The following is a 72,089-nucleotide window of genomic DNA, read 5'->3' as shown; positions in this document are numbered from 1 at the left end:
GATAATCTCCCTCCTTCAAGATCCTTACTTGTATCTGTAAAGTCCTTTTTGCCATGTAAAGTAACATATTTTCCAGAGGAGAATAAGACTTGGACCTCTTTGAGAGGCTATTATGTCTAGCACAGTTGTGTGCAATTGGGCCTGGAACATTTCGTCATACAAAAGAACCAGGGAGGTGTCAAAGATTATTCGTATTGTGTCAACAGGACTTTCAAACAAACTTGAAAAGGCTCATTGGTCAAAAATAGGCAAATTTGAGCATCAATAGGAAAATAACCACAAGGCATTAAAACATCAAATATGTGAATTTACATGACTTCATAATCATAATTTAAGAAAAAGAAATGAATTGTTCACTATTTTTAATTGTATTTCTAATTTAAAAAAATTAGGGGTTTTCTATATTGTAGTATGAATTATTAAGTAAAATAACAGATAAGAGATATGTTCCTGGCCAATTTGAAAATGGTATCTACTATCCATTGCATGGCATAGCTCCACTTCAGAAAAGCAAAATGTAAATAAAATAAGAACTTATAATCACTAGAATGCAACAGTTTTATGTATCTTTTAGAATATTTATCCTGAGTATTTTGTTTTCTTGTATTATTTCATGTCCAAGGTCTTCCAATAAGATATTGAACATTTCTGTGTTTTACTCATTTACATCAATTGGAGTGGGATGTATCTATGCTTTTGGACTTCTCAAAGAGCTAGCTCTTGAATTTCTTGAAGTTATTTAATAGATTTCATTTTTTACTTTCAGTAAGTTACATTTTCCATTTTACTTTTATTTTTTATTTCTTGCATTTATTAAGATAAGCAGAAGTTCCTCTCTTTTTTTCTAGTTCACATTTTTGTAAATAATGAATACATTTAAAATAGAATTCTTTCTGACTAGTTTTTTTAGTACTTCAAATAATTTGCAATGACGTGTACGTTTTGTTGCTTTCTAGATGGCAGTTAGTCACTTTTATGTGAATTCCTTAATTTCCAACCAATTATATTTGTGTGGAATTTTCAATTTTTATATCTAACAATTTAGATTATTATGAGAGCATTTAGACTGTAAATGCTTAATTTGTTTTTGTAAAAGCTTATGTAGGCACAGGCAATCAAGTGCACTTGGGATTATTTTTCCCTTCACTTATAGCTCTATTAGCAGCAGACAATGCTTTCCAGAAAGGAAAATTGTAATCTTTCTGGGAAATGGGCATGGTTTTCTAATTCAAACACTCAATGAGTGTGGAACAATTTCAGAGTTCTGACTTTATGATATTATGCTCCACCACACTGATTCTGAGACTCTAAACCTAAGTCTATGGGATCCATAATGCAACTTCCCATTCCCAGTCTGTGATCTTCTCAGCATCCACCAGTCATTTTATAGATTATTGTTCTACCCTTAACTGAATCTTTATTTTTGACACATTTTATTTATAACATTTTAGTGATATCAGCTTGTAGATGAAAAAAATTTCTTAAATATTATCCAGTATTTCTATGTGTTTGTAATAGTAATGTTTTTCTCTATTTTCTCAATATTGGAAGCACTATTATTCTTTCCACATATATTATAAACTCACTTTTAAACAAATTACTCTCATTACATATATTTATATGTTTGAATATTATTATTGTGTGTATTGGAGAAGAGCTACAATGAAATTTATCCTACATTTTCTTGAGTAATGACTTTTATCATATATTAAAATTTAATATTTGAAGTTAATTTTATTTCAAAATGATAATTTGAGAAATCTATTTAGGTGTTTTCTTAATGACATGCAAAACTCTCAGACATTGGTTTGAAAAGTAAAGATGCAAACACGGCTTGAGCAGGACTCAATGGAAGCCAGTTTAAGGAAGTGTTGAGAAAACTAATGTAATTCAATTATATATTATTTACAAACAGGCAAGGTTATAAACTTCAAAAATTAAGTGACTGTGGTCATGTATCTTTTTCTTGTGAGAAGTTTTAAAAATATTTTCTTTTACTTAGTTGAGAGCAATGCAATTCTTTTGATTGAGTTCTTGAAGGCTTTCTTTACCTGATTGTTTCTCAGGATATAAATAAATGGGTTCAATGTAGGCGAAATAGAAGAAACGAGCAGAGAAACTACTTTATTAACGGTCACTTCTTCTTTTGCTGTAGGATTCATGTAGATGAAAATGCACGTGCCATAGGTGATGGAAACCACAATCATGTGGGAAGAACAGGTGGAAAAGGCCTTTTTCCTTTGTTGGGCAGATGGGAATCTTAAAATTGTCACAATAATAGAAGCATAAGATAGAGCTACACACATAAGTGTCAAGATGAGTGTCAGTACAGCACAGATTAAAACAGTTTGTTCCATGAACCGTGTGTCTGAACATGATATCTTGAGGAGAGGGGAAGCATCACAGAAAAAATGATCAATGACATTTGAGTCACAGAATTCCAGATTCAGTCCCAGACTAAGTGGGGAGGGTATGACCAACAATCCAGACAACCAAGAGCAAAAAACAAGCCTCAGGCAAACTCTGCTGTTCATGATGGTCACATAATGCAGGGGCTTGCAGATGGCCACACAGAGATCATAGGACATGGCGGCCGGGAGGAAAGTTCTGTTACTGGAAAGAGGTCCGTAAAAAACACTTGGATGACACAGTCATTATAGGTAATGACCTTGTCATCACCTGTTGCTATGTTATACAAGTATCTAGGAATACAAGCAGATGTGAATGAGATTTCTAAGAAGGAGAAATTTTTTAAGAAAAAGTACATGGATGTTTTAAGGTGAGAATCCATAAGTGTGAGTGTGCTGATGGTCAGGTTTTCAGTTACACTCAACATTTAGGTGAGAAATAGATAAAAATTAAGACCTGCAGCTGAGGGTCATCTGTGAGCCCCAGAAGAATGAATGTTGTTACTGTATCATTTCTCATAATTGACTTCTGACTTCTCTTCAATCTGGTTGTGATACTCAAGAGATTTATTTCAAGAGATTATTTCAACTGTTTAAGATTTAACATATACAAGCTTTTAATCTTAACTTTCTTTCTCTTTCATTCTTTGTTTTCTACATTTTATGTTCATCTTCTGCTTAGCCCATATGACTAAGTGGATTGCTGAAAAAGTTTAATTTTATAGGTAACAAGATATCATCTATTTACAAACTAAAGGGCAAAATCTCACCCTTGATTTTATGTCTTTTCTTGACACTTTTGGTCTTTTTGTGAAAGAATACTAATATATGAAATATAATTTGGGTTCACTATACAGACTCTAGATCAAAACTTGAAGTCTTTTTTCCAAAAGAAGATTTTTTGTTCCTTGGTTTGTATTTAGGCTAAGTGTATTTATTCTTATGAATGACCTTTAGCCCTGCTACCCCCATTTCCTGACCACTGGCTACATAGTCTACCTTTTTTTCTGGGTATATGTATTATCTTTACTGAACAGGTTTTACTTTTACTGTTAACAAAAATGATGAGTGCCTTCTCTTCCTTCCCTGTTCTTCCAGTCAAGTGCGTTATTTTATCTTCATTGATTCTACACAAATAGGACACAAATGTTTCCAATATATAGTCAGTATCTCAAGTTTTGAGGTTTTCTTACACCAGTGAATAAAAAATATTTTCCCCTTGTGTATGTATTTCATTTTATGAGCAGATTCACTTATTCACTTTATTGTTTAGCTTATTGTGTACTCTTCTTACTGAGGTTGGGGCAGAATTGGTTGTCACAACATTGCCAATATGGAGAAGAATCACTGATTAAAGATCAAGGCTTATGCAAAAGTTAGAATTCTCCTAGGAAATGTAGGGTCTCATTCAACAACTGTCAGCTATTTGTATCAAATTGAGATATAGAACAGGTATTTTTTGTGTGTGTGTGTAACTCTCCTACCTTCCTTACATTTTTTCTTCTAATTACTCAGGTGTTGTGGGCATCACTGTGAAATCTTAGTCTTTCAAACTTTGAGCATTAGTCAATTCTCAAAATACATATGCTTGTCTCCAAGGTCTTATAATCTATTATGTAATAGAAGTTAATAAACAGATTGGCACTAAAGTGCCAATGTTTATTCTTCAAATAAATGTTCTGTTTTCTGTTTATCCTTCAAATAAATGTTCAAAATGAATACAAGAATCTATAAGGAGATGCTGTCTCTTAAGTCAATATCCTTTTTTGGGGGGAATGAAAGAGTATGCTTATATACTTCTATATAACAAAGGCACTTTATGTTTAATTTGAGGTTGAATGTACAGCCAAAGTTGCTCTGAATAATTTTTACATTAAGTTATATGCTGATTTACTTATATATCTTATGCATAAAAACCTCCCAGATGATATATTCCTATAGAAAGAGAATTCATTCTAAAAAAATTATACCTTATAAACATACCTTGAATACATTAAAAATTAATATACTATTACTTAAATCCATTTTATTTTTGAGAGTAAAATATAACCTAGGATATTACAAAGAAAAAGACAAACTTTATCATACTTACTCTTCTGTCATTATATCAGAGTTTCTGTTGGCTGTTGAAACAAAGCAATATTAAGACTTCAATGTCTAAAGTGATGTTTTTATAAAGGCATTTATGTCTTCATATTCACTGGCATGTCTGGGAATGCACAGAACTCTCTATGATTTCCACCTCCAACAAATTGCACAGACTTCCTCATGATGGGCTCAGTGCCATTATAAGATTCCAAAAATTTACTTACTATCTATAAATATGTGACTTTGTTTCTGTATTCTCTATTCTATTCTATGGATCTATGTGTCTATTTTTATACCAGTGCCATGCTGTTTTGTTTACTACAGTCTTGTAATATAATTTTAAGTCAGGTAATGTGATGCCTCCAGCTTTGTTCTTTTTGCTCAGGACTTGTTTAGCTATTTGGACTCTTTATTCATTCCATGTGAATTTAGGATTTTTTTCTAAATGTGTGAAGATTGACATTGGTATTTTGGTAGAGATTGCATTGGTTCTATACATTGCTTTCAGTAGTATGGTGATTTTAATAATATTAATTCTTCCAAACCATGAGAATGGGATGTTTTTCCGTTTGTGCCATTTATAATTTCTTTCATCAGTGTTTTATAGTTTTCCTTGCACACATCTTTCATCTCCTTGGTTAAATATATTCCAGGTATTTTATTTGTTTATTTTTTTAGGTATTGGAAATGAGATTGCCTTCTTGATTTAGTTCTCAGATAGATTATTATTGGTGTATAGAAACACTACTGATTTTTGTACATTGATTTTGTATCCTGAAATTTTACTGAATTCATTTATCAAATCTAAGAGGTTTTTTTTGGTTGGAGTCCTTAGATTTTTTCAGATATAGGAAAATATTATCAGCAAATAGGGATAAGTAGATTGGCTAATCACTTATGAAGCAAAGAACTGGAATTTGGAGAGGCTGTGTCTCCCCTTCTCATAGGTAAACAAGGAGGTGTCAATGAATCCTATCTCAGTTTTTTGGGGAAGGATGATTCTTTCAGTAAGGCCTTTCCAGAACACAAAGGGTGAGAAATTTCTTAAACTTTGATGTTTTCAAGAATCTCAGGTAAAATTCAACATTGTCAATATCGATGTAAGATTTGGGGATCATTAGGTTAGACATCCATAGAAAGATATACTGGAGACCTAATTACAAAACCTGGATCTTTCACTTGTCTTCATAGTAAAGTTCAAGATATTTATTTAATGCAAAAGTAGATGTGTCAAGGGGTGAATATTTTCTTCTTTATACATGGTTAGGGTTTTCTGAGCAAATTTTAGTGGTATCTAGGTTAAAGGGCAAGCCCTGGAAGTTACAGAATGACTAAATAGCTAGAGACCTCCAGACACATTTGCAGAGTTACTTCCCTATGTGTTTATATTTTAAAAGGGGTTGAAACCAGGAGGTGCAAAGCTAGTTTTTCATATTCCAAAGATTTATAAGTGACTAGGCAGCAAAGGTTTCTCCCCTCTCTCTGGATGGAAGGGGGACAGCTGAATTGGTCTATGGTAAATTCCCAGATTAATAATTTTGGTATTTTCTCCTTGTAGTGTACATTCATATATTTCTTTGTATCACTTTTTAGTTAATTTTACTTTGAATTCTTTATGACAGAGGCTAGAGTTATGCTAGCATAGCCTCATTCTCTGTTTTCATCCCTATTTGATTTTTATTGCTATATTTTTGTGTTACAAATTAATCTTTCTGTTTTAAAATTTTATGTTTTTACCATTGTAAAATTTTTAAACTTCCTTTTGTATTACATATCTTATAAATTTCCACTGAGTATCTGTGCAGTAAATTTTATAAAATAAATTTAATTTTTTTCAAATAACATTCTGTCTGTATTATTTTATTTTGCCTTTTCCAGTTATGCTTTACATGTGCTTGTTTTAAGAAAAGGTAGATGGTAACAGCAGGAAGAAATAAATGAAATTAGAGTTAGTTGTACACATGTTAGTGATAACCATATATATGAAGTGAAAAATATGGTTTGAATATTTATCTCCTCCAAAACTCTGAAATTTAATTGCTACTGTAAGAAAATTAAGAAGTTACACTTTTAAGAGGTGATTAGGTCATGAGGGCTCTGCATGTGATCTACCTACCTTACATACACACACAGCTGACTTGTCTACTTAATTGGAAACACTGGTTTAGAGGTGTGATCTGGTTTGTTCTCCTGGACAATCCCTTAATGAGAGATAGTCCTGTAGCACAATTATTTTGCAAGGGGGAGGAATAAACTTATTAGGATCTGTTTTAGCTTTAAGATAAAAAATATTTTAAGACAGTCAATCTGAATGTAATGATGACTACAACAATATTAAATAGTTTCAAAACTTGAGGTTCATTGATGCAGTGTTTATCAAACAATTTGTGATGAAGGGACAGTTCTCCCCCCCAATTTATTGAATATTTATATTTTTTGAAATACAATAAAGACGGATTACTTAAAAAAGAAATAAAAAGGCACAAATGAAACTTCAATTTTTTTACTATTAGATTCAACAAATATTAACTGTCAGATTTCTCTTACAGTATATAAAAGTTTACTTTCAATTTCTGTACTTATCAAACATCAGTTTGCTGATCAGTTATAGTCTTATACTAATCACTATACCAAAATTTTCTGATAACTTGAATCCAGAATTTCAATATTTTCTATTTCTTTGAGAGAAATGCAATTCTTTTGATTGAGTCATTGAAGGCTCGCTTCACTTGCTTGTTCCTTAAGGTGTATATAAACGGGCTTAGCATTGGTGCAATGGAAGTGTTGAGTACCGACACACCCTTATTAATGTCCACGTCTTCTTTTGCTGAAGGTTTAATGTAAATGAAAATGCAGCTTCCATAGGTGATGGACACAACAATCATGTGAGAAGAACAGGTGGAGAAGGCCTTTTTCCTTTGCTGAGCAGAGGGAAATTTTAGGATTGTCTTGATGATATATACATAGGAAAGAACTACACACACAAGGGTCATGATGAGAGTCATCACAGCACAGGCTATAACCATCTGCTCTATGAACCATGTGTCTGAGCAAGAGATCTTGAGAATAGGAGTTGCATCACAGAGAAAATGATCAATGACATTCGAGTCACAGAATTTCAAATTTGGGAACAGGGTAAGTGGTGTGAGTACGATCAACAATCCAGCCATCCAACAGCAGAGAACAAGACTTCTGCAGACTGTGCTGCTCATGATGGTCACATAATGCAGGGGCTTGCAGATGGCCACATAGCGATATAGGACATGATGGCCAGGAGAAAAAATTCTGTTACTCCAAAGACATCAATAAAAAACACTTGAATGACACAAGTATTATAAGTAATTGACCTATCACCTGTTGCTATGTTGTACAAATATCTAGGAATGCAGGCAGATGTAAATGACGTTTCTAATAAGGCAAAATTTTGTAGGAAAAAGTACATGGGTGTTTTAAGGTGAGAATCCACTAACATGAGAAATATAATGGTCAGATTCCCAGTTACACTTAACGTGTATGTGAGAAATAGAAAAATAAAAATTGGAATCTGAAGTTGAGGATCTTCTGTCAGTCCTAACAGGATGAAGGTTGTTAGTGTGTGGTTTTCCATCTCTGACTACTGAATTTTATTTGACCTTCATGTAAAATTTAGAGATATTTTACTTGAGTAGAGTGATGTCCAAGCCAGATAGCAATGAGCTATGACTACTTGAGACAGCAAAAAAATTCACCTGTGGTTTCTTCTCTAATTGGTATTTCTAATACTTGGATTTGGCTATTCAATTGCTTATTTCATTTTATTGTTTTGGTAGCTTGTGATAGATTTTTATATATATTTTAAAAAATTATTCTACCATTCCAATTTTCTCTTTTTTTTTTTTTCACATTTGTAACCAATACTTGAGACTGGATTTTCTCATTATTAGATTTGACCCACAATGTGTTGTGATTCCACAAAATTATAATTTCTTTTACATTTAAGCTTTCCTCTGTATTTTAAAGGTCAATATTTTAATGTACTAGTTTTTTAATATTGTTCCTAGTTTTGGTCCTTGATAAAGTACAAATACGTAACAACTAATCTGGGCTCTGTGCAAGGCTTGATTGATCCATTTGCAACTTGCATTTTGTATTTTGCTACTATGACCAAGCATATGTTTGTGTTGTTTTGTTTTGTGTTTTAAAATGCAACTTCCACATTGTTGAATCAATCCTCTGAGTATTCTTATGTTTCTCTGTTAGCATGTAATTCATACTTTGTGACCACTGGGATACACAATACAGAGTATTTTAATGCATAATCTATTCACCACATGTGAAGAAATGTTTTGCCAAAGGATATAGAGCTGGAAAAAACAACATATTTATTCTATACTTTGTCTGTTTAGTCAAGTATGGAAAGGACTTTAACACCTTGCTATCATCAAGTTCAAAATGAAATTTAAAATGCTATATATACTCTACATACACTGCCTTTGCACAACTCCTTATTCGTGATCTTCAGTTTGAGTGTCACGTTTACTGGAAAGGCTCCTAAAACTCTATTGTCAGAGCTGACTGCTCCTCATTTGTGCTCCTGTGGCAAGTAATTGTTCTTTCTATTTGAGCACTTTCTCTGAGAAAGTAAGTTTGTTGAAATCAGGGACTATTGTCTTTTTTTTTACTGGCATAGCTACCAAAACAAACACAATCCTAAATTTATGATCAATGTGTAAGAAATATCATGGTATAAATATACATGTATCTAGTTCTTTGGCCTACACATTCAAAACCAGCTTCAGTCCTATTTGGGTTTCATCTTGAAACTGCTTTGTCATTGATTTTAATTATTTAAATTTTACATGTCCCTGTATTTAACATTGAGTCTTTTTTTTTTTTTTTGCATTTGAAACATGAGTTTTGCCAGTGAATAAAGTCAGACCATGAAAGTAGCACTCTCTGTGCTTATGTTATTACATTCCATGCTGACCAAACTGTTAGCTGGTATCTCCACCTTGTTTTAGCTCTCAAGCAGACCAATAGCTGTACCTCTGTTGGTGATGATTTTTGATTCTTTTGGCATCTGTCAGTAAAATATGTAAGCTGGAGGTTAAGGAATTTGCATACCTGAATACACAATTTCACATCTATTCACTTTAAAATATATGTAAATATATTTACATATTTATAAGTACAGTCAATTCCATTTAATTTCAACTCATTGTATTTGTGTAACCAATTTTAAAATCCCTCATTATTTTTTGAAATACTTATTTCAAAATTTCACCTGTATTAAAATAAGCTTATAAATATACACAGGTTTTACAACCCAAGTGCCCATCAATACATGAGTGGATCAATAAAATGTGGTATATGTATACCATGGGGTACTATTCAGCTACAAGAAGCAATGGTGATATAGTACCTCTTGTTTTATCCTGAATAGAGCTAGAACTCATTCTACTAAGTGAAATATCCCAAGAATGGAAAAACAAGCACCACATGTACTCACCATCAAATTGGTTTTAACTGATCAACACCTAAGTGCACATATAGGAATAACATTCATCGGGCGTCAGGCAGATGGGAGGGGGAAGGACGGAATGGGTGCATGCATACATAATGAGTGCGATGTGCACCATCTGGGGGATGGACACGCTTGAAGCTCTGACTGGGGGGGAGGGCAGGCAAGGGCAATATACGTAACCTAAACATTTGTACCCCCATAATATGCTGAAAAAAAACCTAACAAATAAACAAGTAAAAAATAGAAAAATAAATATACACAAGTTTTAAATTCATTTCTAACACACTGCTATATCTTTTTGTTTTCTACAATTTTTAAGATATCTGCAAAAAGGATATTTTATAAACAGTATCACACAATTTCATCATAGTTCTTAGAAATGTAATTTTGAGGGCAAAGGAGATATTTACTTCAAACTTTTGTGTACATTTACCAAGCCATCATCTGTAAACTTGATATCACTGTTTTTCTTCAGTTCATTGTGTGACTGTGCAGTAGTATCCACAGTCAAAACACAGTAATCTATCATGTGCCTTTGTTCAAGATTATTGACACTTTTGTTTAATGCAGGTTTTTGCCCTATAGATCTTAATTCACACAGTTACACCATGGAATAGTCGTTCAGTCTGCATTTAAGCCTTTCATCTTTGTCTTCTTCAGGTAAAGATTATTTTCACTAAATTTTCCACCTATGCCTCTTCAATCGATATTTTAATAATATTTTAAAGAAGAATTAAAGACTTCCTACTTCTTAATTTGGATTAATTGTTGTTCTGTAGTTTTTCCTTGGCTATCACACTTAATTTTATTAACATATTAAAATAATTCTTAGTTTTGAATTAGTATAGACAATATTTGAGTTTCTCTTAAATAGACGAACAAAAAGCAATTTTCTTTCCTAAGAAAACTCAATTAGCTTGTTATACATTATCATTTGTTCCTTTAAGATATTCACTTTCTCCAGAGATGAGGGCTGGATCACCTCTCACTATATAATCAGTTACTACAGTTAAACCTCAAGTTTTATCCTTTCCATCACTGGGAAGTAGAGCCAACCATGGTTTCCTGAAGAACTGTGACATTCCTAGGAAGTATAGGAACAAACTATAATAGTTACAATAAATAGTTTTAATTAAAGAGAATACTGTCTTCAGCCTTTCTACTCTCTCTAATCCACTTCTCAATCCAATAGCTCCTAGAAGTATTCCATGGTAAACTGCTCTTTGCACCCTCTGGGTGATAGTCCTTGTTCCAAAATATCCTTCATTAATTCCATTTATTAATAATTCTAGCTTTTATGCAAAGTTTAACACACCAGTTGCCTTTTACAAAGATTTTTATATTCTAAAAATTGCAAGGATAACTAATTTTGTCAATATCACTAGATAAATTATTATATTAGGTGATTTTAATGCAGGAATAGTTTTTTTCCTTCAAAGAGGAGAGTGAGTGTGTGGCAGAGACAACTTCTCACCATCTATAAATTCACATTATCTTTATATAACCAGAATAGTCGGCATTCAAAAAAAATACATCTCAGGTCTGTGGCTCTTTATATAGTAACTGAAATAATCAATTGTGTTTAATTTTGGTAAATCCTGCCAAACCTGCTTCTCAGAGAAAATCACCATGCAGATTTACCAAAGATGAAAGTAAATGAAATAGCCACTGTGGTTACTCTTCTGAGAGTTAATCATCACTTCAGCTGATTCTCTAACGAGAGTCCTAAAGGCTAATTTGATCAAGAGGATCTAATAGCAAAGGCTTGGGTGGAATTTTTGTCTTAGTTTATGACTCTCAACTTACTCTGACTTGTGTTCTAGGAGGGCCTGGGAGTCTGAGTTTGTCCATCTCCAACACACTGGAAGATTTTCTAACCAAGGACTTTGGTCCGTTTTTTGCCTAGGAAATATTTTCTAGCTCTCTTTTTTGTTGAAAATAAAATATTGTTTCAAATATTGCCCTCTTTTGTTTTTAAAGCATTAATATTATGACTTCTCTGGCTAGGGTGAGGGGCCTCTACACTATTAATATTTACATTTGATTTACTTGCTAAACCTGAAGCTAAATAATAAGTGACTGAGTCCTTGGTGACCCACATTCAAATGTCACTAATGAGTCTTCTTGATAATGAACTAGGGCAAAAATCCTGAAAGATGCTGCAGTGGGGACAGTGTCCTTAGAGACACAAAGATGCAACAATAGCAACAGGCGTAGGTCCAAATAGAACAGCCAAAAAATCAGGTGGTCAAGAACAAGTCTGCTTTTCCTGCATTTTTTCCCTCCTATGTATAAAAATTGAAAGATCACACAACTAACCCACTTGGTATTTCTTCTCAAATATTAAAAAAGATAATATAACAGGAAAATATTAGAAAACTCAAAGCAAGTGGTAATTCTTTTTAATATTTTAAAGTGATATATTCATATAAATATTTTAAAAATAAAAATATAATTTCCATTATTTATAACTATAACTTACTTTTTTCATCTAATTATATTAACTATTATCATAACAATAATTATAGAAGTGCATTATGATGCATAACATGGGTTTGGGTACCTCCATTCATATTTTAAACCATTCTTACTAGTTTTAAATATTATATGTGGGCAAATATCTCTTACTTAAAAATTGCTTAATTGTAATCAATTGCATGATTGTATTATATTCTCATATATTTAGTTTGTTGGGCCTTTTTTACAAGTAACAATTGCTAGAGAAAACATACTTAGATGAACTTCTAGAGGTAGAATTTCAGAATGAAAATATATTCATATTTTGAGGCTTTTATATTAAATTACCAAAGTGCTGTCAAAAAGCTTATACCAAAGTATATAGTCAAATTTTATTTATAACCTAGCTTGGTATCCATCCTTAATTTAATACTTACAGTCATGTTTAATGGTCATATGTGATGTGACACTTTTTTCATCAGTTTGTCATTTGTTTTAATCTTATGTTTATGCTATCATGATTTATAGAAACTCATGTTTCGGAAAGTTTTTTTACATTTTTATTTCATGTTAATTCCTATGTCATTTATGTGTTATTGTTTTATTGATGAGATCTTACATATTAATAAGAAAGATTATTTTTAATATAATTTTGCACCTTTTTACCTACCTATATAGAATTTAGTTGCATCTAAGGAGAATCTACTTATTTCAGACTTATATTTTATACTGGTTATCTTTAATAAATTTTTAACACAAATATTTAAGACTTCTACATTGCTTCTAAAGAACTGAGGTCAAAGGAAAAAAACCACAATGTAAATCAGAATATTTGATATAATTATAATAATTATATATAATAAAATTATATATAATTTGATATAATATAATTAAATTTTGAATTTAATTATAATAAAATGTGACATAAAATTTGTGAAACATAGCTAAAGCAGTATTAAGAGGGCAATTTACATTTTAAAATATTTTTTAGAAAATATGATATAGTAAAAAAACCAGTGATGTAAATATTCATTTTTAGAGGCTTTACAAAGGGCAAATTAAAATAAAATGGAAGGAAATAAAATAGTAAAGGCAGAAGCCAGTTAGATAGAAATTAAATACAGGATAACAAGAAAATAAGTAAAACTATAAAAATTGTTTTTTAAACAAGTTAAATTAATAAACCTGCAAATATAGTCAAAAAGGGAGAAAAAATGAAAATGATCCAAATTGGGAATATAAACAGAAATATCACTATAGACTCCATAAATATTACAAGAATAATATTCTGAAAACCATTTGGCCAATAAAATAAACAGTTTACATAAAATAAACATATTAATTGAAAAACACAACTGAATAAAACTGAGACAAGAGGAGACAGAAAATATAAATGTTTCAATGCATGTCACAGTCATTAATTCCACAACTGATAACACCCTTACAAAGAAATTTCAGGATCAGATGGCTTCACTAGGAAATTCCTCCAAACTTTTAAAGAACAAATAATACCAATTTTATATAAACTCATCCAAAGAAAAGAAAAAGGAGGAAGAGTTTTTAACTTGTTTATGAGGACAGTATAATTTTGATACCAAAATTGGAAAGGATTTTACAAGTTAAATTACGGATTGACATTTTATAATAAATGTAAAAATCCCTAAGTATAAGTTATCCAATTAAACAGAGTGATACACAGAAAAGGATACACATAGCCATAAAATTAGGTTTATTGCAGAAATTTCTAGGTTGTTTTAACACTTGAAAATCAGCCAATGTGATCTACTACATTAACAGAATAAGGGTATGAAAATATGGTAATCTCAATAATGTATAAAATAATTTGATAGAATAAAATTCCCACTCATTATTAAAAATTCTTAGAAAACTTTAAATAGAAACAAAGTTTGTTAGATGAGGGAAATCTAGAAAATATCATATGTTATTTTGAATTTTGAAAACTTTTCTGTTGAGTTGAGATATATGATGGATTGTCCAATCCCACCATTTCTAGACATGGTAATAAATAAAAGAGAAATAAATAAAATGGTCTATCATTATTTGCAGATTATTTGATTGTGTACGTTGCAATACGTAAAAGGCACTAGAAGTAAATCCTTACTAATTTGAATTAATTAGTAAATTTAATAGGTAGCAATTACTAAATTTGGAAAGGTTGCCAGACAAAATTAACTATTAAACGTGGCATTTTAAAATATAACTCAGAAAAGCCTGGGATCTTTATATAATTATTCAAATAGCTACTTGCTTACAATTTTGGTAAATTATGTCAAACCTGCTCAGAGAAAATCGTCATAGAGATGATTTCCAATATACAAAATACAAAGATGAAGTTAATATACAAAAAAACAATAGTAACTCTGCATACTAGCAACAAACAGAAAATTAAATGAAAAATCTATATAAAATAGTAAGAAATCATCAAACACTTAGAAATGAATCTACCAAAATACCAAGTAATAAGTTTGTCAATATTGCACAAAAGCCTCTCTTTTCGATGTGCAGCTGAATTCGGTTTGCTAGAATTTTATTGAGAATTGCTGCACCTATATTCATAAGGGATATTCTTCTGTAGTTTTGTTTTTTTGTTGAATTCCTTCCTGGTTTTGGTACCAAGGTGATATTGACTTTATAGAAATGTTGAGGAAATAGACAAATTCTTGGAAAAACACCCCTCCCTAAGCTCAGTCGGGAAGAAATAGAACTCCTGAACAGAGCAATGTCAAGCAACAAACTTGGAGCAGCAATGAACAAATGTCCCAATAAAAAAAAGTCCCACTAGTGCAACCCCTGTGGAAAGCATTATGGAGGTATCTTAAACAGATTCAAGTAGACCTGCCATTTGACCCAGCAATCCCATTACTGGGCATATACCCAAAGGAAAAAAGATCATTCTATAACAAAGGTACGTGTACCCAAATGTTTATAGCAGCACAATTCGCAATAGCAAAGATGTGGAAACAACCCAAATGCCCATCAATACATGATTGGATTAGTAAGCTGTGGTATATGTATACCATGGAATATTACTCAGCTATAAGGAATGATGAAGATACGACATCTCTATGGTTCTCCTGGAGAGAGTTGGAACCCATTATATTAAGTGAAGTATCCCAAGAATGGAAAAACAAGCATCACATGTACTCACCAGAAAATTGGTTTCCCTGATCATCACCTAAATACAAATCTGGGAATGACACCAATTGGACATCAGACTGAGGTGGGGGGTGGGGGAGGGGATGGGGGTATGCCTACACAATGAGTGCATTGCACACCGTTTGGGGAGTGGTAACACTTGAAGGTGCTGACTCGGGAAAGGGGGGGTGGGGAAAAAATATGAAACTATTGTTTTTAACTTGCACTGTTCACTTAATAATTTATCATGAATATTTCCCATATTATTTCATATCATTGTACAAGAAATAATGTATACATTATGAGGACATACTGTATCTAACAAGATATACTGTTAGACTCTTTGATTCTGTAAAACTAAATTGAAAAAAAATATATATATAATAAAAAAATAATAAAAAAAAAAAAAAAAAAAAAAAAGTCCCAGACCAGATGGTTTCACAGCCGAATTTTACCAGACCTACAAAGCAGTACTGGTACCTATACTGCAGAAAATATTTCATAATATTGAGAAGGAAGGAATCCTCCCCAACTTGTTCTATAAAGCCAATGCCATCTTAATTAAGATTGCTGTAAGAAATTTTTTGTTTGTTTGCAGAAATTGCCAAGGTTTTTAAGGTTTCAGGAAAAATAAGGGGTCAAGAAGAGCCAAGATATTCTTGAGGAAGTAGAACAAAATTGTCTGAATTACACTACCCAATATAAAAGCATATTAAAAAGGTAATGTAAACAAAACAGTACAGTATTGATTCAAAGATAGGCAAATACATTAATGGAATTCAATGGTGAACCTGAAAAAGATTCACTTTATGAAACAATTGATTATGACAAGGTTGTCACTGAATGCAATGAGGAAAGGATGATCTTTTCAATAAACAATGATGAGTTATTTGGACATCCACGTGGAAAAAAATGAACATTGTTCCATACCTCAAGCCATAGACAAAAGTCAATTACAGATGGGCCATTAGCCTTAATTGGTAAGAGCTGTGAATGAAGCTTATAGAGTATAACATAATTATCTTCATGATATTGGATTAAGAAAAGATTTCTGAAACAGAAACACAAAAAGCCCTATTAACAACAGAAATTAAATAATTAAATTGTTAGCAATTATTAAATTTGGAAAGTTATTAGAGAAAACTATAAAAAACAGCATTTAAAAATAGATCTTATTAAAATTGGACCTTCTTAAAATTTAGAACTTTTGTTTTTCAAAGTCAACATGACAAACATGAAAAGACAAGAAAGACAAAGGGGATAAATAACTTTAATACATAAAATTTATAGAAAATACACAACTCATAAAAATAAATTTTAATGAGAACTACAATCTGATAAACAGACCCTTCACAAAATAGGATATCTGATATGCAGAAAGCATATAATAAGGTGTTCAATATCATTATTGATGAAATGGATAAAATGAATAGATTTGATAAAATTACATGTTGGCTGATGGGTGCAATGCGCACGACCTGGGGAACAGACACGCCTGGAGCTCTGACTTGGGGGGAAAGGCGGTACAGGAGCAACGTATGTAACCTGCAATTCTGTATCCCCCATAACTAGATGAAATAAAAAAAAAAAATTAAAAAAAAAAATTGCATGTTGGCAAGGTTATGGAGCAATTAGAACCCTCATATGTTACTGATGGGAGAATATAATGGTACATTATTTTCAAAAATTATTTGATAGTGTCAAGCCAAACCTATGTCTATTCTATGGCCTATTCCTAAGCATATATTATAAAGATATGAATGCGTATTTGTCAAAAAAACATGTGTAAGAATATTCTTAGCGCCTTTATTTATAATAGTCCCATATTGGAAACAACCCAAATATTCATTATCAGGAAATAATTAAATTAATTTTGCTATATTTATATGATTGACAACTTAGAAGTGAAAGGAATAAACTATTGCTAATATAATAACTTAAATGACTATCACAGACATAATATTGAGCAAATGAAACTAGACCCAAAAGAGTACGTTCTGTGTATTTTTATTTATATCGTGGTCATCAGTAGACAAAACTAACTTCTGAGAATAAAAGTCAGCATAGAAGACATCTTTCATAGGATATTTACCTACAGTGGCATGGAAATGATTTCTGGGGTGCTGAAAATATGCTATATCTGGATCTGTGTGCTGGTTACATGATATCTACATTTTCAAAAATTAATCAAGCTATATAAATTGAATTATGTTCCTTTCTATATGCTAAACCTTAATGCTTGAAAAATATTTATATTTTTAAAAATATATGCTAAAATATTACAGATAAATAATATAATATATGTATCTGTTTCAAATAATCTAGAGAGGGTTAGGAAGAATGGATCAGTTTTTAGATTAAACAAAATAGGCCATGAATCGATACTTACTGACACTGTGATGAATACAGAGGTGTGTATCATGAAATATTCTCTATTTATACAAGTTTAAAATTAATAGAAACGAAGAGCTTAATACACAGCCTGACTTAGGGTAAGGGGTCAGAAATATTTGTTGCTGATAGGGTGTTTTTAACATTTCTAGACATTTCAAAGAGTTTAGGTGACTAGTTGTATTATAATTACCCCTGGGGCTGGAAAAAACAGGCATCTTAGAACAAGACCTGTATTATTTCTCAGTCTGGGCTTTCCAGTCAACTCTTAGTGAACCTGAAGCAGCAGGTGACTTTTATTCCTACAACACAGGCCTCCTCGAACTCCTTGATCTCATGATAGGTGAGGGGTATTATTGCAATCTAAACTTCTATAATAAAAGCTGACAGTTTCTGATAACTCAGTGGTCACTGAATCCACTGATTTCCATTTGGAAACACCTAATGCTTAGCAACTCAGGGATTCAGAACAAGAACATAGTTCATAGTATTGTCAATCTGGGAGTCAGGGAATGGACTGGGCCAATTGAGGAAATATGGGAAGGTTGGGCAAAAGTGCAAAAATGATGAGGGGAAAAAACGAGTCATCAAAGAGAGCTTTAGATGGACTGAAGTTAATGCTGTAGAACATTTCATATCAAGAGTTGCCCCAAATCTCTGCCTGCCTTAGGAAATACTTTGCAACGTCCCTAAATTCATTTCACTCTGCTGTTTTTCCTGCCTACTCAGTATTAACGGGTGCTGCTCTAAGAAGCAGCATGGCTCAGATATTAATATTCCCATTATTTATATTAATTTTATATACTTAAAAGTTTAACTCCTTTTTTCAGGGAAATCAGAGTTATGCGAATGGTCACGTTTATATTTTCATCCAATAGTTCTTTTAGTTTTTAACTCACAGATTATTTTAATTTGTACATTATCAATCATATTAAAAAGATGTATTGCATTTTGTAGTTAATTTTTTTAAAGCCTACTGTGAACATCTTTCATTATCTGAATGTTACTTATAATGATTTCAATACACATAGGGTTTGCTTGAAGAGTTTCTAAAATAACTTGTTATGAAAAAGTGTTTCTCCAGATAGATACATTCAATTTCCTTGAAATGTTATTTAAGGATTGTTTTACTTGCTTATTTTTCAAGGTGTAAAGGAAGGAATTCATCATAGGAGCAATGGAAGTAGTCCGCATCCTCACACCCTTATCAATAGCGACTGATTGCTGAAGATTTGGCAGAGATGAAGCTGCCATAGTTTTACTTGGAGTTGTAGACATTTGTGTGCCCAGTTTGAGTACATTCAATTTCTTTTTACTTTTTACGTGTTTTCACAATCTTCTAATAATTTAAAATTTTAAACAGCCAGTGGTTATAGTTATAGATAAAAATATAGAAACTAATGCAAATGTAGATATATGACCGTTTTCCTTACAAATTTACTAGTCTTTTAAAGAACTTTCTGTATTTTACTTCATGTATTTTCTGTTCAAATTGATTTGTTAGTCCTGTGATTTTTAGAGTATTCAAAATTGTAGGATTTTACATTTTGTAATTCAGTTTCTATGTTAAGATATGATTATTTGTAATAGCTTCAAAATATTACCTGTTTTTTTTTGGTTGTTGTTTGTGGTATGTAAATTTTATTTAATGTGCTGGTCACATATACTCACTAAAATATAAGGCATGAAAGGATAAGATATTTATGGATTTTCTAATTTATCCCAGTTTTTGAAATACTGTCTGGCATTAAGAAGGATCTTTGAAAGTTAGACTTGGAGAAGGCAATAAGCATAATTATTCAATCCCAACTATATGATGAACTCATTGATTCTGTTTATTTTGCTTTGTTTTATTTTATTTGTGGCTTTGTTAGGATTTGTTAATATGTGAAGTCATTCTTGTGTTTGCTAGAAGTAGAGTACGTTTTCTTTTTGAGAAATGTTGTACTGAAACTGCTTCTTTGCGAAGAAAGAAAAGAGGTAAACATTTAAAAATATATACTTCAGAACCAATCATCTTTTTGTGAAAATTTAAGATTCTTTTACATTAGCAAATTCCCTTATTTCTTTAAGAGCAATGATATTCTTTTGATTGAGTCATTGAAGGCTTGTTTTACTTGCTTGTTTCTCAAGGTGTAAATAAAAGGATTTAGCATAGGGGCAATGGAAGTAGTGAGAACTGTCACACCCTTGTTAATAGCCACTGATTCCTTTGCTGAAGGCTTAACATAGATGAAGATACAGCTTCCATAGGTGATGGACACCACAATCATATGGGAAGAGCAAGTAGAAAATGCCTTTTTCTTTTGCTGGGCAGAAGGAAATTGTAGAATGGTCTTAATGATGTATATGTAGGATAGAACTACACATACAAGGGTCATGATAAAGGTCAACACAGCACAGACTATGACCATCTGCTCTAAGAGCCATGTTTCTGAGCAAGAGATCTTTAGGACGGGGGATGCATCACAGACAAAATGGTCGATAACATTAGAGTCACAGAATTCCAGATTCAGACCCAGGCTAAGGGGTGGGAGTATGATCAGTAAGCCAGCTGTCCAGCAACAAAGAATGAGTTTTCTACAGATCTGGTTGTTCATGATGGTCACATAATGCAGAGGTTTGCAGATGGCCACATATCGGTCATAGGACATGGTGGCAAGGAGAAAAAATTCTGTTACACCAAAAAGATCAGTAAAAAAAATTTGAATGGCGCAGTTGTTATATGTAATTGTCTTGTCACCTGTTGATATGTTGTACAAGTATCTGGGAATACAAGCAGATGTAAATGAGATTTCTAAAAAAGAGAAATTTCGTAGGAAGAAGTACATGGCAGTTTTAAGGTGTGAATCCATGAAGGTGAGGGAGATGATTGTCAGGTTCCCAGTTACACTCAACATGTAGGTGAGAAATAAAAAGATGAAAATCACAACCTTCAGTTGTGGATCATCAGTCAGTCCCAGTAAGATGAATGTTGTTATTGTATGGTTTCTCATCATTTGCTTCTTTTCAATCTGCATTTAAAATTCAGATATATTTGCATAGAGTGGTAATTAATGGAGGGAAAACTTTGTAAAACTATTCACATGCATTTAAAAATTTTGTTTCCAATATAATGAATACACTGATAGCTTTAAGTTCTACAATTGTGTGTTTTGTGTGTGTGCCATTTTAGGATATTAAAAAAATCAGATTACTTTACGTATACTGCATTTCAAAATATTAAGGGTGCTTTCTTCTCATCATATATTTTCCCCAATTTATATTTCACTTTAATCACACCTTGGATTTAAGTTTTTAAACAATTTTGAATGCTAATATTTTGTGAGATCAAGAGTTCTTCCCTACTCACAGGCTGAATCCAAAGTTTAAATCTTAAACTTTCTTTATCATCTTGATGTGTTTATTTAAAGTTTTGTTATTGATAAAGTACAAATATTAATATAACACAAATAGTTTGAGTTCACTCTACAAGCTCTCTGCATACATTGCTTAAGATTTTGTGCGCTAGTGTTATAATTATTAAAATTTGTCCTTTCTTTAAATAAATTTTTCCTTACCCATTCCCCTAACTATCCCTCATAATTTTCCACTTAAAATTACACTCAATAGGTACAGTTTCAGTTTGGGATGATGAAAAATTCTTGGAGATGATTGTATAACCATGCAAATGTATTCAATGCCATTGAAATAAATACTTAAAAATAGTTTAATTGGTAATTTTTTTGTTATGTATATTTTGCCACAATAAAAAAATAACTCCTTAAAAATTTATACTCTTTTCCTACTGTTGTGAGGAAGAAAGGGAATATTTTGATGATGAATTTATTGTATAGAATGAGAATATATATCAAGTATAATATACATAGCTTTGTACAAAATTATCACAGTTTTTACCTTTAAATCTGTTTAGTTAAGGTTGGAGCATATTCCAAAATACTATTTTTAATATCACTAAGTACAAAAATATCAGATTTTTCATATCAGTATTAAACATTTCTGCATGCATGGCTTGATTTCACTGTGAGTCAGCTTTGTAATCTTAAAATGAAAATAATACTATCCTTCATATACTTACTTTGTTGAAAAATTAAATGAGTTAATACACAGAGTACTTATAAAATTACCTGGTTGATAATGACTAATAAGTATATTTTAACTATTTCAATGACCTGGTCCACAGTGATTTTTTTTTTTTGGTTTAGGTACAGTACAATCATCAATATACTGTAATCATATTTTGATTTTAATGAAACAATTTATACCAAAGATTATTGAACACCTCTCTTTTTCTGTTAGTTGAAATTCCTAAGTAGAATGTGTACTTTTAACCACATTACATTCATAGAATTCTCTCATATCTTGCCTTATTGCCACATATATCTTTTACCTGTAACCTTTTTCCTTTGTAATTTCTAGACAATTCTTTTCTTGCTGGTTGCTGTTATGTTGATAGTTCTTAGAACTTCTTACTTCTTGACATGTACACTGTCTTTGGGTATTTTCTTGAAGGCCTAATCTCCAAAAAGTGATTGTTCTTCAAAATCTCAGTCATACAATAAAATACACCCCAAACATAAATTCAAAATGATACTCTTGGTTTTTCCACACTCCATCATATTTCTCTTCTTGTATTTTTAATAATCAAACTAATATTGACGTTTACTATATGTTAGATACTAAAATAAACACTTTTCATGAATTACCTATCTGGAGTAATCTTCCCTCCAATGCTCCATGTTTCCCCATTCCATCCTTGTCTCCCAATCTCCAATTTTACTGAGAATCCACATACTCGGCCATTAATTTTTAGTTTTTAGTTTCTAGAAATTTGTGCCTGGGGGATGTTATTACTTTTCATGGCACTCAAATTATGCTACTTTTAGATGACCTCTTATTTATTGTTGCTTAAAATAATCTTATCAATGCCTGTACAGGATCCAAGACTAAAGCACTCTAAAAATGATGTTTAGCTACTATCCATATTAGATTTTCCATTTCTACATTTTATACATTCAGGAAAGACTCATTTATATATGACCCAGCTATTAAAGAAAATGTAACTGAAATAATAGAATTTATCGTACTTACATTTCTGTTAGTTAATCATAGCCTCCCTCTATTAGTTGTCTAACTACAAATATTCTTATAGCTATAATTTGAAAATGAATATAATGTTCAAAGCTAGCTTGAGAATTTCTGCTCACTAGTGATTGAATGTGATCACTCCCACAGTAATGGTAGCCTGGGAATGCATAATCTAGAGTTTTCTATCTTTAATCAATTGCACCACCTTTCTCACAAAAAACATGGTACTATCATAAGCATAAGAATTAGCTTTTTTTTCCCTTTTAATTTTCATCCCTGAAAAGAAAAGTGGGTCCAAAGGAACTCCTAGTAGCTTTCGAAGAGTTGATATTCTGAACTATTTTGCTCAGAGAGAGGATTTTCTAATTTCAAGCTTGATATTTATTTCATTTGCCAAATCTGCAAAAACGTTAATAAGCAAAAGGGTCCTTGGTGACCCAGGATCAAAAATCACTAATGAATCATCTGTGTAATGAACTTGGAGGAAAAAAAAAATCAAACCTAACATAGTAACAGTGGGAACAGAGCCTTTAGAGACAGAAGAATCATCTTTAAAAGACTAGTAGAAAAACATTAAGAATATAATTAAAAAGCAAACCTAGTTCAATTTTTGAAAATTAATTCCTATCATGTCAAGCAGTTGAAAGATCCTTGGTCTCCCTTTCTGCTTTATCAATTTGTTATAAGGTGAATAGATTATATTAAGACTTTTTTCAATATTATTCAGCTTTATTTTCTCAGAATCAGTTATTCTTATAATGAAAACTATGAAACTTCTTCAGTCAAAATAAATAATTAAATTCAACAAACATTCTTAGATTCAACAACCATGAGCATATTCTGAAGGAAAGCAGAAATATAAATTTATTTTCCTGCACTAGCACTTTAGATGTTTAAGTTGTGTTAAAACTTACTAATACCCCAGAATCTCTATGGCTTCAAATCCATTGGAAAGTCCACACCAATTTGAAATTAATTCTTCCATAAAATAGTCTTTATGATTATTTCTGGAAAAGGGATATTGTAGAATCTACTGCATAAAATATAATGAGGTTAAATAAATTTACCTTATAATTCAATTAAGTACAAGAATATTTGAAATTCATTTAAATATATATATTTATTATTAATATTTTTATTAATAAATTATAATAGTACACATTTATGGGGTACCATGTGATGTTTGATACATGCATACAATGATAAATGATTAAATCAAGTGAATTAATATATCTATCATTGAGTTTACCTATCTTTTTTATGGTGAGACATTTAAAATTTCCTCTCTTGACTATTTTGTAATATACAGCACATTATTACTGACTTTATCATCCAGCTATACAATAAATCTCAAAAACTTATTTCTGTTGTCTAACTTAAACTTTGTACCCTTTGACCAAAAACAGCCTGTTCCCGCCCTCCCACTCTCCCTTCCTCCCAGCCCTTGGTAACCACCATTCTACTCTCTATGAGTTTGACAATTTTTGATTACACACATAAACGAGATCATGCAGTGTTTGCCTTTATGTGCCTGGCTTATTTCACTCAGCGTAATGTCCTCCAGGTACATCCTTGTCATTGCAAATGACAGGATTTCTTTCTTTTTCATGGCTGAATAGTATTATATACTGTGCATATACGGTCATGTGTCTCTTAACTACAGACATACATCCTGAGAAATACATCATCAGGTGATTTCAATGTTGTGCAAATATCACAGAGTGTACTTATGCAAACCTAGATATTATGGCTTACTACACACCTCGCCTATACGGGTATATTCTATTGCTCCTGGGTTACAAACCTGTACAGCATGTTCCTGTACTGAACACTATAGGTAATTATAATACAATGGTAAGTATTTGTATATCTAAACATATCTAAACACAGAAAAGGTACAGTAAAAATACGGTATAAAAGCTAAAAATGTTATACCTGTACAGGGTACTTACTATGAATGGAGTTTGTAGGACTGGAAATTGCTCTGTTTGAGTCAGTCAGTGAGTGGTGAATGAATGTGAAGGCCTAGGACACTACTGTACACTACTGTAGACTTTATAAACAATGTACACTTAAGCTAAAATAAAATTATAAAAGATATTTTCTTTCTTTCAGAATAACCCTAGCTTACTATAACTTTTTACCTTATAAACTTTTTAATTTTTAAAATTTTTTGACTCATTTGTAATAACCCTTAGCTTAAAACACAAATGCATTGTATAGCTGTTCAAAAATATTTTCTTTCTTTATATCCTTTATTCTGTAAGATTTTTTTTCTATTTCATTTTTTTGCCTTTTAAACTTTTTTTTTAAATTAAAAGCTAAGACATAAAACACATGTTAGCCTAAGGCCTTCACAGGGTCAGGATGGTCAGTATCACTGTCTTCCACTTCCACATCTTGTCCCACTGGAAGGGGAAATAACACGAATGGAGCTGTCATTTCCTGTGATAACAATGCTTTCTTCTGGAATTACCTCCTGAAGGGCTTGCCTAAGTTATAGGTAACTTTTTTTTTTTTTTTTTGTAAGTAGGAGTATGCTCTAAAGTAATGATAAAAATTATAGTATAGTAAGTACAGAAACCAGTAATACAGTCATTTATTTTATCATTAACAAGTATTAGGTACTATACACAATTATATTTGCTATACTTTTTACATGAATGGCAGTATAGTAGGTTTGTTTACACCAACATCATGCAAATACATGAGTAATGTGTTGCTCTATCATGTTACAATGGCTACATCACTAGGAGATAGGAATTTTTTTTTTACTCAGTTGCAATCTTATGGGACCACCACTGTATATGTGATCCATTGTTGACCAAAATGTCATTATACAGCACATGGCTGTATACCACATTTTCTTTATCCAGTCATCTACTGATGGACACTTATGTTGATTCTATATCTTGGCTATTGTGAACAATGCTGTAATGAACATAGGAGTGCAGATATCTCCTTGTCATATGGTTTCAATTCTTTGGCTATATACCCAGAAGTGGGATTCCTGGATTTTATGGTTCTGTAGTTATATTTTTAATGTGTTGAGGAATTTCAATACCATTTTCCATAATGGCTGTACTAATTTATCTCTTCACCAACAGCGTACAAGGGCACATTTTCTTCACATCCTTGCCAACACTTGCTATCTTTTTGATATAGCCATTCTAATAGGTGTGAGGTGATATCTCAAAGGTGGATTTTTTTTTTTTTTTTTTATTTCATCTTGTTATGGGGGATACAGAATTTCAGGTTACATATGTTGCTCCTGTTCCGCCTTTCCCCCCAAGCCAGAGCTCCAGACGTGTCTGTTCCCCAGGTCGTGCGCATTGCACCCATCATGTAGGTATATATCCCTCCCTTCCCCACCCCCCCTTCCCGAGTCAGCACCTTCAAGTGTTACCACTCCCCAAACGGTGCACAATGCACTCATTGTGTAGGCATACCCCCATCCCCTCCCCCGCCCCCCACCTCAGTCTGACATCCAATTGGTGTTGTTCCCAGATGTGTATTTAGGTGATGATCAGGGAAACCAATTTTCTGGTGAGTACATGTGATGCTTGTTTTTCCATTCTTGGGATACTTCACTTAATATAATGGGTTCGAATTCTCTCCAGGAGAACCATAGAGATGTCGTATCTTCATCATTCCTTATAGCTGAGTAATATTCCATGGTATACATATACCACAGCTTACTAATTCAAAGGTGGATTTTGAATTGCATTTCCCTAATGATTTGTAATATTGAGTATTTTTTCATATACCTGTCGGCCATTTGTATGTCTTCTGTGGAGAAATGTCTGTTCAAGTCCTTTGCCCATTTTTTAATTGGGTTATTTATTTTCTTGCCATTAAGTTCTTGGAGTTTTTAAAAATATATTTTGGATAGTGACCTTTTATCAAATGTAGGGCTTGCAAATATATTCTCCCACTCTGTGGGTTTTCTGTTCATTTTGTTAATTGTTTCCTTTGCTGTGCAGAAGCTTTTAAGAGTGATATAATCCCATTTGTCTATTTTTGCTTTTGTTGTCAGTGCTTTTTGGGTCATATTCAAAAAAATAATTGTCTATTCATTGTAGAGCTTTTCTTCTGTGTTTTCTTGTAGTAGTGTTATAATTTAAGGTCTTATATTTAAGTCTTTAATTCACTTTGAGTTACTTTTTGTATAAAATGTGTTGGGGAGGATTCCTTCCTTCTTGATGTTGTGGAATAATCTCTGCAGGACAGGTACCAGTTCTTATTTGTGGATCTGGTAAAATTCTGGTGTGAAACAATCTGGTTTGGGACTTTTCTTTTTAGGAAGTTTTTTTTTTTATTGCTGCTTTAATTTTGGCAATTGGTATTGGTCTGTTCAGGAATTCTATTTCTTCCTGGTTGAACCTAGGGAGGCTGTGTGTTTCTAAGAATTTGTCCATTTTCTCCATGTTTTCAGGTTTATGTGCATAGAAGTTTTATAGTATTCATACATGATATTTTGTATTTCCATGGTATGAGTTGTAATTTCTCCTTTTTCATTCCTGATTGAGCTTATTAGAGTCCGTTCTTTTCTGCTTCTCATTAATCTAACAAAAGGAGTATCAATTTTGTTTATTTTTTCAAATAACCAACCTTTTGTTTTATTAATCTTCTATATAGTTATTTTGTTATAGATTTCATTTAGTTCTGCTCTGATATTTGTTATTTCTTTTCTTCTGCTAGGTTTGGGGTTGGTTTGCTCATCCTTTTCCAGTTCTTTGAGATGATTTATTAGATTGTTGATTTGAGATCTTTCTGTCTTTCGGATATAGGCATTTATGGATATAAATTTTCCTCTCAGGACTGTGTCCCACAGATTTTGATATCTTGTGTCTCCTTTGTCATTTAGTTCAAAGAATCTTTTGATTTCCATATTGATTTCCTCCTTAATGAAATAATTGTCCAACAGAAGGTTGTTTGGTTGCCATGACTTTGTGTAGAGATGAGTGTTTCTGTTGGAGTTGATTTCTAATTTATTCCACTGTGGTCTGAGAAGATGCATGGTATAATTTCTATTTTTAAAAATTTTTTGAGACATGCTTTGTGGCCTAGGATATGGTCAATCTTAGAGAATGTCCCATGAGCTGATGAGAAAAACATATATTCACTGGTTTTTGGGTAGAGCTTACAGTCCGAGTACCCCTCAGTCCTCTGCAGGGCCCCAAAAGGAAAGATCCCATTCTCTGTTGATGCCTCCAAGTGGTGGCTAAATTGTCTGTCTTGGCAGCTGTGGGTAGGGGAAGGGAGGGGGAGAATGAAGCAATATGGCGCCTGTCAATGGGCTCGGGTCTGTGGGGCAGCATGTGTTCTGAGGGTGTTGCGGCCCGATTACAGAACGGGGGATGAACACCTAAACATACATACAGACACACAGAAAAAACACACGGACACACATAGATGGTAAAGACTGCAGTATGGAAAGCAGCAGTCACTTTATTTTTATACTCCTTTTGTCCAGCAGCTACTTCCTGGTACGTGACTATCTTTAGGGTCCTGAGGCAATATGTTCCATTTCTTATGGAAATTGCTCAAGGGAAGGCAACCGTTTGCATCTTAACCTTTGGACCTCATTACCCACGTGCAGGACAATGAGACACACCTTGGCTATTTGCCATAGGAAACAGTTTGTCTATTTCAATAGGCCATTGACCTTTAGCTCCAAGAAGCATTCAGCAGTCAATGGGCCGTGTCCGGACCCATTGACTTCTAGCCTCAAGGAGCGTTCTGGACCCATTGACCTTTGGACCCAAGAAGCACGTCCAGCTTCGCTGACTCTGAGCTCAAGCCAATTCTTGCTCAGGGACGATCCCTACAGAGGGAGGTGGGAGCCCAGCGCCCTGTCCACAAGAGGCTCACCACTCACTGGTAGCACCTGTCTCTGGGCTGGTGTCGGCAGGTCTCTCCAGCAGCCCAGGAGCCCACCAGCAGTCCAAGATGCAAGGGAGGGGAAATTTAGCCACGCCTTCTAAACTTGTTGCTAGTCTCCAGGCCTCTCAGGGTTTAGACTCTGCCAATGCTTTTCTCCTTCCAGTTCTGCTCTGCAACCTCTTCCCAGGGAGTCTCCTGTAGGTTAAGGAACCCTTCTTTCTGACCCTCATCTGATCTATGTTTGTCTACCTGTCTTTTTGTTCCACTTTCATCTAAAATCTTTCCTTCTTGCAGAGACACTCTGGCTGGAGGTGTTTCTCATCTACTATCTTGCCTCTCCTTCCCTGTTTTCAGCAGTTGAGACTTTTAAGAGACAAAAAAAAAAAGCTGATTATCATAGGCTATAGTTAAGTTGGGAGTCTGTTACAGTAGGCCATCAAGTATTCTATATAAGACAGATACTTACTCTGATCATTTATAAAATGAGGATAAGTAGAGGAGATCCTTTCAGTGACGTTTAGAAGATTATCAAGATGTGTATTCAAAAAATCATTGCCGCCGGGCGCGGTGGCTCACGCCTGTAATCCTAGCACTCTGGGAGGCCGAGGCGGGTGGATCGCTCAAGGTCAGGAGTTCGAGACCAGCCTGAGCAAGAGTGAGACCCCGTCTCTACTAAAAATAGAAAGAAATTATATGGACAACTAAAATACATATATACAAAAAATTAGCCGGGCATGGTGGCGCATGCCTGTAGTCCCAGCTACTCGGGAGGCTGAGGCAGTAGGATCGCTTAAGCCCAGGAGTTTGAGGTTGCTGTGAGCTAGACTGACGCCACGGCACTCACTCTAGCCAGGGCAACAAAGTGAGACTCTGTCTCAAAAAAAAAAAAAAATCATTGCCAAGCCCAATAGCAAGGAGCTTTCCCCCTAGGTTTTCTTCTAGAAGTTTTACATTTTAGGTCTTACTTTTAGGTCTTTCACTCATTTTGGGTTGATTTTTGTATTGGGGTAAGGTAAGGGTTCAGTCTCATTCTTTTGTATGTGGATATACAGCTTTCCCAGGATCATGTATTGAAGAGAATATCTTTTCCCCATTGTGTCTTCTTGCTGGCCATGTAGAAAATTAGTTGACCCTATGTGCTTGGGTTTATTTCCGGGCTTCTAGGTTTATTTCTATTCCATTGGTCTGTGTGTCTGTTTTTATGCCAATAGCATCTTATTTTTTATTACTATAGCCTTGGAATATAATCTGAAATGAGGAAGTGTGATGCCTCCAACTTTGTTTTTCTTTCTCAGGATTGCTTTGGCTATATAAGATCTTTCATTGTTCTGCACAAACTTTAGGATTCTTTTTGTATTTCTGTAAAAAATACTATTAGAATTTTGATAGTGATTGTATTGAATATATATATTGGTTTGGGTAGCATGGACATTTTAACAATATTAATTATTCTAATACATGAACATGGCATATTTTTCACTTATTTGTGTCTTCATTTTCTTTCATCAACTTCTTATAGTTTTCAGTCTATAGCTCTTTTACTTCCTTGGTTAAATTTATTCCTTTGGCAGTAATTTTTTGGGTATCACACCAAAAACTCATTTAACAAAAGCAAAAATAAAAAAGAGTGACTTCAGCAAGCTAAAAACTTCTACACAGTAAAGGAAACAATCAATAAAATGAAAAAGCAACCTATGGGACAGGAGAAAACATTTCCAGACCACATATCTGATAAGCTTTTATATTTATTTATTTATTATTATTATTTTTAGAGACAGGGTCTTGCTCTGCCACCCAGGCTGGAATGCAGTAGCGTGATCATACCTCACTGCAATCTTGAACTCCATGGTTCAAGAGATCTTCCTTCCTCAGCCTTCTAAGTAGCTGGGACTCCAGGTGCATGCTCCCGTACTTGGATAGCTTTTCTTTTTATATTTTATAGAGATGGGGTCTCACTATGTTGCCCAGGCTAATTTCTACCTCCTGGCCTTAAGTGATCCTCCCAATGTGCTGGGATTACAAGTGTAAGTCATTGCCTGATAAGGTTTTAATATCCAAAATATATAAGGAACTCACACAACTCAATATAAAAAAAATCCCCCAAATAACCCTATTAAAAGGTGGGCAAAGAACCTGAACAGACATTTCTCCAAAGAGGACATAAAATTGGACAACAGACATATGAAAAGATGCTCGACATCAGTAATCATGAGGGAAATGCAAATTTAAACCACTTCACACCTGTTAGGATGGCTGCCATAAAAGCGACATAGATAATGAGTGTTGGCAAGGGTATGAAGAAAAGGGAACTCTTGTACACTGTTGATGGGAATGTAAATTGGTACTTCCATTGTGGAAAACACTTCTGGTATGTTTTCAGAAAAATAACAGAACTATCATATGACCTAGCAATACTTTCTCGAATGGGTATATATTCAAAGAAAATGAAATCATCACTTATAGTGATATCTGCACTCTCATGTTCATTGAAGCATTTGTCACAATAGCCAAGATGAAAACAGCCTTCATGTCCATTGACAGATGAATGGATAAAGAAATTGTGGTGTATATATTAATATATATGAATATTTTTCAGCCTTAATAAAGGAGATCCTGCTGTTTGTGACAACATGAATGACCCTAGAGGACATTAGTCTAAGTGATATATGCCAGACATAGAAAGAAAAATTACTACATGATCCCACTTATATGCAGAATCTACAAGAAGTCCAATATAAAGAAACAGAGAATAGAACAGTAGTTATCAGGGGCAAGGAGGGAAAGAAAATGGGAAGATATAGGTCTAAGTGTACAAACTTATGTTTATTAAGGATGAATATATCTGGAAACCTAATGTATGGCATGAAGACTATACTTAGTAATATTGTATTGTACATGATGAGTGCGATGCGCACTGTCTGGGGAATGGACACGCTTGAAGTTCTGACTCGGGGGGATGGGGATTGGGGGAGGGATGTGTGTATACCTACACGATGAGTGCGATGTGCACTGTCTGGGGAATGGACACGCTTGAAGCTCAGACTCGGGGGGATGGCGGGGGCATGGGCAATATATATAACCTGAACTTTTGTACCCCCATAATAAGCTGAAATAAAAATAAAAAAATATTATATTGTATATAGAAAATTCGATAAGAAAGTAGATTTTAGGTGCTTTTGCTACATACAAAAAGGATAACTGTTAGAGATGACGAGTATGTTAATTTGCTTGACTGTAGTAATCATTTCACTATGTATATGTATATCAAACATCATGTTGTATATCTTAAATATTTATATATAATAAAAATGAATAAAAATGACACTAAAGGTTATAGATGCATATAAGTATATAATAAATTTGAACTATATTTTCACTATAGCAGCATACAAAAATGTAAGAAACATTTATGTTATAATCAAACTCGTCTTTGACTTCAAAAACTTTGATGACACATTTAATTCTCTCCTTTTTTTTTGGTTAAAACATTTTACCCTTCATTTTGTGTTATAAGTAGTCATTCAACTGTGCTTGATATTGTTTTTATAGTTGAGAAAGGCATATTTTCAACATATTTGAAAGGCCAGACACTTCCTACTCGAGAGAACAATTTTGAGTCTCTGCTTTCTATATTGACAATCCACTAAATGATATAGGCAGATAAAGAGAGTTATAATAGCAGGCACATAGACCATTACTTCATGGTGAATCTTTTGTGTTTTGGGGACATGTATGATTGAGCAGGAAATAATTCCCCAAAAAAGTGACTTTTAGATTGAGAACTTAAAGATACAAAATGAATGAGGAGCATATATGTATTTTTTGATAGGTAAACAGCATAAGGAAAAGACTAGACACAAAAGCAGAGGAGAAATGTAGGTTCAAATGCCTGGAGTACATTGAGATGAGAGAAATAGTTTCAGATGATGAGCTGTATGAGCTTCTTTTTTCTTTTTGGAGTAAATGTGGTAAACACTTTGTGCTTTTATTGTGTACAGCTATTTATATCATAAAATGCAATATCTTTATGTATAGCTCTTCATATTCCTTTTAGAAATTTTCTAAGTTTCCAAGATCAAGTATATTTAGCTGCTTTTTTTTCTTGATTTCTTTTACTTTATTTTTTAACAAGCACTTGCTCATTTTAGCAACATCCTGTGTTGACATTTCATTATATCTATTAATACATCTGGAGCTTTTTTGCAATATCGAAATATTTAAATTTCTCAAAATAGTTATCCATTTTTACCATCTTCCTTTTAATTTCATGTATTTTTTTGAGGAAAGCCTATAACTTTAAATAATTCAATATACTTTAAAATCTTATAATTTTCAATTTTTAGTATTTTAGATTTTTTTTTCCAAAATTATAAGGTTTATATTTTTCTTTCATGATGAAAATATTTATTTTAGTTGCAAGTTAATTTTTTTGTTTTCTTTAACATAAAATTTTTTCTTTTTACTTCTGAGGGTATATGGGAGGAGGTTTTCTGCTGGTTTTCTTCCCTCTTCTATTTTTAGTGCCTAAAATAGTACCTGTCCTAAAAAAATCACTTGGAAGTTTTGTATTGGAAGAAACAATGGTTACCAATACTTCTTATTTTGCTGAAAAATGTGAAAATCTATTAATTTATTTTTTTTCTTTTGATATTTCTAATTTGGAGATATACTTCTGATTATTTTATTGTATTTTGTTTTTTGGTATTTCCAATTTGAAAATGAAGTCAGGATTTAAATTTTCAAAAGGTATTTTAATATGCCTGTTATGGAAGGATGTGATCTTAGAAAAGGTTTGTGGGAAAGATGTCACTAGCTTAGGATGAATGAGAATGTTTTGAAAAGTTAACCTAAGGAATTTGGGAAGTTCGCTATACATGTTTATTGGACTTCACAATCCCTTATTTCTTGGAAAATATTATGATTCTTTTGATTGAGTCATTGAAGGCTTGTCTGACTTGCTTATTCCTCAGTGTGTAAATGAATGGGTTCAGCATGGGGGCGATGGAAGTAGTGAGGACTGTCACACCCTTGTTAATGGCTACTTCTTCCTTTGCAGAAGGTTTGATATAGATGAAGATGCAGCTGCCATAGGTGATGGACACCACAATCATGTGGGAAGAACAGGTGGAAAAGGCTTTTTTCTTTTGCTGGGCAGAAGAGAATCCTAAAATTGTCTTGATGATATAAATGTAGGACAGAACTACACACATAAGTGTCATAATGAGGGTCAGCACTGCACAGATGATAACAGTCTGTTCCATGAACCAAGTATTTGAACAAGAGATATTCAGGAGGGGAGATGCATCACAGATAAAATGATCAATGGTATCAGAATCACAAAATTCCAGATTTAGGCCCAGGCTAAGTGGAGGGATTATAATAAACAGACCAGCTACCCAACAACAAAAGACAAGTCTTCTGCAGACTGTGTTACTCATAATGGCCACATAATGCAGCGGTTTGCAGATGGCCACATAGCGGTCATAGGACATGGCGGCCAGGAGAAAAAATTCGGTTACTCCAAAAAGATCAGTAAAAAATACTTGGCTGGCACAGGCATTATAAGTAATCATCCTATCACCTGTTGCTATGTTGTACAAGTATCTGGGAATACAAGCGGATGTGAAAGAGATCTCCAAGAAAGCGAAATTTTGTAGGAAATAGTACATGGCTGTTTTAAGGTGAGAATCCACTAAGATGAGGGAGATAATAGTCATGTTTCCAGTTATGCTCAGCATGTACGTGAGAAAGAGAAAGATAAAAATCGGAACCTGCAGTTGTTGGTTATCCGTCAGTCCCAGTAGAATGAACGTTGTTACTGTTTTGTTCCTCATCTCCGATTTCTTACTTCTGCCAGACCTGAGTGTAACATTCAGAGACATTTTGTTACAGATTGTTTTGACAGTATTGAATCTATCATATTCAGATTTTTCTTATGATTTTTAAATTTTTTTACACTTTAAATGCACGCTATGTAAAGGATTACTTTCAACTCCTACAGGTCTGTCATTTCATGAGGAGCAAAGATGTCCTTTGACTCACAAGAATTCTCTGTTTGATACATTTTCTTGACACATCGTTCCTTCTTAAAGTGCTAATATATGTTAGACAACTTGGTTTTACTATTCATACACTGTAGTCACTTGAGGTCTCCATTCTGGCTCTGTGTTTAAAAAGTTTCGTTTTTTGCTTTTGCTTATTGCATATGAGTGTTTTCTTCCCTGAACACAACTAAACTGTGGCATGTGTGTATACATTCACACACGTACACACACACAAGCACACAACTTCCCCCACCCGACTACTGACACTGGCTTCTCCTTAGGTTCCCTATCCTTAGGCACTCCATGGTGATATACAATACAAAATGTTTTAGTGCACAATATACTTATCCTTATGCATAGCTTACATTTAGACTTTCATGATTTGCTCAGATAAAATTCAAAGATAGTAGAGGTCATATGTTTGTGATCCTTTTATCTGCTTGTTAGTGTTTTCCTTTTTTCCCCCAGCACATCCTATTTGAATTTCTCTTTGGCTTACGTAGATCAATATTAACTGAGAGATAAAATATGGAAAAAGAGAACATGGAAAATGATTAATCTGATTTAAGACATGAAATAGGAATTATGACATAGCCAAGGACAAATATGCAAGTACACATCATTAATCAAATTTGGAGGGATTGTTGCATATTCAGTTAGAAAATATTTCTCTTCTGGTAGTTATGAGGTCAGGAGAGCCTCCATTTGAGTTTTTTGTTTGTTTTATACCATTAAAAATTATTAAAATCTGTTAGTTTTTTTATTCTTCTTTACTTCTCAACATACCCATACTCACTCCGTATTTTCATCAGTTCTTACATGATTATTAAACCTGTGTCTTTATTTTGTGATGTCCCTTTCTGATTCTCAGGTGCAACCTGAATTATCTATGTGAACATTTCACGTGGACTTCAAATTCACCACACCACAAATAAAACTCACCACCTTCTCCATCTTTCATGCAGTTGTTCCTGTTCTTAATACGTTCTTTCAATACAGATAATAGACTACATTTATTGAGCACATTCAATGTATCAGGTGTTTTAGTAAATTCTTTGCACAGAATTTATTTTCCATCCTCCACTCACCTGAGCAACTTCTATTTTTTTCATTGGTTTTTATCTTCAGTTTTAAGCCCTCTGGAAAATTTCCTGCAAATCTGATGACTATGCTAGCTGTAATCCCCATTGAAAACAGTCCTTACTACTATTTGACACTTAAGAAAGAATATTCATTTGTGGGGATCATGGAATGTGTGTCTTTTTCACCATAATAGCATAATAACCCATGCAACTAACACAGTCCCAGATATATTTTCAATTGTCCAGCAAATGTGTCTAAATGGATTTATCTGTAGCATGTTTTCCAGACACCAGCAAAGCTATTTTCCTTTCTATTTGGACTCCTGATTCAAAATGTTTTTATATTAACTTTTTAAAAACTTTTCTCTGTCTTTGACCCTGTTGAGTTTCTTTTTTACATTTACTTTTAAAGAGGATCAACATTTCTGCTTTTGTTTATTGCCTTCATAGCTAATAACAGAGAAAGTGCCTTTGCACACTCTTCTGGTTTAATTTATTTCTCCAGCCCTCCTTCTGATCTCTCAGGCAACAAAGGCATCACATCCCTGAGTAAAGTTCCTCAGACCTATCATCAATGGACATTAATCAATGCTCTAAAAAATTCCTTTTTTTTCCTTTTAGGGTATCACAAGGTATAAAAAATATTTATAGTGAAGTGTGACTAACTGGTTTTTGTTCATATTACTTTCAAACCATATGTTTGAAATGAAAACAGGGATCTCTAATAAGGTGATGTAACTTCAGCCAATTTGTAGTTCTTCTGCGGGAATTAGAAGTGTACTAACATAATTATATGCATATATATTTTATTTTTTGATGTGAGGTTGACAACATATGTAATATTTTATATTTCTGGGTAGCTATCAAATTTTAACATTTAAATGTCTACACATTCTTGTGCATTAAAATCTCTCAGACAATAACATTTATATATCCAAGAGAAACCATATTATAAAATGAAAAAAATGAATGCTCTACCAGATATAGAAATTATCACTCACACTTAAAATTTTGAAGAGATAAGTAAAATATGTTTTTCCTTCCAGAGCATAATAAAACTCAGATTACAACAAATAAAGTATAATTAAAATGAGAAACTTTATGTCACTTACTATTATGACTGTCAATCATGGTTTTATTGGTTGGTGAAACACATGAAATCCTAAAACTCCTAAAATTGAAAACGGTGGTTGGGATGAAGATTTTCATATGAACTTCTGGTCACTTTTGCTTATGAAGCCACTTTCACTGCTGTCACATTTGTGACAACTCTAAGATACATAGACCTCTCTAAAGTATTCATCTTCAACCAATTACTTGGACTTCCTGTTGCCTTATGAACACTCTCTCTCAAAAAAAAAAAAAAAACAAAAACAAAAAAACCCAGAAAAAATATAATATGAAGGCTGTGAAATGTCAGGAATCTTCTCCAGTTTCATGAGAGTTGCCATTCTGACCTCTCAAGGTAGAGAGCATATTTTTTATATCTAGCTTAACATTTGCCTCATTTGATAAAAACACAGCTAAATGAATAAACAGAGTCCCTGGTGACCCAGAAACAATGTCACTAATGAATCTTGTGAGTAATAAAATTTGAGGTTAAACAAAGTTTGCCAACTTCTTTGGAGACAGTGTCCTCGGAGACAGAAGGTTGCAGCAATGTATAAAGGCCAGTCAGACAGAAGAATGTCATTATAAAACACAACTTTAGCCCATTTTTACTATCACATGACTTAAATTAAGATCTACCATATAGGAGGAGCATAAAGAAACCACATTACTCATCCATTAGTTTGTTAAATGAAACATTTGTTTTACTTGGGAAATTTTAATTAGGCAAGTAAAGTAAAAAAAATGTGAAATTATATAACCTGTACTGCTTATGTCATAGACTATACACTTTCAGACTTTTTTTAAAACAAATGTATGAATATATTTAGAGGTACTATTTAAACTAAACATTAATGTCATAACTTCTATAATTGATTATATAGCATAAAATATTAAGCTCCTAAACATTTTCTAAATTAATATACATGAAATTAATATACTAAATTATTTATTAATCTATGAACTTATATATAAAATTAATTATAATAATTTATTATAATTGATTTAATGTCAATATCTTGATAGTCCATGACATTTTAAAATCAATTTACTATAAATTCATGTACCTGTATATATTATACTAATATTAAAAATTACTATAGAAATATGTCACCATTGTTTAACTGATGCCTAAAACAAATTTAGATTCACTTTCATTTTCCACAATAAAAATATGTAAAAGGGACATTAGTGATAATAAAATGATAGTTATTAATTCTAATAGAACATAATAATTCTAATATAAAAGGAAATTCTCACACTTGTTAGAGTGATTTCCATAGTGTATTTTTTGGTCAAGTATGTTATCTTTTTAAGGTTTATTTTTTTATTTCAAAATATTAAGGGGATACAAATATTTTTACATGGATCTCTTTTGTAATGCTTGAGTCATGGCTATAATTTTGTCAATCACTCAAATAGTGTTCATTATACCTATTAGGTATGTTTTTGGTCCTCTCTTTGTTCTTCCTCCTCCCTACTTGATTTCCAATGAGTTTTATCTCCCTCTGTGCACGTGTGCCCATTGGTTAGTTCCACTTTAATAGTGAGTACATGTGGTGTTTGTTTTTCCAATCTTGAGATACTTCACTTAGGATAATACTCTTCAGTTACATCCAGATTGTTGCAAAAAGCATTAATTCATCCTTTTTTATGACTGAGTAGTACTCTACAATATACATACACCAATTCATGAGTTAATCCACTCATGAATTGATAGGCACTTGTGTTGATTCCACATCTTTGAAGTTGTGAGTTGTGCTGTAATAAATATCCGAGTGCAGGTGTCTTTTGATAAAATGACTTCTTTTCCTTTGGGTAAATACCCAGTAGTGGGACTGCTGGATCAAATGGTAAGTCTACTTTTAGTTCCTTGAGGAATATCCATACTGTTTTCCATAGAGGTACTAATTAGTACCACCAAAAGTGCATGAGTGTTCCTTTCTTCCTGCATCCCCACCAGCATCTATTTTTTTTCAGACTTTTTAGTAAATGTCATTCTAACTGGGGTAGGGTGATATCTCATTGTGGTTTTAATTTGTATTTCCTTGATTAGTGATGTTGAACATTTTTTCATACGATTGCTGGCCATTTGTCTATCTTCTTTTGAAAAGCTTCTGTTCATGTCTTTTTCCCACTTTTTAATGGGTTTTTTGTTTTTTTCTTGCTGATTTGCTTGAGTTGTTTGTAGATTCTGGATATTTGCCTTTTATCAGATGTAGAGCTTATGAATAATTTCTCCCATTTTGTATGTTGTCTATTTACTCTGTTGATTATTTCCTCGGCTGTGCAGAAGCTTTTTATTACAATTTAGTCAAATCCTATTTATTTATTTCTGTTGGCTCTGTAATTGCCATTGGGGTCTTCATAAATTCTTGCCTAGGCTGATATCTGGAAGAGTTTTTCCAATATTGTCTTCTAGAATTATTATGGTTTTGTGTCTTACATTTAAATCTTTTTTTCATTTGAATTAATTTTTATGAGTGGTGAGAGATAGGCATCTTGTTTCCTTCTTGTACATGTGGCTATCCAATTTTCCCAGCACCCTTTATTGAATAGGGCTTCTTTTCCCCAGTGTATGTTGTTGTCTGCTTTGTCAAAGATTAGTTGGCTGTAGGTAGGTGCTTTTATATCTGGGTTCCCTATTCTGTTCCAATGGTCCATGCCTCTATTTTTGTATATTGCTGTTTTGGTTAGCATAGCCTTGTAGTATAGTTTGAAGTCTGATAAAGTGATGCCTCCAGATTTGTTTTTTATGCTAAAGATTACTTTGGTTATTTGGGCTCTTTTCTGGTTCTAAATAAAGTGTAGAGTTATTTTTTCTAGATCTGTGAATTATGACATTGGTATTTTGATAGGGATTGCATGAATCTGTAAATCACTTTGGATAGTATGGACACTTCAATAGTGTTGATTCTACCGATCCATGAACATGGTATATTTTTTCATTTGTTTATGTCATCTGTGATTTCTTTCCTCAGTGTTTTGTAGTTCTCTTTGTAATGATCTTTCACTTCCTTGGTTAAGTATATTCCTAGGCATTTTATTTTTTTTTATTTCAGCATATTAAGGGGGTACAAAATTTAGGTTATGTATATTGCCCATGGTGGAGTTTGCGGTTTTCTATAATAGATGTAAGATCATATCATCAGCAAAAAGAGATAGTTGGATTTCTTCTTTCCCAACTTGGATACACTTTGTTTCTTTCTCTTGTCTGCTCTGGCTAGGATTTCTAGCACTATGTCGAATAGAAGTGGTGATGGTGGGTACACTTGTCTTGTTCCAGATCTCAGGGGGAATGCTTTCAACTTTTCCCCATTCAGTATGATGTTGGCTGTGGGTTTGTCATATATGGCTTTTATAATTTTGAGACATTTTCCTTCTATGCCTAGTTTGTTGAGGGTTTTTATCATGAAAGGGTGCTGAATTTTGCTGATTGCTTTTTCTGCATCTATTGAGATGATCGTATGGTCTTTGTTATTGCTTCTGTTTATGTGGTGACTCACATTTACTGATTTATGTATGTAGAACCATCCTTGCATTTTTGGATGAAGCCCACTTGGTCCTGGTGGATTATTGTTTTGATGTGCTGTTGAATTTGGTTTGCTAGTATTTTATTATTTTTACATTTATATTCATAATGGATATTGTTCTGTAGTTTTCTTTTTCTGTTGTGTGCTTTCCTGGTTTTGGTATTAAGGTGATACTGGCTTCATAGAATGAGTTGGGGAGGATGTTATAGAATAATTTCTACAGGATGGGTACCAACTGTTCTTTGTAGGTTTGGTAAAATTTGGCTGTGAATCCATCTGGTCCAGGGCTTTTTTTTTTTTGGAAGTTTTTTTTTTTATTACTGCTTTAATCTTGCTGCTAGTTATTGGTTTGTTCAGGAGTTTTATTTCTTCCTGATTGATTCTTGGTAGGTTGTGTGTTTCCAGGAATTTGTCCACTTCCTCTATATTTTTGAGTTTATATATGTAGAGATTTTCACAGTATTTACAAATGATATTTTTTATTTCTGTGGTCTCAGTTGTAAAGTCTCCTTTTTCATTTCTGATTGATATTATTTGGGTCCTTTTTCTTCCTTTCCTGGTAAAGCTAGCAAGATGTCTGTCAATTTTGGTTATCTTTTCAAAGAATCAACTTTTTGTTTCATTGACTCTCTCTCTCTCTCTCTGTATATATAAAATACATATAATATATATTTTGTTTATTTTCTTTTTCATTTAGTTTTGCTCTGACCTTTGCTATTTTTTTTTTCTGCTAGCTTTCGGTTTGGTTTGCTATTCCTTTTCTAGTTCTTCGAGAAGTGTCATAAGATTGTTAATTTGTTGGCCGGGCGTGGTGGCTCATGCCTGTAATCCTAGCACTCTGGGAGGCCGAGGTGGGCGGATCGTTTGAGCTCAGGAGTTCGAGACCAGCCTGAGCAAGAGCGAGACCCCATCTCTACTAAAAATAGAAAGAAATTATATGGACAGCTAAAAATATATATAGAAAAAATTAGCCGGGCATGGTGGCGCATGCCTGTAGTCCCAGCTACTCGGGAGGCTGAGACAGGAGGATCGCTTGAGCTCAGGAGTTTGAGGTTGCTGTGAGCTAGGCTGACGCCACGGCACTCACTCTAGCCTGGGCAACAGAGTGAGACTCTGTCTCAAAAAAAAAAAAAAAAGATTGTTAATTTGTGATCTTTCTGTCTTTTCGATGTAGGCATTTAAGGCCATGAAATTTCCCCTAAGGAATGCTTTTGCTTTGTCCCATAGATTTTGATAACTTATTTCCCCTTTGTCATTCAGTTCAAGGAACATTTTGATTTCCACCTCAATTTCATTCTTGACCCAATAATCATTCAGCTGCAGGCTGTTTAATTTCCATGACTTTTTATAGGTTTGAATGTTTCTCCTATGATTGATTTCTAGTTTTATTCCACAATATTCTGAGAAGATACATGGTATGATTTCTATTTTTTTGAGTTTGTTTAGAACTGTCTTGTGGCCTAAGATGCGATCAATCTTGGAGAATGTCCTATGTGCTGCTAAGAAGGCTATATATTCAGTAGTTTGAATTGAAAATATCACTATGAAATCATAAGTTACTTTAATAAAATTTACACTTCTAGTAAACAGGTATATGAAACAATGCCCAACATCATATGTCACTAGAAAAATGCAAATTAAAACAATAATAAAATACCATTACACATGCAATGAAATGGCCTAAATCCAAAACACTGACAATATCAAGAAACAGCAAGGTTTGTAGAGTAGCAGAAACTTTCATTACTGGTGGAAATATAAAATGATACAGCCACTTTGGAAGATAGTTTTGCATTTTCTAACAAATGTAAACATAGTCTTACCTTACTGACCTGTAGTCAAACTCCTAGGTAATTACCAAAATGAGTTTAAAATTTATGTTCTCACAAAAGCCTGCACATGAATGTTTATAACAGATTTATTAACAATTGCCAAAAATGGAAGCAATCAATATATCATTTCATAGGTGAATGAATAAACAAACTGTAATGCATTCATATAATGGAATGAAAAGCCACGAGAAATCATGGAGGAAAATTAAATTCATATTGCTAAGCGAAGGAAGCCATTCTGAAAATGCTACATACTGTATAATTCCAACTGTATGACATTCTGGAAAAGGTAATACTATAGAGACTATAGATAGATTAGTGGCTGCCAGGAGTTGGGAGGATGGTAGGGAAGATGAGTAGGTGGATCAGAGTGAAATTTTTATGGCTGTGAATATATTATGTATGATATTATAATTGTAGATATATGAAATTATGCATTTGTTATATCTATAGAACTATACAGTGCAGAGTAAACCATAATATAAACCATGGACTCAATGATAGTGAACCAATATTGATTCATTCATTTTAACAAATGTACCACATCAATGCAAATGTTAATACCAAGAGAAGCTTTAGAAGGAGGGACAGGAAGTGTATGGAAACACTGTCATTTCTGTCCAGTTTTTATGTAAACCTAAAACTGCTCTAAGAAGTAATCCATTAATTTTTTTAAAGTGTTATAGAGAAAAATCATATTTCCTAGTTTTGTCCTCTGAAAAGGGCTAGAAACAATGGTGAATTCAATAGCAGTAAGCAACAAGTGTTCATATTACATTTTCTAAATACTATTTCCAACTACAAGAAACCAGGTTCTTTGGACAAATGGCTTATTCTAGGTTAGGGGCAGGAAATGTCATATCAGTTTTTGTTGCTGCTGTAACAAATTAACATAAACTGATTTTTTTTTTATTGTTCTAGAAGTGAGAAATCTAAAATGGGTCAGCAAGGCTGTGTTTTGCTGGAGGCAGTAGGGAAAGAATCCATTGCCTTGCCTTTCCAGCTTCTAGAGGCTGCTGGCATTCTCTGGCTAGTGGCACTGTTTTGCTATGATCTCTGTTTCTATTTTCACGTCTCCTTTTCTTACTCTCCTTACTCTCTCTTATTAGAACTACTATAATAAATTTGCCCCACCTTGATAATCTCAGACAATCTCCTCTCTTCAAGATCGTTAACTTAATTTTATCTGTAAAGTCCTTTTTGCCATGTAAAGCAATATATTCTCCAGAGAGGAAGAGGACTTGGACCTCTTTGAGATGCTATTATACTTAGCACAGTAGTGTACAATCGGGCCTGAAACATTTTGTCATACAAAGGAATCAAGGAGGTATTAAAGGCTACTAGTTTTGTGTCAACAGGACTTTTGAACAAACTTGAAAAGGCTCATTGGTCAAAAATAGGCAAATTTGAGCATCAATAAGGATAATAACTGCAATGCATTGAACCATATCAAATACGTGTATTTACATGACTTCATAATGATAATTTAGGAAAAATAAATGAATTATTCACTATTGGAGGAATTTAATGACCTGACTCACTATATTGATTTTTAATTGTATTTCTAATTTAAAAAAAATTAGGAGTTTTCTATATTGTAGTATGAATTATAAAGTAACAGATAAGAGATATGTTCCTGGCCTATTTGAAAATGATAACTGCTACCCATTGCATGGCATATCTCCACTTCAGAAAAGCAAAATATGAATAAAATAAGAACTTATAATCACTCAAATGCAACAATTTTATGTATTGTTTTGCATATTTATCCTGAGTATTTTGTTTCCTTTTATTATTTCATGCCCAAGGTCTTCCAATAAGATATTGAACATTTCTATAATTGAGTAATATTCTATTGTATACATATACCATATTTTATTAATCCACTCATGGATTGACGGGCACTTGGGTTGTTTCCACATCCTTGCAATAGTGAAGTGTGCTGCCATAAACATTCGAATGCAGATGTCTTTATTATAGAATGACTTCTGTTCCTTTGGGTAGATGCCAAATAGTGCTATTTCTGGATCAAATGGTAGTTCTACTTTTAGCTCTTTGAGGTGTCTCCAAGTTGGTATCACAAGAATGGAGGAATAGGCACCACATGTACTCTCCATCAAACTGGCACTAACTGATCAACACTAAGGTGCTCACACAGTAGTAATATTCTTTGGAGGTAGGGGGTTTGGGGGTGGATAAACTCACAACTGATGGACGCAGTGAGCATTGTAGGGGGAGAAAGGGCACGTCTCAAAGCATGGTTGGGATGTGGCAAAGTCATAACATGTAACCAAAATGTTTGTACTGCCTAATTTCCTGAAATAAAAAAAAAGATTGAACATTTCTGTGTTTTACTCATTTACATCAATTGGAGTGGGATGTATCTATGCTTTTGGACTTTTCAAAGAGCTAGCTCTTGAATTTCTTAAAGTTATTTAATAGATTTCATTTTTTACTTTTAGCAAGTTACATTTTCCATTTTACTTTTATTTTTTATTTCTTGCATTTATTAGGATAAGCAGAAGTTCCTCTCTTTTGGTCTAGTTCGTATTTTTGTAAATAATGAATACATTTAAAATAGAATTCTTTCAGACTAGTTTTCTTAGAACTTCAAATGATTTGCAATGACATGTCTGCATTTCACTGCTTTCTAGATGGCAGTTAGTTAATTTGATGTGAATACCTTAATTTCCAACCAATTATATTGTGTGGATTTTTCAATTTTTATATCTAACAATTTAGATATTATGAGAGAATTTAGACTGCACATGTTTCATTTTTTTTTTTATATTTCAGCATATTATGGGGGTACAAAAGTTTAGGCTACGCATATTGCCCTTGCCCCTCCCCCCCGCCGAGTCAGAGCCTCAAGCTAGTCCATCCCCCAGATTGTGCGCATCGCACTCATTATGTGTGTATACACCCATTGCCTCCTCCCCCCTCCCATCTGCCGGATTAATGTTATTCCTGTATGTGCACTTAGCTTCATCTGTTTTGTAAATGCTTATGTAGGCACAGGCAATCAAGTATACTTGGGATTATTTTTCCCTTGACTCATAGCTCCATAAGTAGCAGACAATGCTTTCCAGAAAAAAATTATAATCTTTCTGTGGAAATGGGCATGATTTTCTAATTCAAGCTTTCAGTGAGTGTGCAACAATTTCACAGTTCTGACTTTACGATATTATGCTCCACCACACTGATTCTGAGACTCTAAACCTAAGACTCTGAGATTCATAATGTGACTTCCCATTCCCAGTGTGTGATCTTCTGAGCATCCACCAGTCATTTTATAGATTATTGCTCGACTTTTAATTGAATCTTTATTTTTGACACATTTTATTTATAACATTTCAATGATTTCAGCTATAGATAAAAAATTTCTTAAAATTTATCCAACATGTCTGTGTGTTTGTAATAGCAACTTTTTCTCTATTTTCTCAATATTGAAAGTGCTATTATTCTCTTTCCACATGTATTATAAACTCATCCATTTTAGATTTTTTACATAAAATTATTCTTTTACATATATTTGAATATTATTGTATATATTGGAGAAGAGCTACAAAGAACCTTATCCTATATTTTCCTGAGTAATGACTTTTATAATATATTAAAATTTAACACTATAAAGTTAATTTTATTTTAAAATGATAATTTGAGAAATCTATTTAGATGTTTTCTTAATGACATGGAAAACTATCAGACATTGGTTTGAAAAGTAAAGATACAAAAATGGCTTGAGCAGGACTCAGTGGAAGCTAGTTTAAAGAAGTATTGAGAACATCAAAGTAATTCAATTATATATTACTTACAAGGATGGATATAAACTTCAAAAACAAAGTGTCTGTGGCCATGTATCTTTTTCTTGTGAGATGTTTAAAAAAGATTTTCTTTTACTTAGTTGAGAGCAATGCAATTCTTTTGATTGTGTTCTTGAAGGCTTTCTTTACCTGATTGTTTCTCAGGGTATAAATAAATGGGTTCAATGTAGGCAAAATAGAAGAAATGAGCAAAGAAACTACTTTATTAACGGTCACTTCTTCCTTTGCTGTAGGATTCATGTAGATGAAAATGCACGTGCCATAGGTGATGGAAACCACAATCATGTGGGAAGAACATGTGGAAAAGGCCTTTTTCCTTTGCTGGACAGAAGGGAATCTAAAAATTGTCTTGATGATGTAAGCGTATGACAGAACTACACAAGTTAGAGTCATATTCAGGGTCAGCACAGCACAGATGATAACCGTCTGTTCCATGAACCATGTGTCTGAGCATGAGATTTTCACCAGGGGAAATGCATCGCAACCAAAATGATCAATCATGTTAGAGTCACAGAATTTTAGATTTAAACCCAGGCTAAGTGGAGGGATTATTATGCATAAACCAGCCACCCAACAACAGATGATGAGAATCCTGCAAACTCTGCTGTTCATGACGGTCACATAATGCAGGGGCTTGCAGATGGCCACATAGCGGTCATATGACATAGCAGCTAGGAGAAAAAATTCTGTTACTCCACAGAGGTCAGTAAAAAACACTTGGATGACACAGTCATTATAGGTAATGACCTTGTCACCTGTTGCTATGTTATATAAGTATCTAGGAACACAAGCAGATGTGAATGAGATTTCTAAGAAGGAGAAATTTTTTAAGAAAAAGTACATGGGTGTTTTAAGGTGAGAATCCACAAAGGTGAGTGTGATGATGGTCAGGTTTCCAGTTACACTCAACATGTAGGTGAGAAATAGAAAGATAAAAATTAGGACCTGCAGCTGAGGGTCATCTGTGAGTCCCAGAAGAATGAATGTTTTTACTGTATCATTTTTCATCATTGACTTCTGTCTTCTCTTGGATCTATATGTGATATTCAGAGATATTTTAGAGATTATTTTAACTGTCCTAAAATTTTAACATATTTGAGCTTTTATTCTTGATATTCTCTCCCTTTTTCCCTTTCATTCTTTGTTTTCTACATTTATGTTCATTTTCTGTTTAGCCCATATGACTAAGTAGATTGCTGAAAAAGTTTAATTTTATAGGTAACAAGGTATCTATTTACAAACTAAACAGCAGAATCTCATCCTTGATTTCCCATCTTTTCTTGATATTTTCAGTCTTTTTGTAAAACAATAGTAATATATAACATATAATTAAGGTCTCATTCAATAGCTATCAACTATTTATATCAAATTGAGATGTGAAACAGGTATTTTTATTTTGCTGCTGCTCTCCTACCTTCCTTACATATGTTCCCCTAATTACTCAGGTGATGTGTACACCATTGTGAAATCTTAGTCCTTCAAACTTTGAGCATTAGTCAGTTCTCAAGATACATATGCTTTTCTCCAAGGTTTTATAATCTACTACATAATAGAAGTTAATAAATAGAATAGCACTAAAGTGTAATTATTTTTTATTTATTTTATTTTTCATATAAATGTTCAAAATGAATACAAAAATCTGTAATGAGGAGGTGTTATCACTTTGATCAATATATTATTACATTTACTAGGGGGATGAAAAGATATGCTTATATACATCCATGTATACAAAGATACTTTATTTTTTAATTTGAGGTTGAATGGACAGCCAAAGTTACCATGGATAATTTTTATATTAAGTTAAATGCAGATTTATTGATCTATCTCATGCATAAAAACCTCCCAGAAATTGTACCTTATAAATATATCTTGAATACATTAAAAATTAATAACTTATCACTTAAATCCATTTTATTTTCCAGAGTAAAATATAACCTACAATATTACAATGAAAGAGACAAACTTTATCATACTTACTCTTCTGTTAGTATATCAGAGTTTCTGTTGGTTGTTCAAACAAAGCAATATTAAGAACTCAATGTTAAAATTATTATTTTTATAAAGGTATTTATGTCTTCATATTCACTGGCATGTCTGGGAATGTGCAGAGCTCTCTATGATTTCCACCTTCAACAAATTGGACAGCCTTCCTCATGATGGGCTTAGTGCTATTATAAGATTCCAAATATTTTCTTACTATCTCCATCACTGAAATTATAATGTTAGGATTCCTATCTACTGATGGAAGAGACAATATTTTAAATCATCAGGACAGAGAGAAATGCTTTTATAATATCAAGCATGACTTTTATTTACAATTTGCCAAAAATGCCACTGAGTGGAAAAAACAAATGGTCCTTGGTGACCTACATTCAAGAGCCAATAATTAATTTTCTGAGTAATGAAGTTTGGCAAAAAATCAAGTAATGCAGACTTCATTGGGGACTGTGTCCTTGGAATTAGGAGGATGTTACAGCAGCATTTGACACAGGTCAGAAAGACAACTATATCATTTAAATTACACAGCTCATTTTTTTAAACTTGCACATCCACTAAGTCATTTGGAAAACTTTAATTCTTTATTATATAAATGAAATCTTTTATGATATTAAATGAATCATTTATCATCACTAGATAATTTTAATCAGATAAAAAAGGAAGCATTTATACAATTACATAAGGCTACCGCTTACATTCCAGACCTTGTTTTTGAGATATTTCTTTCTCCAAATACACCAACTAACTATGTCATAGATATTATTCATTAATGCATACAATTTTTCAGCCATATTGATACAGGAATGTGGACCCCAAAACTGGGATCTGGCCTGAATGCCAAGTGAGTTCTTGGCTTCGTGCAATAAAGAATTCAAGAGTGAGCCAACAGAGTAAAGCAAAAGCAAGTTTATTGAAGTAACAAAGAAACAGAAGGAAAGCTTGCTCCATAGACAGAGCAGCAGTTATCTCTCAGAGCAACAAAGAATAACACCTTGTGATTTTGAGGGTCTTATTTTATACCTTCTATTTAGTTTTATGTTAAGCAGAAGGAGGATTATTTATAAGATTTCTGGGAGAGGGGTGAGTAGTTCCTGGCACCAAGAGTTCCTTCTCATTTTAAACCATCTAGGGTAACTTCTGGGAGTTGCCATGGCATTTGTAAACTGTCATGGTGATGGTGGGAGTTTCTTTTACTATAATGATACATTATAAAGAGGGTATAAAAAGCAGTGAAGGTAACCTGAGGTCGTTTTTCATTGCCATCTGTGTTCTAGATGGTTTAGGCCACTTTCTCTGTTGTCTCTTGTTTTATCAGAGACCTTGGTTTGAATCTTATGACTCCTTATTGAGCAAAGCCTGCTGGTTCCCTATTTCAGTATCTTATAATGGATATAAAACAAAGGCTTTTATGGTTGCACAAGAATGTAAATGTACTTAATGCTACCGAACTGTACATTTAAAAATGGCAAATTTTAGATTATGTCTATTTTACCACAATAAAAAGCATATACTTTTATGTATTTAAACACACTTTAATTTATGGCATAATATAAATTTCTGTTTTTTCCAGTTTTTCACTGTTAGTAAAGTTGGCTGTATACATATTTTGGCAATTTTCAAACCACTGGGGGCTACGGGGACTCATATGCACATCAACCACAGGGGTCTAAGAAATCAGGAAGGACTGAGTGGAAGTTTGTTTTTTGTAGGCTGAGCCTGGAAGCAATGATCATCACTGTGTTCATATTCCACTGGCCAGAACTCAGTAACATCATCTTGCCCATAGTGAAGGCAGGCTGAGAAATGCAGGCTAACTCTGTTTCTAAGATGAAAGAGAATGAGTTTTGAAGCCATGTACGATTTTCCCCTATATGAATTCTCTGATGCCTGCAGAGGTGTGACTTCTGGCAAAAGTTTTTTCCCACATTCATTCCACTCATAGGGTTTTTCTTTTGTGTGAATTCTCTGATGTATAGTGAGGGCTGTCCTATGGTAGGCAGGATTCCCACATTCATCATATTCATAGGATGTCTCTACATTCTTTGCATTCATTGGGTTTCTGTCCTGTGTGAATTCTCTGATGTACAGCGAGGGCTGCCCTCCCACAGAAAAGTTTTCTGTATTCTTTCCACTCGTAGAGTTTCTCCCCTGTGTGTGTTCTCATACGTACAGTGTGGACTGCCTTCACAAAAATTATTTCCCACATTGATAATGTTCATAGGGTATTTTCCCTCTGTGGATTCTCTGATGAACAGTTAGGTGTGCCTGATGACAGAAGGATTTCTCACTTTCAGTACATACATGGGGCCTCTCCCTTGTATGTGTTCTCTGATGTATTATAAGGATTGATTTGCTAATAAAAATTTTCTTACCTTTGCTATATTCATATGTTTCTCTCCTATGTGTTTTTCTGGTATTTAGTGAGGTTCACTTTTTATAGGAAGTTTTATCAAATAGAATTACATTCAAAAGGTTTCTCTCCTGAGCTCTCTGAAGTAAGTTCTGTTTATGTTTTTGCAGAAATTAGTCTTGCTTTGATGACATTCATGATGTTTCTTTCCAAATAAGCTCTATGAAGACTCCAGAGTATTGATACCTCACAAGCGGTTTTCCCCCATTTGTTACATTTATATGATTTTTCTCACCTGTGTCATCTCTTGGGCAATGAGAGCTGATTTATCACAGGCTTTGTCATATTTATTATGTTTACACGGGTCTCTCCCATATGAATTCTCTTATGTATACAGAATGTCTCCTGCTTGTTGAAAGCTTTCCCTTGTCCACTATATTCAAAAGCCTGCTGCCCGGTTTGAATCTTTTGATGCTGGCTACGATGCTCACAATGGCTGAGGGGTTTCCTGATTACAGTATGTCATCAGGCTTCTCTCCAGACTTTATCTCGTCAGCCTCACCAGGAAGAAGCATGCTCTGACATACATTAAGGTCCTCAGGCCTTATTCCTGAATAGTTACCATTCTTTTATAATCAGTTTTGAAATATGGTTTGAGCTCAAATTTAATTTTTTTCCTGATTCAACTCTCTCCTTTGTTGATGTGTTGCCCTTTGTGATCACAACTTGCCACAGATGTCTGCCTTGATTTTCCTGCCTGGTCTTAATCAGGTCCACTTTCTGGACATCTCTAAGAGCTTCTTTGGAGACTGTATAAAGTACGTATCTGATGCATGAGACCAGCTGTCCTCAGGTCTGAATCTGGGGAAAAAGATTGCTGGGAGGCTTTGGTTTAGGGGTTCTTCTACCATCCACGGCTCTGCTCCTTGCTCTAGCTTAAAGATCCCCTCAGGTTTGGTAATGCAGGTCCTTTTTACTGTTTAAGGTTGAAAAAGTTGCCTATCCCAGTTGTTTGACGAAGAAATGTCAGTGTAAGTCATTTGTGTCACTTCTGGGAAGATTTAAGAGCTGGCATTTCCTTCACTGCCCTTTTATTCCTTCTTCCAAAATGATCAGCTGTGTTCCAGTAATTTCCATCCTCTCCCAAACTCATGTTGAAATTTAATTGCTACTGTAACAAAATTAAGAAGCTGCACTTTTAAGGGGTGATTAGGTCATGCGGGCTCTGTATGTGATCTACCCATCTCCCATACATACACAGCTGACTTGTCACTTAACTGGAAACACTGGTTTGGAGGTGTGATCTGACTTGTTCTCCTGGACAATCTCTTAATGAGAGATAGTTCTGTAGCACAATTATTTTGCAAGGAGGGGGGAATAAACTTATCAGGATCTGTGTTAGCTTTAAGATCAAAAATGTTTTAAGACAGTTAATCTGAATGTAATGATGACTGCAAGGATATTTAATAGTTTAGAAACTTAAGGTTCATTGATGCAGTGTTTCTCAAACTATCTGTGATGAAGGGACAATTTTTTTCCCTCAATTTATTGCATATTTATACTTTTGTAAATACAATAAAGATAGATTACTTAAAAAAGGAATAAAAAAGGCATAAATGCAAGTTAAAAATTTTTACTTTAGATTCAACAAGTATTAACTCTGTCAGATTTCTCTTACTGTATATGGAAGTTTACTTTCAATTTCTGTACTTATCAAACATCAAACACAGTTTGTTGATCAGTTATAGTCTTACGCTAATCACTATACCAAACTTTCCTGATAATTTGAATCCACAATTTCAATATTTTTCTATTTCTTTGAGAGAAATGCAATTCTTTTGATTGAGTCATTGAATGCTCGCTTCACTTGCTTGTTCCTCAAGGTGTATATAAACGGGCTTAGCATTGGTGCCATGGAAGTGTTGAGTACCGACACACCCTTATTAATGTCCATTTCTTCTTTTGCTGAAGGTTTAATGTAAATGAAAATGCAGCTTCCATAGGTGATGGACACAACAATCATGTGAGAAGAACAGGTGGAGAAAGCCTTTCTCCTTTGCTGAGCAGAGGGAAATTTTAGGATTGTCTTGATGATATATACATAGGAAAGAACTACACACACAAGAGTCATGATGAAAGTCATCACAGCACAGGCTATAACCATCTGCTCTATGAACCATGTGTCTGAGCAAGAGATCTTGAGAATAGGAGATGCATCACAGAGAAAATGATCAATGACATTTGAATCACAGAACTCCAGATTTAAGCCTAGGCCAAGTGGAGGGATTATGATTAACAAGCCTCCTACCCAACAGCAGAGGACAAACCTTCTGCAGACTCTGCTGCTCATGATGGTTACATAATGCAGGGGTTTGCTGATGGCCACATAGCGGTCATAGGACATGATGGCAAGGAGAAAAAATTCTGTTGCTCCAAAAAGTATGATAAAAAATAGTTGACTAGCACAAGCATTATAAGTAATGGTCTTATCTCCAGTAGACATGCTGTAAAGGAATCTGGGAATACAGACAGTAGTGAATGAGATCTCCAAGAGGGAGAAATTTTGAAGGAAAAAGTACATGGCAGATTTAAGTTGAGAATTCATTAAGGTGAGGGAGATAATTGTCAGATTTCCAGTTATACTCAACATGTAAGTGATAAGCAGAAATATAAATATTAAAACTTGAAGTTGTGGGTCATCAGTCAATCCCAGGAGGATGAATGTTGTTAGTCTTGTATGGTTTCTCATCTCAGACTCCCGACTTCAGCCCAATCAGTTTATAAAATTGAGATTAAAAAATTTTAAAAACAGTGGTATTGAAAATTATGTGAACAGTAAACACTAGCAAGAAAATTCAATTAATGCAATTCAAATAGATTTTCTTTTTGAAATTAACAATTAATCATGTTTACTACATGGCTATCCTTAGCTCTAACTGATGAGTGTTACATGGTTGATTGAGGGAAAGTTTTTTCAAAATTGTTTTTACCTTACTAAAGTTCTTATTTTTATAGCTCTTTCAATTTTCTCAAGTTTCTTTTTCAATTGATGCATACAGGTATACTTGTTCAATTCAATTTTAACCTTACAGGTAGAAGAGATCATTGATATACGTGATTTCATAGGTAGTCTGATATCTTGTGCTTCTAATAATTCTTCAATAATCACAAGTGTCACCACTAGTTTCATGCTGGGTGCTGGGTCTTTATTATATGAAAGTACAGAAGCTGAACATTTTGGCTGACTACACAGATACTCTGTGTGCTTTTGCAATAGAGCTGGGGAAAACATGGCACTGACATATCTGAAGAGATTTTTATGTTAATAAAGAAAGAGAGGATATTTTTATAAACACCTACTTTCTATTCTTATCCATTGACAATCTCTAAGTTTCTAAGATGAACCTAATTTCTCCTGTTGTTCTTTCTGAAGTAGAGCACAATGTTTTGACATACTAATACAATGAGTGGACCATTTAGGAACATGGTAAAAATTCAAAAGCTCAGTCTCTATTCTGCTTTTATGAGCCTTAGCCTCTGGGTTCTTTATCTCTGCAGGTCATTTCTGAAACACATCAAAGTTTGAGAAACACTCAGCTCTACATGCCAAAATAATGTAACTACTATTGTTTATAATTACATTATGAGTAGGTAAAGTTGAAATCCTGTCAGTTGCCCAATGATTGACAAAATTTTCTCCTTGACCTAACTCTAGTCAGCCTCTGCTGAACTCTTTTTTCAACTAAGCCTCCACTTTTAGACCTCTGTATTAACCTCTGCATTGTCCAGTCTTAGCCAGAAACCTAAGTGCGTTGGTGGTATAGTGGTGAGCGTAGCTGCCTTCCACAATCCTGCTAAGTCAATTTAGTCAGAATTTCCCTGCTCAATATTTGATCCCCCTGTGTATCTGGTCAGGTTTCTCATCCTCCACCATTCCTCAGGTGATGGTGATCACCTTTGCCCACCTTCAGCAAGAGTCTAATCAAGTCAGATTAGCCAGAATCTCCCTTACTCCTGCTATTTCATCTTGGTTGTTTTCCAACTAATGATCCCCACTCTGATTCTAGGCTATAAATTCCCGTTTACCAGTTCTGTATTCAGAGTTGGGCCCAATCTCTCTCCCCAGCTGGAAAATTTCATAACAGTGGTCCCTACTTCTGTCGAGATAGTCCTCCCTTGAGTAAAGTCTTTCTTACTATCTTAAACTAGTATCATGAATAAGTTTTTCTCTAACACTGTCAAGGTTACTTATAATCATAAATCTATTCTCAAAGGCTCCACCACTTTTATCTCATTGCTTTTGCTTCTTTTCATTGACAAAGATTTTCTGTAAAATGTAAGTGCTCATGAACTCATCGTCAGCTCTAATCTGGTATGTGTACCAATATTGTAGTGAAATTATGCTTTTAAAAAGATCATCCCTAACAGCCTTTTAACTAATGACAGTATACTCTTTTGGTTAGGTTGAGCTATGTGTATTTACCATTTTTGCATGTCCAAAAGGACAGTTCAATCTAATATTTGATCTTTCTGATGAATTGTTCCTTTAGCATGCTTCTTTCATCTTTTCTTTCTTTTAATTATGCACTATTTGTTAAGTAGAGATGTAAGTTTAACAAACTACCAATAATATATACTGTGGGTCTGGCATTCACATTTTTCATTTTTAAGATACTTTAATAGTAAATATATTATAACAGAGAAGAGTACATAATAATCGATAAAATTTAAATAATATCTATTGAGGAAACATGGGTGTAACTGCCACTTGGAAAAGGAAATAGGACATAGCATGAACCACAGAGGCCCTTCTATAGCCTCCATGATTACCACCTTCTCCTTGCCTCCTAGACCTAATAACTATTTTGATTTTGTGGTAATAACTTTCTGTTTTTTTTATGGTTTTCTAATTTTATCTGTATCCTTGAAACATGTTTTTCCTATTTTAAATTCCATGTAAATGAAGGTGTGCTGAATATATTCTTTTCTGACATGTTTTTCTTAACATGTTTTAGAATACATTCATCTTTTTACCTGAAGTAGTTATTTTATCTCCTGTAATCTGGTATTGTATTATATAAATACACCCCAATTTATTAATCTATTCCTTTATTGATGGATATCTAGGTTTCTGATTTGAATTATTATGAACAACATGGTTGCAAATATTCTTGAGTGTAAACATTATTTATAGTGCTTTGGTCACATGTCTTTCATGACAAGTTTTGATTTTTTCCTTTCTTTTTATTAATAGTATCTTATGCCCAGGAATTTTTTCCACTATCCTCCCCTACAGCATTGACATTTTTAGAGATCTTTCTTGATAATACTTCTTTGCTTGCTATACATGTTTTCCCTGGGTACTTTTATCAAAGTTAGGAACTTTGATACTAAACATCACTTAGCATCTATGTTTCTGAGTTTCAAAGTCTCTATCTGTTGGGTTTCGGGGTTGGTAATCTTGTCTGTTCTTTGTTCTTGGTCTGCTCTTGGCCAAAGAGTGACCAGACACACCAAAAGCAAGGCAAGCCTGAAATGAAGTTTATTGAGGAAGAACAAGATAGATTTACCAAGCAAGAGCAAGATACACGTTTACAGAGTAACAGCAAGATACATTCGCCACAGAATGGTGAACAAACCCCTCTGTTCCAATTGATTATGGTCTGGGGTCCTGTTTTATATCTGGATTGGGCCCATATGTCACCACTGAACCACTCTGACAGACTATGACATAATAATTAGCCTTAGGTTACTCTAGATCACTTTCCAAATCTTATTGTGCCTGGGCTGCCTGGCCTGTGGGTTTGGGATTCCCTGTATCCTTTTGCAGATTAGCAGGGGTTCCTCCTTCTCCCAGTTGTGCAATTACTCAGGGAAGGATTAAGGTGGGGCAGCACCAAGATGGGGGCCCGCCCTTGTTCTTCTTCCCAGATGGGGCAATTGCTCAAGGCAGCACCAAGTCAGGGCACCCACTTTTGTCCCCTAGGAGAGTCTTGGAGGTCCCTTGCTATCTACTTAACATATCTGTAATCATAATCATGTTCTTGCATTCTAGGCACATAGCCAAATGACTAATAGGCCCCTCGGAGTCAAACTGTTCAAAAATTTCCACAGCCCATTCTTGAACTTTCTTTGTATGTTTCCTATCGAAAAATAATGAACCAGTTAATAATTAATTAGCAGTATGGCATGGATTCTCTGTGAGGAACAGCCTGTCTTTCAGTCATGTGCCTTTCCTTCTGTAGTTTACCTTATCGTCCTATGTCACTGCTACTGTGTGCTCAATTTACATTTACAGAAAATCTTGTTCAAAATGTATATAACCAGATTTAAAGACGAGTTTAAATGGAAATTAATCAAATTTTGGGCAATCCATCCAAAAGTCAAAAGTCAAAACTACATTCTGTTCTTGAGATACTTCACTTAGGAGAATGGTCTCTAGTTCCATCCAGATTGCTGCAGAAGGCATTCATTCATCTTTCTTATGGCTGAGTTATACAAACACCACATGTACTTACTATTAAATTGGAACTAACTGATGAGCACACATGTGCACAGAGGGAAGTAAAACTCAGTGGAAATCAAGCGGAGGGGGGAGAGGAAAGGAGGGGAGACTCAAACATTTCAAAAGCAACCCACGTAACTTCAAACATTTGTACCCCCTTAGTATTTTGAAATAAAAAAATTTAAGAAACTGCAAAAAAAAAAAAAAAACTACATTCTGTAGTAATGACATATAAAAACGTTTATATGAATATTTTATCCCTAAGAATAGGCTACTCATGTTGCTAATTATAATATTTCATACAAAACATTATTTGGGCAATAACTTTTTGTAATCAGTTCACCAGTGGAGAGCACTTACCTGCCATAAACCAAAATGATTTATTGGTACATCTCAGTGCAGTGGTATATCTGATTAAATTCCCTCCAGTCAGTGCCCCCAACTTTTAATACTGACATATATTTCACTCAGCTTAGGGTGACTTCCTTCGAAAAATCAACTGAACCACTCTCATCTAGGTAGAGTGCCTCTCTTTTGTGCTCCCTTAGAAAACTGTGTTTATTACTATCTTAGCACTCAGCAGGAGTATATAATTTTGTTGAGATCTGGGAACATGATTCATGCAAAACATATCACACAATTAGCAGAATTCCAGACTCATAATCAAATGCTCAATGAATTTTTACTCCAAGATATATGAATCACATGTTTAACCTACTGACATCAAACATACTTTTAGTTTTCTCATTTAATGCAATTCCCACTCCCTTTTTTTTTTTTTTCATTAATAACAATTTAATTTTACAGAATCAAAGAGTCTAACAGTATATCTTGTTAGATACAGTATGTCCTCATAATGTATACATTATTTCTTGTACAATGATATGAAATAATATGGGAAATATTCATGATAAATTATTAAGTGAACAATGCAAGTTAAAAACAACAGTTTCATATTTTGTTTCCCCACCCCCCCTTCCCGAGTCAGCACCTTCAAGTGTTACCACTCCCTAAACGGTGCGCAATGCACTCATTGTGTAGGCATACCCCCATCCCCTCCCCCACCCCCCACCTCAGTCTGATGTCCAATTGGTGTTGTTCCCAGATTTGTATTTAGGTGATTATCAGGGAAACCAATTTTCTGGTGAGTACATGTGTTGCTTGTTTTTCCATTCTTGGGATACTTCACTTAATATAATGGGTTCCAACTCTCTCCAGGAGAACCATAGAGATGTCGTATCTTCATCATTCCTTATAGCTGAGTAATATTCCATGGTATACATATACCACAGTTTACTAATCCAATCATGTATTGATGGGCATTTGGGTTGTTTCCACATCTTTGCTATTGTGAATTGTGCTGCTATAAACATTCGGGTACATGTGTCTTTGTTACAGAATGACCTTTTTTCCTTTGGGTATATGCCCAGTAATGGGATTGCTGGGTCAAATGGCAGGTCTACTTGAATCTGTTTAAGATACCTCCATAATGCTTTCCACAGGGGTTGCACTAGTCTGCAGTCCCACCAGCAGTGTATGAGTGTTCCTGTCTCTCCACACCCATGCCAACATGTGTTGTTTTGGGTTTTTTTGATAAAGGCCATTCTCACTGGGGTTAAGTAATATCTCATTCCCACTCCCTTTTGAAGTACTGTGTTTAAACAACAGTTTCCTATCTCCTTGACCCAACATGAGTTGATGTAGCTTAGTTTTGCTTTGGTGGTGAAGTTATTTCTAATCCTGGAATTACATTATATAATGATCTGTTTATGCTGAAAAGTCCTACTAATGACCAAAGTGATAACTCCCTTTCTCTTTCTGTCTTATTTGCCATTCAGAGTCTTGTCTCTTTTGATATTACATATATCTTCTCAATATACCTTTCATTGAGATACTAAAAACAGAAATCAAGAATTGTAATTCTACGTTTTGGTTGCTAGCCATTTCTTATTTGGTCCTAAAAATATAAGTAATCACTTACTTTGGAGCTACTCAAATACTTCCTGTCTGCAATCAGTATCTCAAGGTCTGTAATTTCTCTGCATTTCCTAATTGAAAAATATCCCTTGGAAGTCTTGTGAATAGGTTCACTTGGTTCCTTTTGTTTTTTTCCTACTGAGATAAGGACAAGAATTAGCCCTACTTTGTGCCTAGGTTCTGCTGTTTAGCCCCAATGTTTAAAAGATTTTATTAAAGAAAGGGAACTAAATTAGTCCCTGAGAAATGATATTTAAAGACCACAAAGGGAGAAATCACAGCAGATCACACGGAGATATAGGAATAAAATGTATCTGCAGCCTAGTTACCTCTTCTCAATTCATCTCTTCTCAACTTGCACTTGTCCTTCCTCTGTGGGCATACTGTTTGCAGAACAGTATTTTTTGTTGCAAAAATATTTTTTTCTCTAATTCATTTTTATTCTACATCAGTCTGAGCATTTTCTTGCCTAGATACAAAGAAGTCAAGTTTGGTAAGCTCATTGATATTGAAGTGTAAGGGTAAGATTTCTATCTTTTAGAAATTATTGCTGCTGCATTGACAAGTGAATAGAGTAAGAAACTATTGTAACATGAACAAATATGTCATTAGATTGAAGCAAGTGTATGTGTGTGTATATGTATCATACATATTATATATATACATGCACATACACGTATATATAATGTACATATCTGCCTGTCTGTCCATCTATCTATCTTTTCCCCTCAGGTGTTAATGAAATTCTGAAAAAGGTTGGCTCTGCATGTTCAAAAAATCATGCTAGACTGAGTTAACTTCTGTTGTACCAATGCATAAACAGGCTGTCAGCTGATTTCAATATATTTATTTAATTACTTAAAAAATTACTTGTGGTAAGTGCTTAAAGGACGTTTTCATAAAATATCAAAATCACCCTATCTTTCAAAGTATCATCCTAGAATTATGAAAAGATGAGGCTAAGTGACAAAGATGAACATACTCTTCTGACAGTCATACCTTCAGATAGTCATTTATCCCCCAAATTCCTCATGGTGACCAACCTGCCCAGGGATGTGTCAGCGCAGATAGGTAGACGCCCTGTCAATCACTCATGGTTATGACTGTATACTCACACAAGCAGAGATTTCTCTGAGTTTTCTGTCTCCAAAACATTTCAGAAATTTTCTCGACAAGATTTCATGTTAAACTTAAGTAGTATTTTCCTGTACTCTCCTTAAATAAAAAGGCTACAGCATTCTGGACTCCTCTCTGGTTTTCAGAGAACTTGATGATGTGATTTCTCTTACACAATGTCACACTTAAAAAAAAATAAATCCAGTCTGTAATTAAATGAGTAAACATTCATGTCCTTGGAGACCCTGGTTCAGGAGTCACTAAGGAATTTATTGTGTAATTAACTTTTGGGAAAAGAAGAATTCTTAAAGGAGCAGTGGGGACGGTGTTCTCAAAGATAGAAATAAACATGAGCATCAGAAATGGGGCATGTGCAAAATGCCTCACCATAGAAGCTTTTAAATTAATAGGGACCTATCTTCCTCATTTATTAATTTTTATGACTGCTTTAATGGTAAGAAGCAAATAAGATAATTAAAAATATATGTAAAAACATGCACGACAGACAGATAATTCTTGTTAATATTTTGAATATGTACCTCCAGATATTTTACTTTTATATATTCATGTGTGCATTTATTAAGCACATTTACAATATGGGAGAACTTTATAAAAGTTAAACATAATGTGCTGTTTTTTTGAACTACAAACACAAAGAACCAAGCATCTATTCAATAATTCAGATATGCTTTAGCATAAAATATTCCTGTGTATAGTGTTTAATTTATGAATACTTCATGCTGTAATTTGAATGTTTTTGTCCCCTCCAAAACTTATATTAAAACCTAATCCCCAATGCAACAGTGTTGGGAGATGGTATCCAGTGGAAGATGTTTGTTTTGGGTCATGAGGGCTCCACACTCATGTATGGAATAATGTCAGTAAGAGGGGCTTGACAGAGGATGCTCTCTCACGCGCTTTTGCCCTTCCACCTTCTGCCATGTAATGACATAGCTTGAAGGCCCTCACCAGGTGCCAGAAGATTGATCTTGGACTTCTCAGCCTCCAGAATAATGAACTGATAAATTACTGTTCGTCATAAATTACCCAGTCTCAGGTATTCTGTTATAGTTGCACAAAACAGACTAAAACATGTCATCACTTTTTTAAACAATCTATATTGTTGAATACTTTAAAAATCTTCATTTAAATGGATGCAATGTATTCCATTGTATGGATTTATTCTCTATTTTATTAATTGCTATAAATTTATTCTTGATTTTTAACAATTATCAAAATTTCACAAAAAGAGTAATTTAGACAACATTGTTAAAACTTTAATTGTAAACAATTTCACATGGAATTCACTGAGTATGATCATTGTTGGGATTTTGCTTCATATTGCAAGTACCGTCCAAAAAGGGAACACTAAACGTTGCAAATGTCAAACCCACTCACAGGTGCTTTTCCCAGCCCCAGCCCCAAGACACTCACTACAACCGCCCAGCCCACTGCCTCTGCTTTGCTCAGGCCAACATGGATCTGCTTGTGCCCATCCTGCTGTCACAAGAAGTTCCTTGTATGAGTAAGAAGTTTTCTTTTTAATTTTCTTTGTGTGTCGAGTGTTGTGTGTCTTGAAAAATGCCCTAAAACTGGGAGGGGTCCATTTTGTAATCAAACATCAGGCCCCAGAAGGAAAACTGGAGTAGACTGTTATATTGGTGGCCCCCCAGTGAACCATGCCTGCTGCTAGTCACCTTCTTATGTAACCTTCACTCCCAGTGATCCTGAGTTTGGCCATGTTACTTGGCTTGTTTCTGCCAATAAGCAGGAGCAAGAGTGACATAAGAAGAATTTGAAGTATTTGAACATTGGCATTTTCCCTTTAGGAATACTTCATATTACAGCATTGAGACCACCGTAGCTTGAAAATGCTCTAGATTAAAAACCATACGTAAAGGGAGGTGACCCAAAATGCCAGCTGAGGTAGTGTGACACCAGCTGTGCTCCCCCCAAACACCAAGATAACTGGAGCTGCTTCAGTGATACCAACTCACAACACATAGACCAGAAGACCCATCCAGCTGAGCCCAGACAACCCACAGGATTATGAAAAAGAATAAGTCGGTGTTGTTTTAAGACACTAAGGTTGGAATGGTTTGTTATTAACTGATAAGTGAGACATTTCTAATCAAGAAGTAGAACATGCCAGAAAGTACTCTTGCAGCATTTTGTTATCCACTCGCTATCACCTCTCCTCCTTCCATCCAGGGCACCATTGATCTGATTTCTATCATAAAGATTATTTTTTGTCAGTTACATAACTTTATATGTACAGAATCAATTAATATATACTCTTTTGTGCCTAAATGTTTTTACTAAACATACTTTTGAGATTCATTCACATTCTTGAGGATGTTTTAAAATATAGAGTCAATTTCTTTAACAGATACAGTTCTATTTATATTTTCTAATATTCTTGTGAGAGCTTTAAGAAGTTAAGCTTTCCCAGAATTTGTTCATTATATCCATGTTGTAATCTACAGTTGTTTATAAAGTTGTTTCTAATAGTCACTATTGTATTTTTAGTGTCTGCATTATCTGGTAAGTAGTGATATCCTTCCTTTCATTTAATGTATGAGGGCTGTTCAGAAGTATCCAGCTATCATTAATACAATTTTTCATATTACATGGCTGGATACTTTCCAGAAAGCCTTCTTATTTATTATTAGCCTATTGGTAAACACTACAGGTTTACCAATTTTGTTAATTGTTTGAAATAATCAAGTTTTGGGTTTATTGATTTTTTTCTATTAATATTAAATTTCTGCTATTTTAATTCACCGATTTTTGCTTTATTTGTATTATTTACTTTCTTATATTTATTGTGATTTAATTTTCTCTTATGTTCCTATCTTCTTGAGCTGAGAATTTACATAATTGATTTTTAAAGTTTCCACTTTAAAAATATATGCAATTAAAGCTATCACATCCCTCCTAATGTGGAATTTTCAATTTTCATGTAATTCAATATATAGTGTAATTATTTATTGTGAAAGTATGCATTGTCATAATGCATAACACAATTACCCTTAACATTTTTAATTTTATATTATATTATATTTTATATTTTATAATTAGTATTTTCTTTGTTAATATAATTAGATATATCACTATTTTTGAGGACTATTTTATGCATTAGTATTCTAATTATGCTTTTTAAAAAACATATGTATACTTTTATTAAGGATTTGCTTGAATTGATATTGCTATGTCACCAGGGAGGCTGTGCCATACACTAGAATGGAAGTATATTTTGGAAGTAAACACAACTTTGTGCAAATAATATTTTTAGTAATTACTAGCAATCAATACTTTTGCTAGATGTATTCAAATATATTTTGTAAAAAAGCATGAAAAGTAGAAATAAAACATTTAATATTACCAGAATGGTTGCCTATGTAGGATCTGGAAATGGGGATTATAATGGATATACCCATGATGTAAACAATATAGTGGTTCTTCAAAAAATTAAAACTGGAACTACTATATCACCCAGCATTCCCTCTTCTAAGTATATACTCAAAGAAAATAAAATCAGTATTTCTAAGACATATTTTCATTCCTATGTCCATTGCTCCATTATTCACAATAGTCAAGATATGGAAACAACCTAAGTGTCTTTCAATAGATGAAATGAATAAAGAATTTGTGATATATTAATATATATGTGCATACACACATATATGTATATCTAGATCTGTATTTATTTATACATACACACAATGAAATATTATTTAGTTTTAAAAAAGGAGTAACAGTCACTTGCAACAACACGGAAGAACCCAGAGAACATTATGCCATGGGAAATAAGCCAGACACAGAAAAAATACTAATGTATGATCACACTTATATGTAGAATCTAAAAAATATTGTCAAATATATAGAAATAGAAGGACAGAAGGGAGGAAATTGGGAGATGTAGATCAAAGGCTACAAACTTGCAGTTGTGGAATTAATTAGTTGAGATATTAAATGTGCAGCAGTAGGACTATAGTTTATGGTATTGGATTGCATATTGAAAATTTTCTAAGAGGGTAGATTTTAGGTGCTCTTAGTACACACACAAAAATGTAACTGAGGAAAGTGATGGATATGTTAAATTGCTTATGCTTAGTTATTAGTTCACTATACATATGTACATCAAAGTACCATGTTGTACACCTTAAATTAATACAACAAAATAAAGACAGACACATGGTTAAAAATGTTTGCACTGCACTACAGTTATGAATCAAATTCCATGTTTAATTTCAAGTAAATAACATTCATGTTATTAATTTACACAGTTGACCCTTGAACAACGTGGGTTTGAATTGTGTGAGTCCACTTATACACAGATTCTTTTCAACCAATGCAGATAGAAAATACAGTATTCCCAGAATGAAAAACCTGCACATACGGAAGGCCAACTTTTTGTATAGGTGAGTTCTGAACTTGAGTATACAGGTATTTTGGTATATGTGGAAGTCCTGGAACCAATCCCCTGCGTATACCAAGGAATGACTGTATATGATTATGAATATATGCAAGAGTCATTATTTCCCCTTCTAATGGTTGTCCCTTATTGTTTTCTTTGGTATTCATTCAGCTATAATTTATTAAAAATTAATTTGAAAAACAGCACTAGACACCATTTACTTTCCTGGGATCTATGTGCATATTAAAGAAAAAAATAGCATAATAGAGTCAAAATAGACAGGAAAGTGCAAAATATAACATCTATACCTCACTGCTGCATTACAGCTGGTTGCGTGGTGTGCTTGTCTAATAGAATGTGGTAGGAGGAATATTGTGCCTAGGATGCTAGGATTGTTCTCCAGGTCAGTATAAACACTCAGGTCTACCCTCCACTGGAGCACCATAACCTCACCATGTGAGCAAGTGTGACCTAGGCAGCAGTCCCCAATGTTTTTGGCAGCAGGGATGGTTTCATGGAAGACAATTTTTCCATGGACCAGGGGCAGGGGGGATGGCTTCAGGATGGTTCAAGTGCATTACATTTATTGTGCACTTTATTTTTACTATTATGATGGTGCAACATATTAAATAATGAAATAATTATAAAACTCACCATAGGTTGGGGACCCCTGACCTACAGGATAAAACACCATCTGGAGGAGAGCTCAATAGTCTCGGTAAAGAACCATCCAACTTCTCAATTTGTGAGTGAAGCCCTACCAGGCAGCACGACACAGCCATCCATGACGGCTGGGCTGTGAACAAACCCAGCTGAGATCAGCTGATTGCTCCCCGAGTCAGTATAAACACCCAGCTGACCCAAGAATCTGTGTCTGAAGCCACTGATTTTGAGGTGATTTATTTATTGGCTGTAGCTAACTCTTCAGAATGTGAAAAGAGCATATGTGAGGGATACCAAACGCAGGCTTCGAGTACATAGGAAGGCTAGGGAAGAATGCAGGGAAGAAAATCCTTGTTAGAAGTGACACCGTGAGCACATGTCTAGACATGAAAATTAGAAAGTCAAAAACATTGTAGTCTGCATCACAGAAATCTCCAATGAGAAATATGAAAGGTCATGAAGAATAAAATAACCAAATGTGGAAAAGCTTTCTTTGAGAAATAGTGAAGTTTACATTTTTGTTCTTTTATCTTGAATCTATTCTTTTCAGGAAAATAATTACAATTTCTTACTTGGTTTCTCTTCTATAACACAAAGCTTCCAAATATTTTGCTGCTTTGATGTTCTTGATATGTTATAATTTTCATTTAGCTGAGACTTGCTCCCTCCTGTTGGTTTAATTTAGCTGCATTAAGGAATTAAATTTTATTCCATATTTCAGTACTGGTCTTGCTTTGCCATCCTAAAGGTGGCTTTATTGTTTCAATAAGAGTTTATCAGATCACTGCCATGTGGGTTATCACTTCATGCAGAGGTTCTGATCTTTCACTTTAGAGAGAATCCAATGAATCTGAATGCCCAATCTTGGAATTTTAGAATTTTCTTTTTCTAGCTAAATGTCTCCAGGTTTCTAAACTTGTATCTGTTCCTCTTCGTTTTGTATTAACGTATTCTGGTTTTATTAATTTTCAAAAATTATTTTGTTTCTGATTGTGAATAGTATTAATATATGTGCTATTTTCTGTAATCATTTGGATGTTTGAATTGGAAGAAAGAATGGGTCCTATTGCCCTTTCCTTTCTTCCTGCTAATTAAATAATTCTACTTTTCTTTAATGCTTAAGTGTAATAGTTCAAATTATGCTGGTAATCTGATCACATGTGTTCTTGATGAGAAATGTCACTGGAGAGAAAGTCTATTTGTAATGACAAAAAAAGTGAAAAGATAAATTTAGATCCTTAATTCAATAATGACTGTGCTATAATCAAGATAGTAAGAATATACTGGGGACAAGGAAGAGATAAAATAATTAAAGATTTAAAACTATACGTTTAAGGCCCCCTGGTATATTCTGATAAATTGAATACTCAACGTCAACATTTCTTTACTTCTTTGAGATCAAGGAAATTCTTTTGATTAAATCTGTGAAAGCTTGTTTCACTTGCTTATTTCTCAAGGTATAAATAAATGGGTTTAACATGGGGGCAACTGATGTATTAAGCATTGAAACACCCTTATTAATTGCCACTCTATCTTTTGCTGAAGGTTTGATATAGATAAAAATACAACTACCATATGTGATAGAAACCACAATCATGTGAGACGAGCAGGTAGAAAAGGCCTTCATTCTTTGCTGGGCAGAAGGGAACTTTATGATGGTCTTGATGATATATATATAGGACAGGACTACACACAGAAGTGTCATGATGTTGGTCAGCACAGCAAAGGCAATGATCATCTTCTCTATAAGCCATGTGTCTGAACAAGAGATTTTTAACATAGGGGAAGCATCACAGGCAAAATGATCGATGACATTCTTGTCACAGAATTCCAGGTTTAAGCCCAGGCAAAGTGGTGGGAGTATGACCAGCAAACCTGCTATCCAACAGCAGGTAACAAGCCATCCACAGACTTTGCTATTCATGGCGGTCACGTAGTGCAAGGGTTTACAGATAGCTACATAACGATCATATGACATGACTGCCAGGAGAAAAAATTCTGTAGCTCCAAACAAAATGGCAAAAAATAGTTGAGCAACACAAGCATCATAGGAAATAGTCTTGTCCCCGGTTGACAAGCTATATAGGAATCTGGGAATATAGACTGGTGAATAAAGTTTCTAAAAAGGAGAAATTTTTGAGAAAAAAGTACATGGCGGTTTTAAGGTGGGAATCCAGTAAAGTGAGTGTGATGATGAGCAGGTTCCCAGTCATACTCAATATGTAGGAGACAAACAGATATATAAAAATCAAAACCTGCATTTGAGGATTATCTGTGAGTCCCAGAAGTATGAATGTAGTTAATGATGTATGGTTTCTCATCACTGACTTACACTTCTATTAATCTCTTGACAAACACAAATGACATTGAATTGAGAACACCTGCATGAAATCTCACAGATATTGGCTACCAAATCCAATCATTGCAAACAATAGTCATTTTCTTCTTTAACTTAATAATGACTCTTGTCAAAATTCTGGTTGATTCAGCTTTATTAATGTACATTATATATTTTGTTAAGAAAATGTTTTCTTTAAATATTATCTGTACTACAGTTCATATTTTATAGCCTCTTGCACTTTCTCACATCTTTTTATTCGTTTTTTCTGTGTCATTTTTTTCTGAAATAAGTTAAGCTATAGGAATAGAAAAGATCACTTGTGTGGTATAGTTTGATGAGTATTATAACATCCTGTTGTTGCTAATAATTCTTCACTACTCACAGGTTGAATCCAATGACTCTGCTTGACATGTTGCTTCCTGTTAAATGGAAAAACATAGCTAATAAGTTTGACAGCTGGACAGTCTGAAGGCCTTGTGTATAGTATTTCAATGTTCTCGTTCATTGTTATGACTAGGAGGTTATTTTATTTTTGGTATCAGAGGGGGGTCATCCAAGTAACAACCATTACTCTCAAATTTTGCTATTTATCTCTAAATTTCTACCCTAGTAATTGATTTGAATTTATTCTAAATTCACTCTGACATAGAATGTGGTGCTTTCATATGTGGTACATAAATAATTTATATGCTACAGTTTTGCATAAAAGAATCATTAAGTACAAACTAAAGAATGTTGAAGAATAGCATCTTGATTGTTTATGTTTTCATTATTTTTAGATAAGACTTATAATGATTATCAAGTTCACACTAATTATAACCAAACTAAAAATAAGTACATGTTATAAGTCATTGCCAAATTGCACTTATTTTCTTTGCTTCATTTCATCTACATTGACAGTTTTGCTTCTCACCAATCATTTGGTCCTCAATCCATGATAACCTAGCCTCTCCACACATATTCTATTGAACCCTCTATTATAGAGTATATCTGCTTCCATAAAAGCAATATAATCTTTTTAGTTGGTCTTACTGATGCATTGTACTCTTGATAACTCTTAATTTTTATACCATTTAAAATCTATTGAACCATTAAGTATAAATCTATATGCAGACAACTCTGACACTAGTTGCTTTTCCCTACTCTAATTTTTAAAAATTTTTGTAAGATACTATGATCCAGAGAATGCATAAAACATATCTGTCCTGTTCATATAATCTAATTAAGAATAAACCTGCACAGTTATCAGTCAGGTCAAATAATAATCCACAGGCCGAACCCTTGAAATCCCTGTTTGCTCATCAGTGATGATGGCCTTCTTCCTGATCCTTTGAGCTAATCCAGATCCTGATTTTTAAAAATAATTTCTTTTTTCTTTATTGATTTCTAGCTATGTATATATCCTTAAACATTTAAAATTTTTACATGAGTTAAATTGTTCCAAATATTGTTCTAGATGTATGTTGACATTGTTATGCAGAGAAGTAGTTCATTTTCATGGCTGCAATCCATTTTTGAATAGATTCCAATTCATTTATTTATCACAATTTATCACCATTAAAAACAGTACTGTTATGAACATGGAGTCTTCCCTACATGACCACTCTTTCTTAATTCTAGATTTCTAGAATAGTAGAAATAGGAGGGATTAAATCTCTATTATTTATTCTATCCAAGTAATGCTTTTATCAGATTTACAGTTATATTTTATGATAACACATGGTTTTCCCATCTCATTTCTATACCTTTGTTGATCCATAAAGATCTCTCCAAGTCTCTCCTTTCACTTAGATACATGCTTTCTGATATTTTGTATGAATCCCATGAATATCTAAAGGTTTGTAATTTATAAGTCTCTGTCTACAGACATAATTTCTATTCTGAGCTATTGACACATACTTAAATACTAGGCAAGTCTCACAAACATCTCAGAATTAACATGTTTAAAAATCTGTGTAGCCCCATAGCTACTCTCTATCCAGTGTTCCCTATTAAAAACAAGCAAAAAAGTAAAGGATGAATGCTAGAATGACCCCAGTGGGATTTTGCTATGTGTACAAATAGATATTGAAATAAAAGTAGGTATGTGTGCATTTACGAGTATGCTTGCATGTATCTTTCTCAGTCCCAGCAAGCACATTTAATGCCCAAATCTTGGCTTTTAAATACCATTAGCCAGGGCCCTTTAGAGACAGGTTGATTATAAAACAAGGGCAGAGAAAATTCGAAAGAGCATAAAGTATATTGTGGTACTAGAAAATAGTTACTAAATAAACAAAAAAATTGACAGCACGTGAAAAGGATACAATATCCAAATCTGGAAAAATTTGAGCAACATCATAAATAATAAACCCATTTGATTAAAGCCCAGAAATTGGCAAACTTTCTCTGCAAAAATCTAGATAGTAAATATTTTATGGTTTATAGTCCACATAAGGTCTTTGTTTCTCATATTTCTTCCTGTCCTCTTCATCCTCCCTCTTCTTATCTTTACTGTGTAAAAGAAATTCTTCATTGTGGGTTATACCAAACGGGCTTCAGGATGCATTTGGCTCATTGCTGCCGTTGGCTGAACTATGTGATTACTTGAAGAATAAAATAATTACCAATGATTTCATAAAAATAAAAACAAATGGCAGAATAAATTAAAATTTGTGGAGAAGGGACAATTCTTCCTTAAAGAAGAGGTCAGATTAATAAATATAGAAAGAATGAGGGAAATACAAATCTTCACAGTGCCGTGGTAATAGCTGTAGGTGAGGTCTCCTGATGGATTAAAAAAATTAGGGGATATTGCACAGTTGCTAAATATCTTCCCCTCAACATTTATTAATTACTGTGGAATATGTCTACAAATTTTTTATACTCCTTCTTCCAGGAGGTTGAACTGAATTCACCTCCTCTGAATGTGGGCTGGATTTAGTAACTCACTTCTGATTAATAGAGTATTAAATGAGAAAAGTATTGAATGGACAGTGAAGAAACTTGAAAGGCACCAATTTCACTAAGTTATCAATGTTGACATTGGCAGCAATAGGACATCCTGACATCATGTACACTCATATGTTTTGGTGATAAAGGCACATCCTCTCTGTGATATTGTTTCTCCAAAATCTACTACCTAAGTCTCATCACGAGAAAACTTCAGACAAGTGCAAAATATCTTACTAGTACTCTACAAAAATGTCAAGGACATGAAAGACAAGGACAGCCTGAGGATGAGTCACAGGTTGGAAGAGACTAAAGGACACATGTTAACTACATATAATGTAGTATCCTGAATTGGATCCTGTAGTAGAAAAAGGACATTAGTGGAAAAATTAGAGAAATCCAAATAAGTCTGTGTTTTAATTGTTAGTATTGTATTAATGTTAATTCCTTAGTTTTAATAATTGTACTATGATTATGTAAAATGCTAAGATTAGGGGTGAGGGTTATCTGGGAACTGTCTGTACTCTCTTTTCAAATCTTATGTAAATATAAAATTATTTCATAATTAAAAATTTAACAAAATAAAAAAGAAAGAAAAAAGGCAAACCGCAGTTGCTATGTGCTTTCTTTATGCCAGGCAGTATGTTGCGACAAATCTTCACATGGATAATTTGTCTGGTACTTACTCTCCTCCAATCATCTGTGCTTCTTCCACCATATTTTTTTGTGGTGTTGTCAGTTTTATTCCATTGATAAGTAACAGAATATAATTTGAAATTAATGTGCACAGTTAGATTTATAGATTAATTTTAATTAGCGATACCTGATTGCATGGAGTCTATCTAAACGTCAATATCATAACATCTACTAACAAGACCTGAAATGTTTGGACTTTTTGACCATTGAGATTACACTTGTAAGATGATGATGTCAATTATTAGAAAGCAATATTTATGTATGAAACAATTCTTCAGAATTGTTCCACCAAAGGAGGACATTAGCTTTCTACAATCCCAAACAACATATCTACAAATTTGAGTGCAGTCTGTGTCCTGGTATAACTCTCTCCAACAACGACTTCACATCTCATCCTTACCTTCACTAGGCTAATATTGATATTCCTTCTCCTTTGTGGCTTTGTTGTAATCTCCAGTGAAAAAGCTTCCTAAAATTTCCTTGTCCAGGTTAGATGCCTCTCTTTTTTGCCTGCTCTATCACATTATGTTGATCTTTATGATATCACTAAATATGTGAATATAATTTTATTGAGATTTGACTGTGTCTTATTCAGTGAGATTCCACAGGAACTAGTACTACTCAAAGTTTATCAAGTACTGAATAAATTTTATTGGAAAATAAATAAAGTTTATATTTTCTTACTCAGAA

The 72,089-nt window shown here is 33.7% G+C and overlaps 5 protein-coding genes and 2 pseudogenes across 5 annotated transcripts; all 7 read right to left on the bottom strand.

Annotated features, from left to right (window-relative positions):
* Positions 1–1,994: 1,994 nt before the first annotated feature.
* Positions 1,995–2,928, bottom strand: LOC138397127 (olfactory receptor 6C2-like; annotated as a pseudogene).
* A 4,240-nt stretch (positions 2,929–7,168) lies between these two features.
* On the bottom strand, positions 7,169–8,103 carry LOC138397079 (olfactory receptor 6C2-like). Its single transcript, XM_069490955.1, is given in 2 exon segments — positions 7,169–7,752; positions 7,755–8,103. Coding segments are annotated over 2 exon segments (933 nt in total).
* Positions 8,104–20,063: 11,960 nt separating this feature from the next.
* LOC138396991 (olfactory receptor 6C2-like) lies at positions 20,064–20,999 on the bottom strand. Its single transcript, XM_069490833.1, has one exon. It carries the CDS (start codon positions 20,997–20,999, stop codon positions 20,064–20,066), a length of 936 nt encoding a protein of 311 aa, XP_069346934.1.
* Positions 21,000–33,875: 12,876 nt separating this feature from the next.
* LOC138397060 (olfactory receptor 6C2-like) lies at positions 33,876–34,811 on the bottom strand. The gene has a single exon (XM_069490932.1). It carries the CDS (start codon positions 34,809–34,811, stop codon positions 33,876–33,878), a length of 936 nt encoding a protein of 311 aa, XP_069347033.1.
* Positions 34,812–46,474: 11,663 nt separating this feature from the next.
* On the bottom strand, positions 46,475–47,413 carry LOC138397071 (olfactory receptor 6C2-like). Its single transcript, XM_069490941.1, has one exon. It carries the CDS (start codon positions 47,411–47,413, stop codon positions 46,475–46,477), a length of 939 nt encoding a protein of 312 aa, XP_069347042.1.
* A 5,147-nt stretch (positions 47,414–52,560) lies between these two features.
* On the bottom strand, positions 52,561–53,499 carry LOC138396975 (olfactory receptor 6C2-like). Its single transcript, XM_069490806.1, has one exon. The coding sequence runs from the start codon at positions 53,497–53,499 to the stop codon at positions 52,561–52,563; it is 939 nt and encodes a 312-aa protein (XP_069346907.1).
* A 13,316-nt stretch (positions 53,500–66,815) lies between these two features.
* Positions 66,816–67,752, bottom strand: LOC138397002 (olfactory receptor 6C2-like; annotated as a pseudogene).
* Between the last annotated feature and the right edge of the window lie 4,337 nt (positions 67,753–72,089).

The sequence above is a fragment of the Eulemur rufifrons genome, chromosome 16 (genome assembly GCF_041146395.1).
Source record: "Eulemur rufifrons isolate Redbay chromosome 16, OSU_ERuf_1, whole genome shotgun sequence".
Lineage (NCBI taxonomy): Eukaryota > Metazoa > Chordata > Mammalia > Primates > Lemuridae > Eulemur > Eulemur rufifrons.
Note: the sequence above shows the minus strand (reverse complement) of the source record. Positions and strands in the feature narration are given on the sequence as shown.

Bases quoted from the DNA above. Each gene is read 5' to 3' on its own strand.
- LOC138396975 (XM_069490806.1), bottom strand. From the start codon at position 53,499: ATGAGAAACCATACAAGACTAACAACATTCATCCTCCTGGGATTGACT.
- LOC138397071 (XM_069490941.1), bottom strand. From the start codon at position 47,413: ATGATGAAAAATGATACAGTAAAAACATTCATTCTTCTGGGACTCACA.
- LOC138396991 (XM_069490833.1), bottom strand. From the start codon at position 20,999: ATGAGAAACCATACAATAACAACATTCATCTTACTGGGACTGACTGAT.
- LOC138397060 (XM_069490932.1), bottom strand. From the start codon at position 34,811: ATGAGGAACAAAACAGTAACAACGTTCATTCTACTGGGACTGACGGAT.